We start from the raw sequence: 62,766 nt of genomic DNA, 5'->3' as shown, positions 1-62,766 counted from the left end.
TCTCTCTCTCTCTCTCTGAAATTAATAAAGGTATAATTTGAAAAAAATTAATAAAAAGATAAGTGGTTAATTTTATGTTATGCAAATTTTGCTTCAATTAAAAAAACTCGCCAGAGGAAATTATTAACAACTGCCAAAAACAGTGAATGAAAGTTTGATGGGCACCAGGATATTCATACAGTCTCAAAGTATCTCCCCATCCGATATTGACATTTATTTATTATGGGGGAGGGGGATAGGAAGAAAATGGTACTTTTACAATAAGGAAAATTGCCAGCTTCACTCAAGTGGTCAAAGTTTAACACCAGCACTGCCGGGAACTCGCGTCAGGTGCCTCCTGAGACGATGCACCGATGCACTGGGAGGACCAGCCATGCTGCCAGACACACAACCTGACCCTGGTCCAGGGGAACCAGAAGGCCTAGCGAATCTGTGAAACAACTGACCTTGACTCTCCAGAAATGTCAGCGTTGTGAAAGACACCGAAAGGCTGAGGAACCAATTCAGATGAAAGGACAACAAGAAACAACCCGGCTAGTGTGGCTCTTGTTGAGTGTTGACCTATGAACCAGGAGGTCACTGTTGGATTCCCGGTCAGGGCATATGCTTGGGTTGCGGGCTAGATCCCCAGTAGGAGGCATGCAGGGGGCAGCCGATCAGCGATTCTCTCTCATCATTGATGTTTCTCTCTCCCTTCCTCTCCCTTCCTCTCTAAAATCAGTAAAAAGGAAAAAAAGAAAAGAAACATAACAATTGAATGCAACACATCATCAGAGATTAGATCCTGGACCAGCAAAGACACATGCTACAGAGACATTGTTGGGGCAACAGAAAACTTTGGACATGGGCTGAGGGGGAAACTGTGCTGTGTTTAGATAAGAGAGTGCCCTTGCTCTTAGGGAGTATATATGTAATTATAAGGCAAATGTGGCAAAGTGTGGGTAAATATGGACCAAGGGCATATGGACATTGTATTATGGTGCATTTAAAAATATTGTAAAAGAAAAAGTTTTAGCCCTAACCGGTTTGGCTCAGTGGATAGAGTGTCGGCCTGTGGACTCAAAGGTCCCAGGTTCGATTCCGGTCAAGGGCATGTACCTTGGTTGTGGGCACATCCCCAGTGGGGAGTGTGCAGGAGGCAGCTGATTGTTGTTTCTCTCTCATCGATGTTTCTAACTCTCTATCCCTCTCCCTTCCTCTCTGTAAAAAATCAATAAAATATATTAAAAAAAAAAAAAGCTTTAGGCCTGGCTCAATTGCTTGAATATGGTCCCACGCACCAAGTGGTCACCGGTTTGATTCTGGACACATGCCCAGGTTGTGGGCTTGATCCCCAGTAGGGGATGTGCAGGAGGTGGCTCGTGAATGTTTCTCTCTCATCCATGTCTCTCTCTCTCTCTCTCCTTCTCCCTTCCTTTCTTTCTCTCTCAAATTAATTTTTTAAAAAAGAAAAGAAAAAGTCTTAAAATTGCCCACAGATCTCAGGGGTGCCCATGTCAGGACTCCTGTATGCTCAGCCCTGACGTTCAGCTGCCTTTTGTGTGGTCCTCAAGCTCCTCAGATTGACACCTCACCCTGAATCCATTTCTCCTCCCTGCAGCCTCATCACCAAGCCAGATAGCAGGGGGCCAGCCTGACCTCTGTCTCCTCCTCATGGCCAGCCCCACCCGGGGCCTGCCCATTCTCCTTCAGGACTCTGCCCCCTTCTTCGGATGTAGGACTGTCCCTCGGCTGAGATGTCATTCCTTCAGTTCATGCAGGCTGAGCCCCACCGGACCCTTCTCTGGGAAGTCCTCACTGGAGGTAAAAGGTGCACCCGGCCTCCGGAACACAGCCAGACAGAGAGCTGGAGCTTTAGACCTACCTGCTGAATTAAGGAATGAACCCTCCCCAGCCCTTCTTTGAGGCCTCCCCGGACCCTGCCCCTTCCTCTGTCCCAGCCCGGAGCCCACAGTGCTGGGTGCATCTGTGTCTGGCTCTTTCTTCCGCAGAAGGACAGCTCCTCCAGGGCTGGGCGGGTGGCCTTTCAGGGGTCCCCGTTCTCACCATGGAGACATTTTGGAAAAGTCAGTTGATCGAATTGAGTGGCAGAGCTGTGTGGGGTACGGGGTGGGACGGGAGTCACCGCTGGGGCTCACACGGCCTGTGAAGCGGAAGGCTGTTAGGAGTGTGTATGTGCATCTTTGCCGTTATTCATGAGACTCCTCTTAGCTTGTGTCTCAGGTCTGAGGCTGCCAAGGGCCCCAGGCTCAAGGCTTGGCTGGGCCTGAGTTTCAGGTTTTCCAGTGTTGGAGGTTTAAAGTCCCCGTGAGGTTCGGTGCATGTGTCTGCATTTGTGCCTGGTGGCGGTGTGCTCCTGAGTCTCTCGGACCCGCCCGGTCTCAGTGTCGGGGTGTCTGGGGGGTCTGTGCCCTGCGTGTCTCTGGCTCTGGGTGTGTGGGGAGCGGAGATATCACCAGGCTGGGTGTCTGCCCCTGCGGGTGGGTTGGTCCCGCATCTCCCCGCGTGGCCGGCCTGAGCTTCTGAGGGTCCGCGGGTCCCACGCTGTGTGATGGGTGGAGGGTGGGCAGGGACCCTGGGAGGACGGGCGAGGGGCGGGGAGCGCGGGGCTGGCCCGGGGCGGGGCGAACCGCCGGGGCTGGGGGCGGGGCGGACCGACAGCCTCACTTTGGCGAAGTTGGCGGCGCTGAGGCTGGCCCGGGACGCGCCCGGAGCCGAGGGAAGGAGGGCGGAGGGAGGAGGGAGGGTCGCGGCGGGCCGCCATGGGGCCGGGGACCCGGGTCCGCCGCCGCGGCCTGATGCCGCCGCCGTCCGTGCGGGCGCCGCTCCTATTGCTGCTGCTAGCGGGACCCGGGGCTGCAGGTGAGGGGCCGGGACCCGAGGGTGGAACGAATGGGGGGAGGAAGGGAGGAGAGCGGAGTGCAAGGACCCCCAAGTCTGGTGCTGGCGGGGGTCCCTGGAAGCCCAGGACCAGAGCAGGGGCAGGCGCAGGGGCGCTGGAGCCCGGACTGCGTGCCAGCCCCGGGGGACAGGGACTCAGAATTGGGGGGCGGGGAACCTCAGAGGCCCAAGGCACAGGGGCTCCGGAGCGATCAGGGCTTGGGATATAGAGACCCAGAAGTCCGGGGCTGGGAGCTCGAGGTGCGGGGACCAGGGACTCAAAATTGGGGGGGGACCCAGAATCTGGGGCTCCCTCTCCACCCACGCTCATCCGGAGTCCTGGGAAGGTCACGACTGGAGCTCAAGTGCCCCCAGGGCGGGGACCCCTCGTACAAAAGTCCCACCCCACCCCCACCCCCAACTCTCAGCCCCGCGGGGCGGGGGTCGGAGGGCGGGGAGGGGGCGCGAAGTTCTCGCAGCTCCGAACTCGGAGGAAACTTCCCAGGCCGGAGCGCGGCAAAACCCGGAGCCGGAGCAGCCGCGGGAGCCGGAGTCGCTGCGGCACCCGCGCCCCTTCCCCGGCCCCGGCCCCGGCCCGGGCCCCGCTCCCTCCCCCAGCCGTCCGGATCCGGCGGCCCGGACCCGGTCCCCGCCCTGGGAAGGGAGGGCGGGAGGCGGGGGGGCGAGCCCACGTGCTCCTCTTCGACTTCAGCGCCCGGACCTTGCAGCCCGAGCCCCTCCCCAGCCGGCCGGGGCCCCCCGCCCCTCCCCCTCCACATTTTCCCCTCCCTCGCTTGGGACAATGGCCGCGGCGTCTAGACACCCCCTCCCCCCGGCCGGCCTCGCGCTTTATTTGCCAGACAAAGCGGGATGGGCGGCGGGGCCGAGCGGGGGCTGTGGGGGCGCATCTCCCCCCCCCCCCCCCCCCCCCCCCCCGGGAGGCCGGGCGGGCGGAGGAGGGACGCGGGCCCAGCAGCCCTGGCTGAGGGTCCGGGGGCCGCCTCTGTGGGGCTGGGTTCTGGGAGGGGTGGAAGCGCACGAGGGCCTCCCAAGCCCATACACCACCCCCACCTCCCATCCTGCCCCCACCCGCACCGGGCAGGACCGGGCAAGAGCTGCCGCCCCCGCCAGGCCAGCGGGCACCCACATGGTCTGTCTGTCACACACTCGCAGGCACACACACAGCCCTGGGTCACACATATCGAGATGTAGATGTGCACACACAGAGTACACCCCCAGACACCCCCATCCCCCCAGCTCACACAAGACATAGCCAGGCACACACAGCTCACACACTGATGCGCACATATAATCACACGTGTTCACACGAAGTGTGCACACCGGCCCAAGGCCTTGCACATGCTGTCTTCACACACCCAGACACATACCGACACAGATCCAAGGGCATGCCCAGCTCACACGTGCAGATGGGCACATCCAACCTATGCACAGCCACACGTACACACACAGACACCCAAATACACAACAGACCCAGCCTGCACACATATGGCACACACGTCTGTACACCCACGCACATCACGTACACATGTGTGGCTCACAGATCCCACAGCTGAGAGAGGCCCTCAGGCTGGGTCTCATGGCCCCCAGTGTGAGTTTGCAAACACGCATCGGCCCCTATGGGGTGATAGTGTCCTGTCCCTGCTTGTCCCCTTCCTCAGGAGCCATGTGCCGTATTGGCCCATGCTCATGTCCCGCTTAACTCCTGTCTCTACGGTGTCTCCTTTTCTATCTCTCTGTCTCTCTACTTCTCTGTCTCCTCTCTCTGTGCTGCCTGCTTCTCCTTTCCTTTTTTTCTATCTGCCTCTGTTTTTCTCTATCTCCCTCCATCTTTCTATCTCTCGGTGACACACACGTGAACACAGTGGCTCCACAGCTGCCAGCACACACAATTCTCCACTAGCTCACACCCAGCCATGCCCCAGACCCGTCTGGCAGGACAGTTAGACTGTGCCACACCCCAGAGGGACACAGCCCTAAGGGTTGGGGACGCTGGACAGGGCAGTACATGTCTGGGGCCAGCTGCCCCTCCCTTCAACACACACCCTGCAACACCCAATGCTGGCGACGCCTGGGGTACATGCCCTGGCCTCTCTCCCCAGAGCCGCTGCACAGGGCTGCACAGCTGGAGAAGATGCCTAACATCACTGGAAGAGAGGGAGCCATGGCCCGGGACTCCCTGCCGCTGCCCCCTCCATTACCCCAGGATCTGGGTACACAGCCTCAGACCTCCCTTTAATGCTCAGCACCCTCACTTCCTGCCTCTGCACCCCCCATTTTGGCCACTTCCTGAGCCCCCACATCTGGCACAAGTCAGCACCTCCTCTTGTCCGCCCCTGCCTTGTGGTTCCCAGAGCTCAAGCTGGCAGGGACAGCTGCGGCCCCAACAGCTGGGGCCAGGGTGGGGAGCCGTGGGAACCTTAGATGGAGGGGCTCCCTGCACCCTCAGAGACACCCCCCAGCTCCGTGCAGCTGTTGCCTGGAAGAGGGAAGGAGGGGGTCTGTCACTCTGAGCTGGGTTTCCTGGGCACCTGGCTGACCTGCCCACCTCTGTTCGCCCCCACACAGCTCCCCCTTGCCTGGACGGAAGCCCGTGTTCAAATGGAGGTCGCTGCACCCAGCTGTCCTCCCGGGAGGCTGCCTGCCTGTGAGTGCCTGGCTCAGAGCCATTCGTGGGCCCTGTGTGGGGAGGCAGTCTGTCTTGCCCCCCTACTTCTGTGTCCACCATGAATGCCTCTACTACTTCCTACATGTGTGACTTGGGCAACTTCTCGATTCTCCTGGAATCAGCAGGGTTAAAAGCAGGAGCTCTGACGTCTGCCTGCCCTGGCTTCAAATCCCACATCATGTTTCAGACTGGCTGGGACTTCAACACTCTCTCTCTCTCTTTAAATATGTTTATTGATTTTAGAGAGAAAGGGAGAGGGAGAGAGAGAGAGAGAGAGGAAAACATTGAAGTGAGACAGAAACATGGACTGGTTGCCTCCCACATGCACCTGGACTGGGAATCAAACCTGCAACCTGGGCATGTGCCCTGACCAGGAATTGTACTGGCGACCTTACACCTTTGAGTGCACAGGATGGTACTCAACCAACTGAGCCACACCGGCCAGGGCGGGGACTTAACTCTAAATCTCAGTGTCCTATTCTGGAAAATGAGCCCAGTAATCCCAACCTCACAGAATTCTCAGCTGCCTGCGGTCCTATGTAAAACCCCTCATGGAGGTAGTTATAATTTTTTTTCAATATATTTTATTGATTTTTTACAGAGAGGAAGGGAGGGGGATAGAGAGTAAGAAACATTGATGAAAGAGAAACATGGATCAGCTGCCTCCAGCACACCCCCCATTGGGGACGCACCCACAACCAAGGTACATACCCCTGACCGGAATCGAACCCGGAACCCTTCAGTCCGCAGGCCGATGCTCTATTTACTGAGCCAAACCGGTCAGGGTGGTAGTTATAATTTAATCAACAAATCTTCAAGGACCAATAGCAGTGGCTTGGGAGGGTACACCATCTGCACCCTCCCCTAGCTCAAGATTTCAAGGTGGGGGCACTGGAGGCCTGTAATACAGCCCAGCTCTGCCACTTCATTGCTGTGTGACCTTGGATTAGTCATTTCCTCTCCCTGAATCTCACTGCATCTGTGAAATAGGGGCTTGTCACCAGGAAGGAGCCCAAGAGTTTGGGAAAGGCAGAGGGCTGGGGGGAGTAGGGAAGAGGCTGGGAGAGAACTGAGCAGAGGTAAATAGCTCAGTTTAAATTCTGGGTTCTGGGTTACCTTGTGCAAGAGCTTTGAGCTCCGGGAGCCTCAGTTGTTGCATCTGCAAATTGGGGCAATAACAGTTCCTTATTTATGAGTTGATTGTACAGATTTAAATAAATCCTTCATACAATGAACTCAGCATACTGCTTGGCATACAGCAAGTGCTCAATACATAGGGCTTATTTTTATTGTTTAAGAGCTTTATTGACAGGTGCTTGCAGTTTGTTGACTTTTTAAAAAAAGTTGTAAACTTTTATTTACAAACTAAAAATGAGGATCTTAAAAATCACAACTTGAACAGATATGAAACAATTTAAAAACGTTTATAGGTGAATTGAGAAAAACTAGGCTTAAAAAAAACAACCCCACCTAAAAAAAAACCACACACCCATGTTTGTCATTACCAAAAAGAGACATCTTTAGGTAAAAAAAATGCATATCTGGTCATTGGGCAAAAAGCCAGCACTGAAGGTCTTCAGCTCCCATCGTATGTTCATTTCTTAATGCTGGAATTTCATATTCATTTCTTCTTGCTGGATGACTAAGTCAGATGTCACACTTTGGGTAGAGATGGTATTTACTCAGCCCGGCCTGTTCAGCCTCTGGAGCAAGGAATTCTCAGCCTCTCAGCCAGTAGATCTGCTGCTTTTGTCTCTGCCATCTTGTGGCTTAGGGTTTTCTGGGCATCTGCATCGGTAATGGAAGTTCCAGGGGTACCGGGACCATCCTTGCTGTGGCTGCTGACCTCGGGTCTCATCTCCTTGATTTCCTTGTCTTCTTCATTGCTGTCCTCTCTGGGCTGTCTTTAGTGAGGAGGGCCAATAGGGGTTATTATCCTATGTAATAAAGCGCTAATGTGCTAATTAGACCAAACAGCAGAATGACCTTCCCCCTGATGACCTTCTGGATGAAGCCAGGGCTTCAAGGGCCAAGCCCCTTGCACCAATTTCGAGCACTGGGCCTCTAGTTATAAATAACAGCAGAGACACAGGAAGCAGGTGCCATAAGGGGGAACCTCTCAAGATTATGGGGAAATGCTTGGTTCCTTTTGTAATATTGTCCTTAGTAAGAGCAGTTCATCCCGTAGCCATTAATTAATTGGTTTACTCATTTATTCAACAACATGTGACTTTAGACCCAGGAGAGCCGCTTTGAAGGCATGCACCCACTTTGAATGGAGGCCACTTGAGCCATCTGGGTGGGGAGGCTTAAGCCTGGCTGAGCGGGCTTTTCGGGTTGGGAGCCTGCAAAGGTGAAAATAGGGAAAAGTGGGAGCCGACCTGAAGCCACTCACCTGGAGGTGGAGCCGCGGGCGGGCGCCTGCGCAGTAGAGCTCCGCGCCTGGAATCCTGCCGACAGGTGAATGCGCCCGCGGCTGCCCCGCCCCTCGACAGGTGAATCACCGGCGCGCGTGGCCGCCCGGAGCCCGGATTCCCCGGAGTGGAGCGGACTCAGTCCCCAGAGCTGGGCTGTGGGATCCACTCCCCACGCACCCCCAGTCTCCTTACACGTCCCAAATACTCGTGTGCTTTCAGGGACGCCCCCCCACGGACTCTCAATTCTTGCCCCCAAAGTAGCCTTCTAAGCCCTTGTCTCTGTCTCCCAGTCCTCGCCTCCCCTGCCCCCCCAAGTCAGCTCTCCCCTCCGTCTCCCCCGAAACCCAGGCCGTGGGGCGGGGCACGGGCGGAGGCTGGAACCGGCCCGACCGGTCGGCAGGGGCGCGGGGCACAGATCGTGGGAACCCGCTGGGGGCGCGGGGAGAGGGCCGCGGGGCCGCGCCCTGCCTGGCGGTGGGACCCGCAGTCCCGGGCGCCCCCCGTGCAGCGCGCCCCCTCCTGGCGCGCAGTGGTGGTGGCTGTCCTGGCCCTGCGGGCCTTTGAGGAGGGGGCTGGGAGCTGGCTTCTCCCCTCAGGACACCACCTGCGCCCCTGTCCGGCCATGTCCCGACCTGTTTCGCTGGGGGCCGGGGTGGGGGGGATCTTGTGGGTGACGCTGAGGACTGAGTCAGCTGCTTGAGTTTAGCCCTAAGCGCCTGGAACAAGCCAGAGGGAGGGGCCAGCGGGAGGGTGGGCAGCGTCGGGGGTGGGGTCTGGGTCCTCGAGCCTCTCCAGGCCCCTCCCTCTGACCACGCAGGAGATTTCCAGTCCTAAGAACCCCCCCTTTTCCAGGTCTCACCTTTCCCTCACACTCCCGTCCAGCTGGCTTTGGGGAGGGGACTGCGGGCTAAAGGACCCCCCCCCCCTCAGCCCCCCACCCCCCCTTCGCTAAAAAGGGCATCATTATTAGTGTCTACCTCTCCCACCAGTGGAAAGAAGGCATGTATGTGTTCCCAGAAAAGGAGTAGATGTTTCGTGGGGCGCTTCTGTCTATCCATGTGAACGTTGCCCCTCTCTGTGGCCGGGCCTGTGGGCTGGTGTCTGAGCATTTGCCAGGCAATATGTGGATTCGGTATGTTTGTGTATGTTCCCGGGTCTGTCTGTGTGTGCTGGGTGCTTGTCGTCTGGAGTCTGAGACTAGTTCTCTCTGCCTGGAGCCCTCTTCCCCGCACAGCCCATGGCCTCCTCCCTCCCGCCCCCATTCCTCTGTGCCCCTTATTTTGTGTCTTAGTTTCCGTTTCCTGTAGTTGCTGTGACAAATTACCCAAAACGGAGTGGTTTGAAACAACAGAAATGTGCTCTCACAGTTCTGGAGGCCAGAAGTCTGAAACCACGCTGTTGGTGTTGGCAGCCACCCAGCCACCCGTTCTCCAGTGGCCTTAGGGGCGAGTCCTTCCCTCCTCTGCCGCCTTCTAGTAGCTCCGGGCTCTCCTTGGCTTGTGGGTGCAACACGCCACTCCAGTCTCTGGCTCTGCAGGGCCTTCTCTTCTTTCTCCCAAAGCGCCCTCTGCCGTTCTCTTAAAAGAACATTATCATTGGATTTAGGGCCCACCTGGAAAATCCAGGATGATCTCATCTCTTTTCAAAAAAACTATTAAAAATATATATTTTTTATTTCAGAGAGGAAAGGAGAGGGAGAGATAGAAACATCAACGAGGAGAGAAAATCATCGATCAGTTGCCTCCTGCATGCTCCCCATTGGGAACTGAGCCCTCAACCCGGGCATGTGCCCTGACCTGGAATTGAACCGTGACCTCCTGGTTCACAGGTCGAAGCTCAGTCACTGAGCCACACCAGCCGGGCGAATGATCTCATCTTGATGTGTCACTTAGTTACATCTGCAAAGACTCTTTTTCCAAGTAATGTCAGCCACAGGTTCTGGGACATGGACATTTCTTCCCTAGGGCCATCACTCTATACTATACCATGCCCTTCATGGCCATCATGCCTCCACCACCCCCTGCCAGCATGCTGTATACTGACGTGTGATTTGTATATCTTCTCTTCCCCCAAGCTAGCTGTGAGCATAAAGAGGGTGGGACCACTTTTATTGTGTTTGCTGCTGTATTCCCATTGCTAAGAACATAGTAGGTACTTAGTGACTGTTGTGTGAGTGAGTGAGTGTGTGTATTTATTATTGGTTTGCCCATGTGTTTCTTGCCTGTCTGGTGTGTATGTCTGTGTATCTCCTGCCCCCACTGAGCTGTCTCTGCCTACAGGTGCCCGCCAGGATGGGTGGGTGAGCGGTGCCAGCTGGAAGACCCCTGCCATTCGGGTCCCTGTGCTGGTCGTGGTGTCTGCCAGAGCTCGGTGGTAGCAGGCACTGCCCGGTTCTCCTGCCGCTGTCCCCGTGGATTCAGAGGTAAGGGATGATCTGGAAGGGACCCCGAGGTAGTAAGGATGTGTTCCACCTAACTCACCCTCTTTTGGTCTCTCCAGGTCCTGACTGCTCCCTGCCAGACCCCTGCCTCAGCAGCCCCTGTGCCCATGGGGCCCGCTGCTCAGTGGGGCCTGATGGCCGCTACATCTGCTCCTGCCCACCTGGCTACCAGGGCCGCAGCTGTCGAAGTGACGTGGACGAGTGCCGGGGGGGAGGTCCCTGCCACCACGGTGGCACGTGCCTCAACACACCTGGCTCTTTCCGCTGCCAGTGCCCCGCTGGCTACATGGGGCCACTGTGTGAGACCCCTGCAGTGCCCTGTGCTCCTTCACCGTGCCGTAACGGAGGCACCTGTAGACAGAATGGCGATCTCACCTATGATTGTGCCTGCCTTCCTGGTGAGGAAGCTGCTCTCGGGGGAGGCAGCAGGGGTGGGAAAACAGCAGGCCAGCCTACAGTGTCAATACTCGCCTCCTCCTCCCATGCTAGGGTTCGAGGGCCAGAACTGTGAGGTGAATGTGGATGACTGTCCAGGGAACCGGTGCCTAAATGGGGGGACATGTGTAGATGGCGTCAACACCTACAATTGCCAGTGCCCTCCGGAGTGGACAGGTGGGCACTGGGGCTGAAGGGAGCTGGGTGGCAGACCTTGGGGGCGGGGGATGCACAGCCCAGGTGACTGGACTGGTGCATCTGTGTGCCACAGGCCAGTTCTGCACGGAGGACGTGGATGAGTGTCAGCTGCAGCCCAATGCTTGCCACAACGGGGGCACCTGCTTTAACACCCTGGGTGGCCACAGCTGTGTGTGCGTCAATGGCTGGACTGGTGAGAGCTGCAGTCAGAACATTGATGACTGTGCCACGGCCGTGTGCTTCCACGGGGCCACCTGCCATGACCGCGTGGCCTCCTTCTACTGTGCCTGCCCCATGGGCAAGACTGGTGAGTGGCTGTTTCCCGTGGAGGTGGCAAGGGAGCCATTGATGGCTCTTGAATGGGGGCAAGGATGGCATTGGACTTGAGTGTTAGAATGGTTATGCTGGCGGCCAGATTTGGGGAGAAGGTAAGCCTGGGAGAGGCCTGGAGGAGGGGCTGTGTGTGGTACAGGACAGATGCCACGGAAATAGAGAGATATACTGTGAGCAAGAAAGAGAGGAGACCCTTGCAAGTGGCAGAGGTCAGAGAAGGTGTTTGGAAGGGGGATTTGAAAATGGAGGGAAGGGCATGTCGGGCAGAGGGTGCTACAGAAGCAAAGGCTTGAGATAGGACCTTTGCATGTTTCCAACTCATTTTCAAATGATTCAGAAAAAGGATAGATCAGCCTTACAATAGCTGAATCTAGGTGGCGGGTGTATAAATCAACTTCTCTGTATGTTTAAAATTTTTCATAATAAACAATTAGGAAAAAGTAGCTACTAGATATGCTACAGGTTAGTAAAAACAAAACGTAAAGCACTGTGCGGGTCTGTGGGACCTTCGGACAGCGCCGGAGGGTCTGCCCTTGACCTCTGCCTGTCCCTTTCCAGGGCTTCTGTGCCATCTGGACGATGCCTGTGTCAGCAATCCCTGCCATGAGGATGCTATCTGCGACACAAACCCGGTGAATGGCCGCGCCATCTGCACTTGCCCACCGGGCTTCACCGGTGGCGCATGTGACCAGGATGTGGACGAGTGCTCCATTGGTGAGGGGGTCACTGAGTTAGAAGGAGGGGACAGCTCGTTCCTCAGCGGGCCATACCTACCCTGGCTGTGCCTATTTCTGCAGGCGCCAACCCATGTGAGCACCTGGGCAAGTGTGTGAACACACAGGGCTCGTTCCTGTGCCAGTGTGGCCGAGGCTACACGGGCCCGCGCTGTGAGTCTGACGTCAATGAGTGCTTATCCGGGCCCTGCCGCAACCAGGCCACATGCCTCGACCGCATAGGCCAGTTCACCTGCATCTGCATGGCAGGTGCGTGGTGGATGGGGTAGAGGCTAGGCCTAAGGCTGGGTGCCTGCAGGAAGGGACGGGGTGGAACTGGGTTCCCAATGGGACCCTGAGAAAGTGAAGCCTGGGATGGGGTGGAGGTGGGGCCAGAGTAGAACCTTGTGAGAAGCTGGGGGCGTGGTCAAATGGAACCAATAGAATCTCCTGCTGAGAGTGGAGTCTGGACCTAAGGGCCGGCTGTGGGGCATGAACGATAGCGGGGCAGGGGCTGGAGTGAGTTTAGGTGGAGCCTGCAGACTTGCTGGGGTGTGCACAAGGCAATGAGGGGCCCGGGCCTGGGAGCTGGGGACAGGGCGTGTTTGTGGACTGGAGAGGGAAGAGGGTGGTCTAAAGGCAAGGTCCGGACGGAGTCTCAGAAGCTGTGGACTAGTTGGGACCACAGCTTGGTGAGGGTCTGGCCTGAGGATAAAAATTGAATGTAGGGTTGCCCTGGGGGGAACTGATTGGGAAGGGGAGTACCTACCCCGTTGCCCTCTCCTCAGGCCAGAGGGAAACCCCACGACCCTAATATCCCTCTTTCCCCCCCTCCCCCCAGGCTTCACAGGCACCTTCTGCGAGGTGGATATGGACGAGTGTCAGAGCAGCCCGTGTGTCAACGGCGGGGTCTGCAAGGACAGGGTCAATGGCTTCAGCTGCACCTGTCCCTCTGGTGAGGACCTTGGGGCCAGGGAGCCTGATACAGGGGGTCCCTGCAGGGGCACAAGCTCTGGGATGGGAGCCTGTGAGGCCATGTTGGCGGAAAACGATTGCAATAGAAACCGCGTCATGAGAAAATTTGAAATGGATTTAAAACTAAGTAAATGGGCTTCCCACCCAGACAAGGCAGAGCTGGCGAGGGTGACTGCTCTGACCCTGTCTGGGCCTCGGCTCACCCGACTCCCTCCCCACTCAGGCTTCAGCGGGGCGCTGTGCCAGCTGGACGTGGATGAGTGCGCGAGCACGCCCTGCAGGAATGGAGCCAAGTGCGTGGACCAGCCTGACGGCTACGAGTGCCGCTGCGCAGAGGGTGAGGGCTGGCCAATTACAGGCCGGCAGGGGTTTGGAGGCGGGGCTAGTGGGGGGGGCGGGTGAGGGCCAAGAACAGCCTTGGAAAGGGCTTCGGGGCAGGACTACATCAAGTCAGGGCCAATGACAGCCAGGGGGCGGAGCCAATTAACTTTAAAGCAGGGGTAGGGACCAAAGCTTCCGGTGGGAAACTGGGCACAGGTAAGTGTGCGAGGCTTGATCAACGCTATCCCAAGGCACCTCCATGTGTCCCCATTGGCAGTTGAGGGAGAGGCAGAACTGGGCTGAGAGTGTAGGAATTGGAAACGGGGTCACAACTGGGGGTGGGATTTAACCGTGGAAGGGTCTTTTTAAAAAGATATATATTTTTTTATTGATTTCAGAGAAGAAGGGAGAAGGAGAGAGAGAGATAGAAACATCAATGATGAGAATCATTGATTGGCTGCCTCCTGCACGCCCCCCACTGGGGATCAAGCCCGCAACCCAGGCCTGTGCCCTTGGCCGGAATCGAACCTGGGACCCTTCAATCTGCAGGCCGACGCTCTATCCACTGAGCCAAGCCGGCCAGGGCTCGTGGGAGGGTCTGGGTCCGGGGCGAATTGTGTAGCTTGTAGCTGGACGCAGCGGAGGCCACTAGGGACAGGGCCAGAACTGCCCCCGCTTTCTGCTGCCTCGATGGGCCTGAGGCAGAGCTGAGCCAGGATTGATTGGGGGCGTGGCTGCGAGCCGGACCTGGGCAGGTGGGCGGAGCCTGACCCTCTGGCCCTGCAGGCTTTGAGGGCGCGCTGTGCGAACTCAACGTGGATGACTGCTCTCCCGACCCGTGCCACCACGGGCGCTGCGTGGACGGCATCGCCAGCTTCTCCTGTGCCTGCGCCCCGGGCTACACTGGCACGCGCTGCGAGAGCCAGGTGAACGAGTGCCGCAGCCAGCCCTGCCGCCACGGGGGCAAATGCCTCGATCTGGTGGACAAATACCTCTGCCGCTGCCCTCCTGGCACCACAGGTGGGACCGGGGGCTGGGCTGGGGCAGCAACAGTACATCCGGAGGGTTTCGGGAGTTCGGGAATGGTGTTCGTGTCTTGTTCTCCTTCTGCAGGTGTGAACTGTGAGGTGAACATCGACGATTGTGCCAGCAACCCCTGCACCTTCGGAATTTGCCGAGACGGTATCAATCGCTATGACTGTGTCTGCCAGCCTGGCTTCACAGGTGGGCAAGCGGCTGCCGTGGGAAGGGGGCCTGAGAGGGTGAGGGGGACACCTCCCATCCTTCTTGGCCGGGTTTTGCCCCTCTCTTTGCACTGGCTTGGCCAATGAGATTGCCCACACCTTATGGTCTCTCTGCTTGTCACAAAGTTGTCCCCATATTGGCTCAAGTTTATCCTGGAACGTAGATAAGGCTGTTCTGATGGGGCGGGGGTGTTTTGAGTGGGGCCAACGTGATCTTCGGTGAAAATGAAAATGACTTCATGTAAGTTTGGGGATGGAGATGACCCGGGTTGAGAAGTGGCTGTTCTGGTTTGCAGAAGAGCTGATGTGTTATGAGAGGGAGAATGTCCTTGCTCCAGGGCGTCCCTCTCTGTCGGCTGGGTTGTCCTTGCCTTTGGGTGAGGTTGCCTGTGTGCTCCCCAGGGCCTCTCTGCAACATGGAGATCAACGAGTGTGCGTCCGGCCCCTGCGGGGAGGGCGGCTCCTGTGTTGATGGGGAAGACGGCTTCCACTGCCTCTGCCCGCCTGGCTTCCTGCCTCCACTGTGCCTGCCCCCAAGCCATCCCTGTGCCCAAGAGCCCTGCAATCACGGTGTCTGCCATGACGCGCCAGGAGGGTGAGGCCTTTTCCCATCTCATGACCCGACCCCCCTTGTCTCTCCGCCCACTTGCTGGCCCTGACTGCCGCCCCCTTCAGGTTCCGCTGTGTATGTGATCCTGGCTGGAGCGGCCCCCAGTGCAGCCAGAGTCTCACGCGAGATGCCTGTGAGTCTCAACCCTGTGGGGCTGGTGGCACCTGCACCAGCAACGGCATGGACTTCCACTGCACCTGTCCCCCCAGCATGCAGGGTATGTGCCCCCACTGTCCTGCCCAGGCTCTCCTGTCTCCCTCTTCCTTCTTCCTCCCTCTGCTCCACGCTCTTCCTCCTGTGTGTTTGCCTTTCTTTCTTTCCCCCCCTTGCAGCTTGGGAGGTGGGTATCAAGGTGGGGACGCTAGGGGGAGATGGGAACAAGGAATCTCTTAAGACTATTTCACTCTGCCCGCCCACCACAGGCCATCAGTGTGAGCTGCTGTCCCCCTGTGCCCCGAACCCTTGTGAGCACGGGGGCCACTGCGAGCCTGGTCCTGGCCACCTGGCTGTCTGCTCCTGCCCCCCTGGCTGGCAAGGTACATGAGCTTCCTCCTCCTCCTCCTCCTCCTCCTCCTCCTCCTCCTCCACCTCCTCCTCCCCTTCCCTGGGGACCCAGTGGGGGACTCACCCTTGACCCTGTCTCTCCGGGAAGCTTCCTTTTGGAAAGGGACAGAGCTGGACACAGACACTGGCAGCCCCTGTGGTCATTGCTAGAGAAGAAGAAGGGAGAGGTGGCTGGGGAAGCTCGGTTTCAGGCTGGGATCTGGGGACAGCTTCCTGGAGGAGTAAAACTCAGAGCATCCAGCCAGCACCCGCTGCAGCAAGAAGGCAGCCCTAGGACAGTGTGTGCAAAATGCCCAGAGGCCAGGGAGTGCAGAGCTCCTTCTTGCCCTCACCTCTCAGCCTTTAGGTTCTTCATGTGTGACAGGCACCCGCAGACCCTACCCTGTACCTCTAACCCCAGATGTCACCTTATTTCCTACCCCAGGCCCTCGATGTCAGCAGGATGTAGACGAGTGTGCTGGCCCCTCGCCCTGCGGCCCCCACGGGACCTGCACCAACCTGGCGGGGAGTTTTAGTTGCACCTGCCACGGGGGGTACAGCGGCTCTTCCTGTGACCAGGACATCGATGACTGTGACCCCAGTGAGTTCAGGGGAGCCTGCGGGGGGCGCTGCCCTAGGAAACATGTCCATTAAGCCTATACTGTGTGTGGGGTATTGTGCTTTAATTTCATCTCCGTAGTTCTCTTATTTTTTCCATTTTACCCCTGGAACTGAGACCTAAAGAGGTTACGTGACTTGCCTAAGGTCACGGAGCAGGTAAGGGATAAGTTGGGATCGGAGCACAGGTCTGCCTGACGCTCAGTCTCTGGGAGCAAGCGAGCGGGATTGTGTGTAAAGTGTGAGATCAGAGGCCCCTAGTGAGTTCTCCAGGAGCGCTGTCCAACAGACAACACAAGCCGCATGAGCAATTACAATTTTTTGAGTACTCACATTGAAAAAGTTAAAAAAACAAGAAAGGTGATATCATATTTAATAATATATATCATTTAACCTAATATATAAAATTATTTCAACATATCAATAGAAAATTATTGAGATATTTTACATTCTTCTTATTTTTAAATTCTCACTCGAGGATATTTTTTTCCATTGAGGGGAGGGAGGAGAAGGGAAGGAAGGGCGAGAGAGAGAGAGAGAGAGAGAGAGAGAGAGAGACATCAGTTGGTTGCCTCCCACACTTGCCCTGGTCTGGGGCCAGGGATCAAACCTGTGATCCATTGGTCCATTGGTCCAAGGGCCGAATCTCTAACCACTGAGCAACTGAGCCAGGGCTACATTCTTCTTCTTTTTTAAAAAAATATATATTAAGTCTTCAGAATCCGAAATCTGGTGTATATTTTACACTTACAACACATCTCAATCTGGGCCAGCTACAGGTCAAGGTCATAATAGCCACATGTGGCCAGTGACCACTATACTGGCCAGTACAGGTCTGGAGGAAGCCCCCTGTGCTGAGTCAAGGGATTAAGCGGACACACCTGACAGTATGTGCTTAACAGCTCCAAAGGCCCTCTAGGTCCTGCCAACCTCGTCCTCTTCCACCAAAGTGAGGTTTCCAGATACGGGAGGGGCTGCGGCAACAGAGGGGACGATTTGATCGCTCTGACCAAATAAGCCTGGCTTACTTCCAAGTTCCCGCTATGCCAGGCCTGGCCCGGTCAGTAAAGGCTGATGGGTGAGTGACCAGACCTCGTTCCCTTCTGCCCACAGACCCCTGCCTGAATGGTGGCTCCTGTCAGGACCGCGTGGGCTCCTTTTCCTGCTCCTGCCTCCCAGGCTTTGCTGGCCCCCGCTGTGCCCGCGACGTGGACGAGTGTCTGAGCAGCCCCTGTGGCCCGGGCACCTGCACCGACCACGTGGCCTCCTTCACCTGCACCTGCCCCCCGGGCTATGGAGGCTTCCGCTGTGAGCAGAACCTACCCGACTGCAGCCCCAGGTGGATGGACCCTCTACTGGGAGCTCAGGGACCCTGGCATGGGGGAGGGGGGGTATGGGACTTGAGCAGGAGTGGGGCTAAGAAGGGCGGGTCCTCAGGTTGGCACCCAACTCAGGACTCTGGTGCCTGATGGGGCGGTGTGGGAAGGGGCAGGGTCATCTTAGGGATGCTGGTCCCTAAGGGGGTGAGACCAGACCAGAGTGGGGCCTCCACGTGGTTTCCCACCTTAGTGCTGAAGTACCTGGTAAATTGGGGCTAAGGGACAGGACAGGGCTGCAGTCTCTCCTGGTGGGAGGTAGCGGGTAGGGGTCCAAGTAGAGGCACTCAAGGCTAGGCAGGGCCCAGGGTGGAGGGCGGGGCCTCCAAGGGGGCGGGGCCTGACCCACCCTCGCTTTCCCTCCAGCTCCTGCTTCAACGGTGGGACCTGCTTGGACGGAGTGAACTCGTTCAGCTGTCTATGCCGCCCTGGCTACACCGGCGCGCACTGCCAGCAGGAGGCCAACCCCTGCCTCTCCCGGCCCTGTCTGCACGGGGGTGTCTGCACGGCCACCTACCCTGGCTTCATCTGCGCCTGTCCAGAGGGCTTCACTGGCGCTCAGTGTCAGGTGGGGTGGGGTCACTGGGAGGTGGGTTTTGGGGGGAGGTGTCTGGAGGGGTGTCCTGGGGGAGGGGCCTGTATGGGATCCTGGGCAGGGGGCCTGGCAGGGACCCTGGGGGAGAATCTGGGGAGTGATTTCTGGGGGTCCCTGCGTGCTGATACTGTGGGCTTTCCCTGCAGACACTGGTAGACTGGTGCAGCCTTGAGCCTTGTCAGAACGGGGGTCGCTGTGCCCAGACGGGAGCCTCTTTCTACTGCCTCTGTCCTCCGGGGTGGAGCGGCAGCCTCTGTGACATCCAAAGCCTGCCCTGCAGACAGGCGGCGGCCCAGATGGGTGAGCGGGAGCGTGTGGCTGGGGTGTGCAGCCGGGGAGGGCGTGTGTGCATGTACTTCCTGCCAGTGTGAGCCCAATGGGGCTGTGACAGCACACATGGGCGGGGCGGGGGGTGCGCCTGAGTGTGACTGTGTGACGTGACTAGAGGGTGTGTGTGTCTGTCCCCATAAGACCACTGGGATGACGTCTGCAGCGTCCGGCTGAGCTGGTGTGGGCAGCAAACGCGTGTGCCAGTGATGAGAACTGTGCAGTGTAGAGGGATGTGTGACAACCTGATGGAGGTGGTGGGACCCTGGTGACTGGTGGCAGCGGGGGCGTTAGGTGGTGCTGTGTGTGTTGCGGGCGGGGGGGGGGGGGGGGGGGAGTGTGTGCCTGACACCCCTCTCTGTGCAGGGGTGCGGCTGGAGCAGCTGTGTCAGGCTGGTGGGCAGTGTGTGGACAAGGAGAGCTCCCACTACTGCGTGTGCCCAGAGGGCCGCACAGGCAGCCACTGTGAGCAAGAGGTGGACCCCTGCTTGGCCCAGCCCTGCCAGCACGGGGGCACTTGCCAAGGCTACATGGGGGGTTATGTGTGCGAGGTAAGGGGCACCCAGGGGAGGGGAGAGGGGAACTAGTCACGTGTAGGTGTGTCTGGGCACACGTTTCTGTGTGTCTGTAGCCTGGTGTGGGTGTGTCTCTCTAGGAGAGCCTGGTTTTCTGTTTGTTTGTTTTGTTTTTTGTTAGCTCTCACCCAAGGATATTTTTCCCATTGAATTTTAAAGAAAGTGGAATGGAGGGAAGGAGGGAGGGAGGGGGGAGAGAAGGAGAGAGAGGGAAAAAGAGAGATAAACATCAATGTGCAAGAGACACATCGATTGGTTGCCTCCCGCATGCACCCCCACCTGGGCCGGGGACTGAACCTGCAACCCAAGTACGAGCCCTTGACTAGAATTGAACCCGAGACCCTTTGGTGCATGGGCCAGTCCTCTAACCACAGGGCAACACCAGCCAGGGCGTCATGTCTGGGCTTTTACTTTTGTGACTGAGTATGTCTTTGTGGGTGTCACCCTGGGTAGCTCTGGGGGTGTTTCTGTCTGTCTGGGTGTGTGTCTATCTTTGGTTGGTTCCTGGACGTACCTGTGTGTCTGTGCATGGAGTCTCTCTGGGCATGAAGGCACATGCAGGTGCCTGAGTGTGCGTTCCTGGTTGTGTGTCTTGGGTAGATCTGGGTATCTGGGTGTTTTGCTGTGTGTCTGTAGGAGTGTGTCCATCTGCACTGGGAATGTCTGGGTCCTCTGTGCCTGGGTGTGTGTTTTCTGCACCCTGGGCATGTCTCTGTGTTTGGGGCGACTGTGTGTGTCTTTTTGTGCTGGGATTTTCTGTCTCCACCGGGAGTGTCTGTGTCCCTCGGGGCTGAGTGGGTCCCTGTCTCGCCCTCACCACAGTGTCCAGCCGGCTACGCTGGTGACAACTGTGAGGATGACGTGGATGAGTGTGCCTCGGAGCCCTGCCAGCATGGGGGCTTCTGCATTGACCTTGTGGCCCGATACCTCTGCTCCTGTCCTCCTGGGACGCTGGGTATGCCAGGGCCAGGGTTGGGGGCAGGCTGGGAGGCGGGGTCTCTGTCCGCCCCTGACTCCTCCCCTGATCTTCCTTCCCCCAGGGGTTCTCTGTGAGATTAATGAGGACGACTGTGGCCCAGGCCCGCCCCAGGACCCAGGTCCGAGGTGCTTGCACAATGGTACCTGTGTGGACCTGGTGGGCGGCTTCCGCTGTACCTGCCCCCCAGGATACACGGGCCTGCGCTGTGAGGCCGATATCAACGAGTGTCGCCCGGGCGCCTGCCACGCAGCACACACCCGGGACTGCCTGCAGGACCCCGGTGGGGGCTTCCTCTGCCTTTGCCGACCCGGCTTCGCAGGTAAGGGTGGGCCAGGGGGCTGACCTAGGCTCCGGCCTGTGTTCCCCCATCGTGGCTGATCCAGGGCTCCTGCTTGCCCAGGTCCCCGCTGTCAGACTGTCCTGTCTCCCTGCGAGTCCCAGCCCTGCCAGCATGGAGGCCAGTGCCGTCCTGGCCCAGGCTCTGGGGGTGCACTGACCTTCACCTGCCATTGTGTCTCGGTAAGCGGGGGTGGCTGGTCACATCAGGGTTTCTGGGAGGGAGTGGGACTGTGGCCTGGTGGGAGGGCGTGCCTTTAGGGGAGAAGAGGCGCAAGGGAAACGGGTCTGGGAAATGCTGATATTACCTGGAAGTCGCGGGAAGGGGTGAGGCTGGGGCTTGGAGGCGTGGCTTCTTGGGGAAGGCAAAGCGTAGGTGCACAGTGGGGCATCCAGTGGAAGGGGGAGAAGTTTGGTACGACCTGGGGAGACTGGAGGCTCAAGCCTTCCCAAGTCCTGACCCCCATCCTCCCCCCTCTCTCCCTTCCTCCAACCCCTGCCCCGGGCTTTCTTTTTTCTCTCCCCCACCCCTAGCCGTTCTGGGGCCCGCGGTGTGAGCGGGTGGCGCGATCGTGCCGGGAGCTGCAGTGCCCCGCGGGCATCCCGTGTCAGCAGACGGTCCGTGGGCCGCGCTGCGCCTGCCCGCTGGGGCTGGCAGGGTCCGCCTGCCGCGGCGTCCCGGAGCTGCCGCCGGGGGCCACCAACGCCAGCTGCGTGGTCTCCCCGTGCCTGCACGCGAGCTCTTGCATCCCGGAACCTTCCGCGCCCTTCTTCCGCTGCGCGTGCGCTCCCGGCTGGGCCGGGCCCCGCTGCGAGGTGCCGGCGGCAGCGCCCGAGCCCCCCGAGGAGCCGCTGTGCCCGAGCGCCGCCTGCGAGGCCAAGAGCGGGGACCAGCGCTGCGACCGGGAATGCAACAGCCCGGGCTGCGGCTGGGACGGCGGCGACTGCTCGCTGAGCGTGGGCGACCCCTGGCGGCAGTGCGCGGCGCTGCAGTGCTGGCGCCTCTTCAACAACAGCCGCTGCGACCCCGCCTGCAGCTCCCCCGCCTGCCTCTATGACAACTTTGACTGCCGGGCTGGAGGCCGCGAGCGCACCTGCAAGTGAGCCCCTCCCTCTGTCTGTCTGTTCATGGGCCCCGCCTCTGTCCATCCATCCATCCATCCATCTATCCACCCCAGTCTGTGTCTTGTCTGTCCACGTGCCACATCTCACCGTCCACAGGTCCTGCCTCCCTATCTGTCCATTCATTTGCCTTGGTCTGTCTGTCTTTGAGTCTATCCTTAGACTGCTGGGCCACCCATTCATTTGCCCAGTCTGCTTCTTAGTGTACCTGTCCTGCCCAGCTGAGTGCCACTTCTGTCTGTTGGCCCATCCTTGTCCATGTGCCCTCTCTGTCCATCCTTGTGCCCTGCCTGTCCCAATGTTCCCATCTGTCTGTCCATCCATGTACCCGCCTCTCTCTTTTTCTGTCTACTTCTGCACTCCATCTTTCCCTCCCTGTGCCCTGTTTGTCCATCTTGCTGTCCATTCAGGAATTCCTTTCGCCCCTCTGTGCGCCAAGCTGTATGTTGTCCATCTCATCTGTGCATCTATCTGTTCGTATGCCCGTCTGTCTGTCCATGTGCCTCATATATCGGTCCATCTGACCATCTTTGTGTCCCACCTGTTCATCTATGTCTCCTTGTCTGTCCTTCTGTCCTTCCACACACCCCTTTTGTCCCTCTATATGCCCACACAGCTGTCCTTGCCCTTGCCTGTCTGTCCTGCCCCTCTCTGCGTCTATCCATGCCCCCATCTGTCTGTCCCATGCATTCCATCTGTCCATCCTGTGCTCTGTCCCTCCTGTCCCACTGCTGTATTTTCCTCCTTAGCATGTAATCCTACATAGCATTCTCTCTGTGTGTTTACATTTAGCTTTTACTGCCGTGTAAAGGAAATGCTGTTATATCCTCTCCTTTACCATCTGTCCCCAACCCTCGGCATGCCAGCTCCACGTGTTCACGGGTATGCCTGGGCCTAACCTGGGTGCCCGCAGCAGGCTCAGCACCTACCAGGTGTTATCCACAGTGATTTATTCATAGTTACTGAGCGAGTGGCTGGTTTTCCAGAAAGCCTGACGTATTCGGACACATTCCAGCCCTCTGTGCTTGCTGTCTGACCCCCTTCTGTCTCCGGAGCTGGGGTGCGCTGTGTGCAGGGGGCTGGAGGCCCCCTGACGGTGCCCCCTTCCTGCCCCCAGTCCGGTCTATGAGAAGTACTGCGCGGACCACTTTGCAGACGGCCGCTGCGACCAGGGCTGCAACACGGAGGAGTGCGGCTGGGACGGGCTGGACTGCGCGGGCGAGGTGCCGGCGCTGCTGGCCCGGGGCATGCTGGTGCTCACCGTGCTGCTGCCGCCCACGGAGGTGCTGCACTCGGGCACCGACTTCCTGCAGCGGCTCAGTGCCATCCTGCGCACTTCCCTGCGCTTCCGCCTGGACGAGCGCGGCCAGGCCATGGTCTTCCCTTACCACCGGCAGGACCCCGGCTCGGAAGCCCCGCACTTGCGTGAGCTGGCCCCCGAGGTGATTGGGTGAGTGGCTCTACCCTGAGGGCTGTGGGGGCCGCGCAGGTACCGCGTGGGGGACCGGAGGGGGGCAGCATGGGCGAGGTCTGGTGTGTTTCACTTCCCTTAACATCTTGGGGAGCCTTCTTGTTAACAAGTCCAGCACGTCTCCACCTTGACGGCATGAACGTCTGGGGCAGGATCATTCTTTGCTGCGGGGTGTCCTGTGCATGTGGAATGTTGAGCAGCGTCCCTGGCTTCCACCCACTTAGATACAAGCAGCAGCCCACCCCCAAGATATGGGCCAGGGTCACTTGGGGAGCAGAATTGCCCCTGGACATAGACCTACCTCCTTCGGGAGAGGCAGGGGTATAGCAGAGTAGTTCAGAACGTGTGTAGTTTTTTCTTAGAAATGGAAAACATAGAACTCTCCTGTTGGTGGCCTGGTCTACCAGGCCGGACAGTGCCAGAGAGCGGTGTGGTCTCTGAGCAGGGTGGGCCCTGACACAGAGGAAGGATGAGTTTTAGAGATGGGGGCATGGGCTCTGATGGGATACAGCTGGGCTGGGGGGTGGGGGGTGCGGGTGGCTTATGCGCCAGACCCTGGCTGGGGTGAGCAAGTGGCTGGAGGGCGTCTCATCAAATTGAGGACACAGTGTGAAAATTAGGGTTGCTTTGGGGCTTGTAGAATCTGAGGAGTCTGGAGTTGCCCGGAAGGCAACCAGGGGCTGAAGATAGAGACAAGAAAGACAGAAGGATGTTGCAGCCATTGAAGTCATGAGAGGGATTCAAAGCAATGGGGAGAGAGGTGGGGATAGAAGGCTGATCTGGGGCCCGGCCGTGTGGCTCAGTGGTTGAGCATCGACTTCTGACCCGGAGGTCATGGTTTGATTCCCGGTCATAGCACATGCATGAGATGTGGGCTCCATTCCCAGGGTGGGGCATGCAGGCGGCAGCCGATCAACGATTCTCTCTCATCATTGATGTTTCCATCTCTCTCTCTCTCTCTCTGTGTCCCTCTCTGAAATCAATCAATCAATTATCTATCTATCTATCTATCTATCTATCTCTCTATCTATCTATTTTAAAGAATGCTCTGGGAACACTGAGACCTAAGGATTGGTTGAGGGAAATTAGCTCAGAAAAGAGAGGCACCGAGCAAGAGCTCGCTGCCTGAGGTGCATGGGAGCCAATACTACGGCACTGGCAAGGCTCAAATCTGTTTCCCTGATGCAGGGTTTGGAGCAAGCTTTAAGGGGTTTCAGTGTCAGATCTTTGGACCCTTCACCTCTCAAAAGGTTCCAGCATTCAGGTTCTGGTCATGTCTGGTTCTCTGGTTCTGTGCGGAGAGCAGTTGAGGGTTCATGAGTTACTCGTGAGGGTGTATCCAAGGTGTTTTGTTGTTGTTAATCCTTACCCGAGGGTATTTTTTTCCATTGACTTTTAGAGAGTGGAAGGGAGGGAAAAAGGAGGGGAGAGAGAGAGAGAGAGAGAGAGAGAGAGAGAGAGAAACATTGATGTGAGAGACACCTTGATTGGCTGCCTTGTGCGTGTGCTCTGGCTGGGGCTGGGGTTGGAACCTGGAATCGAACTGGTGACCCTCGGGCTGATGCTCTAACCACTTAGCAACACCAGCTAGGGCTACCCAAGGTTTAAACTTTAGTCCTGGGGTCTTGTTAGGAATAGGATAGGACCAGTTCTATGGTTATAAGAGGAAAAGGGGCAGCTGGAGAAATAGGAAGAGATGGGTTATGGGGTTCTTGGGATCCTGAGGAAAAAGGGATTTGGAAGGTTGGATTCCTGGAAGCAGAGCCTGAGATGGGCACTCAGATATATGTGCCCTATGGAGGGTGCTCTCAGGAGAGAGGGATGAAGGGAGCAGGATGGGTAGGGGAGAAACTGAGGCAGGAGGGAGCCCCAGCCACTGCCTGGCTTCAGCCTGATTCCTCGGAGTGCTCGCTCCCGAGCACGAATAGCACCTTAATGCCAGTCCCACCTTGAGACAGGAGGGTCAGCTTTTGTATATCTCACATCAGCCAGTCACTGGCTGATGCTCCCCTAAGAGGTGTCGCTTCCCACGGGAGAGGGTTCCCACCTTGCCGAGTGAGGCCAGTTCCCCCGAGAAGTGGGGGGCTCCCGCTGTTAGAAGCCAGAGCTCATAGCAGTCGGGAGGCGGATGCAGCAACCTGATAAGGGAGATCTGGGCCTGTGCTGACAGCAGCCATGAGAGATGTTGCCATGAAAACATGCCCGTGCGAGCCATGGTCTGGGGGACTCTGGTGGCCTCAGCAAAACTGGCCTGGGGAGTGTGGTGGGGTTGGATGCCAGATGGGGGCAGGTGGGCCATGGTGACATGGTGAGTGGACACAGCTCTTCGGAGCCTGGCACTGGGGTGGGAGATGGGCTTGGTGCTAGCCTGGCAGTAGGTGCCCCACTAAGCCAGCCGATCCCTCCTCTGTGTCCCCACAGCTCAGTGGTGATGCTGGAGATTGACAACCGACTGTGCCTGCAGTTGCCCGAGAATGACCACTGCTTCCCTGACGCCCAGAGCGCGGCCGACTACCTGGGAGCGCTGTCCGCGGTGGAGCGCCTGGACTTCCCATACCCACTGTGGGCTGCTCGGGGTGAGCCGGCTGGTGGGCGAGCAGGGTGGAGCTGGGGCTCCCAGGGGGGGGGTCCAGGCCGTGGTTGAAGTCCTTCCTTTCCTGCCTGCAGGAGAGCCGCTGGAGTCGCTGGAGCCTAGTGTGCCGCTGTTGCCGCTGCTGGCTGCCGGTGCGGTCTTTCTGCTGGTCATCCTGGTCCTGGTGGTCATGGTGGCCCGGCGCAAGCGTGAGCACAGCACCCTCTGGTTCCCCGAGGGCTTTGCGCTGCACAAGGACGTGGCCGCTGGCCACAAGGGCCGGAGGGAGCCTGTGGGCCAAGATGCGCTGGGCATGAAGTGAGGACCCTGCTCTTTCCCTGTCCCTGACTTTAGGGGCCTTGTGAGCCCTTGAGTCCACCTTGACCTGATTCTGACCCCAACTGGACCCTAACTTCAGACTTCAGCCTAGACCCCAGTATCTATCCCCTCGACCACTGACTCTATGATCCCTTGGGGATCACCCCTGATTCATGACCCCTGATTCCATTTCCTGTGTCCCAGTTCCTTTAACTCAAATTCTATCCTGACCCCACCTGGACTCGACCCCAGCCCTCACCTCTCAGATTTCATGCTTAATACTCAGCATTCATTCCTACATGACTGCTGGCTCCATGAGCCCTGTCGGGTACCCCAACCCCTGAGCCTTTCCTCTGTGACCCCCAATATCACCTCTGGCTCTAACCCACTCTGACCTTTGACTTCCTCTCTGATCCCCTTTCCATCCCAACTCAATGTCCATTCCCCACCACCCTCAATCCTGGCCTTGATCCTAGGCTCCACCTCCAACTCCCTGATCTGTCCCTCAAGATCCAAACCCCACCCTGGCCTAACCCCCGAATTTACCCCTCCCCTGTGACCTCCTGACCCCCTGACCCCTCTCCACAACCTCCTTATCTTGGCTATGTCTCTTACCTGTTACAAAGTTAACTCTATTCTGTTACGACATCCTCCTCTCTAACCCCAGATGTATGGCCATGACCCTCACCTATCCCACAGCTCACTACTCTGACCCCTGACCCCACTCCTATCTCACCACAGTTCCACCTTTAAACCCTGGCTGTCACTCATCATAACTTCTGACTGCACTCCCTGTGACCTTGACTCCATTCTGCACTCCCTCATTGGACCCTGTATCTCGACCCTGCTCCCTGTGCCTACTGACCTGTGCCAACTCCAGACCCTGACCTCGCCTCTGGGACCTCTGCTGTGACCCCACCCCAAATCTTCCAGGTCACATGTCTCAGTTGTCCCCTCTACCCTCCCCCCTACCCATTGTTTCCACAGGAATATGGCCAAGGGGGAGAGTCTGATGGGGGAGGTGGCAACAGACTGGATGGACACAGAGTGCCCAGAGGCCAAGCGACTGAAGGTTGTTACCCCCTCTTCTGAACCCTGTTTTCAGGGTCTTGGGTGGGGCCCCGAAGGTCAATGGAAGAACTCAGAGGACGTCACCTGGATCCTTAAGCTCAGGTCTAGCTTGATCAGGCTCTGTGTTTGGTGCCCAAAGGCTCTTACGTGAGCTGGCAGACTGGTTGAGAATATTCTGTCCTGTTTCCATAACATCACTCATGCCTTTTGGACCGTGGGTCTGAAATTTATCAAGCTCCTGCGAGGGGCCCAGTTGCTTTGCTCATGAAGGTGCATCGATACATTCGTGAGTGACTATTTGGTCCCTGTACCTCATGATCATATTCACGTTCCCAGATGAATCCTAATCCTTGAAGGATTCCCTTGCCCCACATTTCTTTTCCAATGATTTTTAGTTTCCAGAATACAAGTTTTGCATTTTTTTCCTGGGAAATATAATTCAAAATATTTTATTCTTCTGGATGCTGTTGTCAGTAGAATTGTCAACTTAATCTTGTTTTTGGTGTGTTTGTGTCTAGTGCGGTGGTTCTCAACCTTCCTAATGCCGCGACCCTTTAATACAGTTCCTCATGTTGTGGTGACCCCCAATTTCATTGTTACAAATTGAACATAATGAAAGCATAGTGATTAGTCACAAAACAATATGTAATTATATATGTGTTTTCCGATGGTCTTAGGCGACCCCTGTGAAAGGGTCGTTCGACCCCCAAAGGGGTCGCAACCCACAGGTTGAGAACCGCTAGTCTAGTGTATAGACAGGTGTGTGCTGACAGTACGATGCTGTGTCTCTTCCTTGAGCACCCACCTTGGGTTCCAAGCCCTTCTCCCTTTCCAATTTGGATTAAAATTCCAGTTTTTCTTCTAACGAATTTTCTGACCTCCTATATGTCAATTTCCTGTTTCCTTATCTAGAAAACACTCGGGGTTTTGGGGGGGCTGTGTGTGCCTCTCCATGAGAGAAACCCCGACTGTCCCTCTGTCTCCCCCAACTCCTTGTGAGAACCTGGATCCTTGTGCCTCCAGGTAGAGGAGCCTGGCGTGGGGGCTGAGGACGCTGTGGATTGCCGCCAGTGGACTCAACACCACCTGGTGGCTGCTGACATCCGCGTGGCACCAGCCATGGCCTTGACGCCGCCGCAGGGGGAGGCGGATGCTGATGGCATGGATGTCAACGTGCGCGGCCCAGGTCAGTGACGGCACCTCCCGCTCCCCGCTCCTACTTGTGAGAGTTTGAGTCTGCGTCTGTGTTCTGGGGAGAGCGAGGTATGTCTGGGTGTTTGACTATGGGGCTGGTTGTTAATCGGGACTCTTGGTTGTAAGTGATAATAGCCCAGTTCATACAAGTTTAAGTAAAACAGGGGATTTACTGGCTCTTGTAACTGAAGCATCAGGTGCATTTGGATCCAGGACTCACCACCCCTTGGCTCTGGCCCAGGCAGGCTTTTTCCTGGGGAAGCTATGACCACAGGCAGGACCAGCCTTATAAAACCTTTTTCCCATCTACACCAGAAAAAGTCCCAGAATGAGTTCTGATTGGACGGACCTGGGTCACATGCCCATTCCTGAACTAATCAGTGTGATCTGGGGCCTGGAATATGCAGACTGACCAAGCCTGGGCCCTATGCCTGTCCCTGGGGGAGGGGGTTTGGCTCTAACCCGAGCTTGAGGATGGAGAATGGGGTGCAAGTGTCTCCCTAAGGAAACCAGGCCAAATGCTCACGGAGTGCTGCTGACCATATTATCTGGATCCTGCTGGATTCATCTTTGCCATGTTTCAGGGTATTCTCCCCCTAGCTCTGTTTTGCTCCAAAAGGCCTGCATCTTTTGAAGTCCCTAAGGGATTTCATGTCCCTGGGGGTGCTCATAGCTGGTGGGTGTGGGCATTTGAAAGGCACAGCTCCTTTGCCTCGAGCTGGAGTATAACTGCAGGTATAACTCAGCCTCTAGCCTTCCCTTTGGGATCACGATGAAATAGCCCACTGGGAATTTTTCTGAGGGTCATGTGTTTGTCTTCCTCCCTCCCTTGTCCTTTGTCCTTTTCTGCCCCGGAGCCCTTCTGGGGCAAATCACATGCCAATGAATCTGCATCCTGGGTTGCCTTCTGGGGCCCCTGACACAGATGTGTGTGTGTGTGTGTGTGTGTGTGTGTGCATGCAGGTGTACCTCCGTTTGTCACACTTCCTCCTAATGCAGTGCCCTCAGCAGGATTCCCTGGAAAGGTCCCTGTATCCACCTTCCCCTGATATGTTCCTGTTCCCTGCAGACGGCTTCACCCCGCTAATGCTGGCCTCCTTCTGTGGGGGGGCCTTGGAGCCCATGCCAGCTGAGGAGGACGAGGCAGAAGACACGTCAGCCAACATCATCTCAGACCTGATTTGCCAGGGGGCCCAGCTTGGGGCGCGGACTGACCGCACGGGTGAGACGGCCTTGCACCTGGCCGCCCGTTATGCCCGGGCTGATGCCGCCAAGCGGCTGCTGGATGCTGGAGCAGATACCAATGCCCAAGACCACTCGGGGCGCACCCCCCTGCACACGGCTGTCACTGCCGATGCCCAGGGCGTCTTCCAGGTGAGATGGGCCTGCCTCTTTGGACATCAGAGCTGGGACAGGCATCGAACTGATCTGGGTTGGAGCCCCAGTTCTGCCTTTCAGAGCTTTTTTTTTTTGTAAAATGGGGATATATAGGCGTACAGTTTCTCCCTGAATCTCATTGACTCCAGGAGATGTGGGGATTGGGTCGTCAGAGGGCTTAGAGGTGCTCCTGGTCCCCCTGTGTCTGCCATGACTCCCCCTGCCGCACCTCCCTCCCCTAGATTCTCATCCGGAACCGCTCCACAGACCTGGATGCCCGCATGGCAGATGGGTCGACCGCACTGATCCTGGCGGCCCGCCTGGCGGTGGAGGGCATGGTGGAAGAGCTCATCGCCAGCCACGCTGATGTCAATGCTGTGGACGAACTTGGTAGGCTGGTGGGCGGTGGGGCTGAGAGGGTGTCACATGGACCCTGACTGTCTTGTTTGCGTGAACCCTCACCCACTGTGAACACTGCGACCCAATCCCTGAAGTCCCTGTGCGCATAACAGGGCTGCAACATGGACTTACACTCTTGTGCATTTTTTTTTAAAAACATGGTTTTGCAGAGGTGTATTAAGTGCGTCATTCTCTTTTTAAAACTTAGAGTACCTGCTTTCTTTTTTAAAAATATTTTTTATTGATTTTTTACAGAGAGGAAGGGTGAGGGAGAGTTAGAAACATCGATCAGCTGCCTCCTGCACACCCCCCACTGGGGATGTGCCTGCAACCAAGGTACATGCCCCTGACCGGAATCGAACCCGGGACCCTTCAGTCCCCAGGCCGACGCTCTATCCGCTGAGTCAAACCGGTTAAGGGCTCTTGTGCATTTTGTTATGGCATCAACTAGCTCATCTACACATGAGTGACTCAGAAAAAGGTGCCCTTCCCCAAGACACTTCATTTCCACCTACTTGGTTAGAGGTAATCACTGCTGCCATCTGCCAGGCAGCTGTTACAATACATTTGCTAACTGACCCATTCATATGAGGTGGCCTCTCCTTCCCCGGTGGCTAGCAGAGTCCCTGGAGGTGGCTTCTTGCACAGAGTTGTGGAGATTCACAATTGCCCTTATGTCCAGAGGACCTCACACAGACATAGACACACTCAGATGCTCACAAACATTCTTTGGAGTAGGTGTTCTCAACTTTTGGAGCAGGTGTTCTTTTTAAATATATATATTTTATTGATTTTTTACAGAGAGGAAGGGACAGGGATAGAGAGTTAGAAACATCGATGAGAGAGAAGCAGCGATCAGCTGCCTCCTGCACACCTCCTACTGGGGATGTGCCCGCAACCAAGGTACATGCCCTTGACCGGAATCAAACCTGGGACCTTTCAGTCCACAGGCCGACGCTCCATCCACTGAGCCAAACCGGTTAGGGCTGGAGCAGGTGTTCTTAACCTACCAATGACATTTGGGATTGGAGCATCTTTGGTGGTCGGGGCCATCCTTGCATTGCAGGGTGTTAAGCAGCATCCCTGGCCTTGAACTATTAGATGCTAGTAACCCACCTCCCAGTTGTGGCAACCAAAAATATCTCCCACCATTGCCAAATGCCACTGGGGGGAAAATCACCCCTGGTTGAGAAATATGGCTTTAGAGGAGCATTATCCAATAGAACTTTCTGTGATGACGGAGTGTTTTCCACAGTGGCTGCCCCTTTTTTCACTCCCACCAACAGTGTATGAAGGTTCCAATATCTCCACATCCTTGCCAACACTTTTTATTATCTGTTTTTTTGTTTATAGTGGGTGTGAATTGGTATCTCATTGTGGTTTATGATTTTCATTTTCTGGATGGCTAATGATTTTGAGCATCTTTTTATATGCTTATTGGCCATTTGTATGTGTCTTCTTTTGCAACATGTCCATTCAGATGTTTTGCCTATTTTTAATTGGGTTATTTGTCTTTCTGTATTTTTAAAATCTATTTTTATTGATTTCAGAGAGGAGGGGAGAGGGAGAAAGAGATACAAACATCAATGATAAGAGCGAATCATTGATAGATTGCCTCCTGCACACCCCACATGGGGATTGCCCTGTCTGGGAATGGAACCGTGACCTCTTGGTTCATAGGTCAATGCTCAACTGCTGAGCCAAGCCTGCCAGGCTGTCTTTCTATTATTGAGTTACAAAGGTTATGTATAAATATTTCTTTCAATTTGTAGGGGGAGAGAGAGAGAGAGAGAGAGAGAGAGAGAAACATTGATTTGTTGTTTCACTTACTTATGCATTCATTGGTTGATTCTTGTATGTATCCTGACTGGGAATAGAACCTGCAACCTTGGCATATCAGGATGGCGCTCTAAACAACTGAGTGAGGGCTTCACTTTCTTTATGTTGTCCTTCAAAGCACAAACATTTTAATTTTGATAATGTCTAGTTTATGTATTTTTGTTGTATTACTGCTTCTGTTTTTGGTGTCATATCTAAGAATCTTTGTCTAATTCAAGACCATAAGGATTTACTCCTATGTTTTCTTCTAAATATTTTATAGTTTCAGCTTTTACATTTAGGTCTTGGAGTGATTTTTTTTAATATGGTGTGAGGTAGGGGGTCCACCTTAATTTTTTTGCATGTGGAGATCTAGTTGTACCAGCACCATTTGTTGAGAAAGCTATTCTTTCCCCATTGAATGGTTTTGACACCTATTTTAGTTAATTTAAATCTAAAGAGGCACATGGGACTGGTGGCAACTGCATCAGATAGCACATCTCTAGGAATAACCAAGTGAGGGCTGCATAGTTCCCTCTGTAAATGGAAATTCACTTGTACAGGAGCCCCAGGCCATGGAAGACACCTGTACAGTGTCTCCCTTGGACAGAGAGTCATTCTACGGATCTACACACATACACAGACCCAAACACAGGTGCTCAGATCCTCATGGCAGGTCCGCTCCTTCTCACCAGGCCATATTCTGGTCATTTTCTGCTTCTCTGTCTTGGAGGGTCAGGACATGAGCCTGATTCTGACCTTGACCTCTCTGCACTCCCCACCAGGGAAATCAGCCTTACACTGGGCTGCAGCTGTCAACAACGTGGAGGCCACCTTGGCCCTGCTCAAAAATGGAGCCAACAAGGACATGCAAGATAGCAAGGTGAGCCCCAGCCCTTGGCTCACCAGGGAGTCATCCCTAGCGTAGACCTCCCCCTACCAGGTAGCAGAGAGTGGGGTGGAGTAGGCAAGTGGGAGCATTCGCCCAGCCTGCAGCCAGCTTTCAGGGGTGGGAATTGGGCTCAAGAGACTCCAACAGTAGATCAGAAGAGGAAGTGTGTGGCAGTTACTATGTGACCTTCGGAAAGTTGCTTAACTCCTCTGGACCTCAGTGTTCTCATCTGTGAAATGGAGAAGCAACAGTACCTATCTCATTGCCTCTTCCAAGGATTCAGTGAGGTAATGTGTTACCTCAATAGAAGGTAACTTTTTGATCATTGTTTAAAAAGCCTTGGAAGCTGGTGTTACTCTACTCAGATAAGCAGAGTGAGGCTCAGAGGGGTGCAGGATGGATTCTGTCATTTAAAATTTCCATATTTTTTAATGGAATTTTTGGCATTAATTTAAATTAATTTTTTAAAAAAATTGCATTAAAATATTAATTTTTATGATTGAGAGTTTTGCTGCCCCTTTGAAATTTGTGTCTAAGGTGAGTGCCTTACTCTTCTCACCCTGTTCCTGGCACTGGGGTCTGGCACTTAGGAGGTGCACCATGACTGTCGTTTAAATAAAAGAACTTGCCTCGGCTTCCCCATCAGAGCGAGGAGTCGAACCCAGGTCGGTCAGGCTGGAACCTTAGCTCTCAGGTTCCATCAGAGGACGGAGGCCCTGGTGTTGCTGGCCCTTGTGACCCTGACACCTGGCTGGTTCTTGGCTCCCCCCAGGAGGAGACACCACTGTTCCTGGCTGCCCGGGAGGGCAGCTATGAGGCTGCCAAGCTCCTGCTGGATCACTTTGCCAACCGGGAGATCACTGACCATCTGGACAGGCTGCCCCGGGATGTGGCCCAGGAGAGGCTGCACCAGGACATCGTGCGCTTGCTAGACCAGCCCAGTGGGCCGCGCAGTCCCCCGGGCTCCCATGGCCTGGGGCCCCTGCTCTGCCCGCCCGGGGCCTTCCTCCCTGGCCTCAAGGCGGCACAGTCAGGGGGCAAGAAGAGCCGAAGGCCACCCGGGAAAGCAGGGCTGGGACCACAGGGCACCCGGGGCCGGGGCAAGAAGCTGACGCTGGCCTGCCCGGGTCCTCTGGCTGAGAGCTCAGTCACACTGTCGCCTGTAGACTCTCTGGACTCCCCACGGCCCTTTGGTGGGCCCCCTGCATCCCCTGGAGGTTTCCCCCTTGAGGGGCCCTACATGAGTGCCACCACCACGGCTGTGTCCCTGGCACAACTTGGTGGTGTGGGCAGGGCAGGTCTAGGGCGCCAGCCCCCCGGGGGCTGTGTACTCAGCCTGGGCTTGCTGAAACCTGTGGCCGTTCCCCTCGACTGGGCCCGGCTGCCCCCACCTGCCCCACCAGGTCCCTCGTTCCTGCTGCCACTGGCACCGGGACCCCAGCTGCTGAACCCTGGGACCCCCATGTCTCCTCAGGAGCGGCCCCCACCATATCTGGCTGTTCCGGGACATGGTGAGGAGTATCCGGTACCTGGGGCCCATGGCAGCCCCCCCAAGGCTCGCTTCCTCCGGGTCCCGAGTGAGCATCCCTACCTGACCCCATCCCCTGAGTCCCCTGAGCACTGGGCCAGCCCCTCGCCTCCCTCACTGTCAGACTGGTCCGATTCCACACCCAGCCCAGCCACTGCCAGTAGGGCCACAGCCACAGCAGCGGGGACACTTCCTGCCCAGCCACTCTCCCTGTCTGTCCCTGGCCCCCTAGTTCAGGCTCAGACCCAGCTGGGACCCCAGCCTGAAGTCACTCCCAAGAGGCAGGTGTTGGCTTGAGATGCTCCTCAGTTCTTGGGGTTTGGGCAACTGAAGAGACACCCTATCCTGATTCTGTTCTCCCCCATTTTCCTTTAATCCTTTCCATTCTCTTTTCTCTTTTCCAATCCCCCTGCACCCTCTACCCCTTCAGTGTGACTGACATAGTTTACCAGCCTACGGCTTCAGTCTTCCCTTATTTGTAAGGGGTTCAGGCTGACCCCCACCCATGGGTCTTGTGATGAGTCTGGGACCTTCTCCTGTCCTCCCCTCCCCCTGCTCTCCAACTCACCCTTCCTTCCTTTCTTGCCTCCTCTGGCCTCTTTCACTCCTCACACTCTGACATGAGTGGATTATTATTTTTTTTTACATTTTGTATAGAAACAAAATTCATTTAAACAAACTTATTATTATTATTATTATTTTTTACAAAATATATATATGGAGATGCTCCCTGCCCCCCTGCAAACCCCCCAGTGCCCCCATGGGGCTGAGTCTGTGGGCCCATTTGGCCAAGCTGGATTCTGTGTACCGAGTACACAGGCATGACTGGGATCCTGTGTACCGAGTACATGACCCTGGTGTGTACCAAGTAGTCACCTTGGGCGCACCCTCTGGGGCCAGGGGTTGGCAAGATGTGGGAGCTTCCTCCCCACCCCACGTCCCTCACTTCACTGCATTCCAGATGGAACTTGTTCTATAGCTTTGCTGGGGAAAGGGCCCTTCTGTCTCAGAGAGCCCACCCCCAGATTGTCTCCCCACCCTTGAGCCTGGGCCACCTTCCTTTGGGAACTTGGGGGTGGGTGGTGGGAACATGAGGATTAGGGGAGATATGTGCATTTCACTTTGTGTCCCTGTACATATGGGACTGCATGATGGGAAGGAGCTGCCTGAGTGGCACCTCTCCTGGTACTCCCCTGGTCCAGTGCCATGGCAGAATATAAGTATTTTTAGGCAATTTTTGTAATATGGCTTCTGATCACAATTTCTGTTTAGCTAAGTTCCCAGGCCTTTCATTGTACAGCCCCCACTCTCCTCACCACCTAATAAAGGAATAGTTAACACTCAGTGTCACTGATCTGTGTCTAGATAAGGTGGGGGAGTGATAGTGGTGGATCTTCTGTCTCTCCAAGGCTAAGGAGCTCCCATCTTAGGTTAAACCCATTTAGCTTGGCTACTCACTTGTGTTTCTTCTTTTTTTGATTCAATCAGATTTGCTTGGAAACATTGTTTAATGGAAATGCTAAGAAAGCTGTCAGTTGGTGGAGCTTTTAAGGTCACCAGCAGATTAAGAACTATGGGTGGCCAGGTTGGAGTGGTAGGTACATCTGCAAACTGCAGAAGAATGGAACTGGTATGCAGGGAGAATCAGAGAAAAGTGCTCCAATGGTTCTAGAGTTGGAAGGCGTGAGTATCTTAGTTTCCGAAGTATCAATTTCAGTTAATTGAGTATTCAGTCCATTGACACCACAGTTATTTTTTCATTGCCTTCTAAGTGCCTGATGCTAGTTTTGCATGAAAGTCACCTCTACTTCATGTTTCCTTGGTGTATGGAGACAATGTTGCAGCTCTGTAATAAATACTCCTTTACATATACCAGCTTGGGTGGGTTTCTATATCTTGCAACCAATTGTACTTCAAGACAAGGTTGTGTTCACATAGGGGCATCCTCCAGGAAAAGAGGATGGATTAATGTTCATTGATTCCCCTGTCACTTGGAATGCTTGTGGTTGCATGTGACACAAAAATTAACCCAGCTGGTTTAAACAAACAAACACAATTATTAGCTCATGTAACTAATAAGGACCATCTTCAGGGAGATTTGATGCAGTGACAGAAAAGAAGGCTGAATTTCTCTTCATCTCTACAAATTGTTCTCTGGGCATCAGTGTCATCCTCAGGCTCCACATGGCACCCAATCCAATTTCTCTTCCCACCGTCACAGCTATAGTGCTCCTTCTGTGTTAGCAAAATAAGTACAAAGATCATTAACCATATGGCACTTTCCAGGGACCCGAGAAGCTTCTAGACTTGGAGTTGATTTGTGTGGATTCCAATTGGGTCATGTGCCGGTCCTCTTACTGATGGTTTCTCAATGTTGGCATTATTGACATCTGTGGCCAGCTCATTCTTTACCAAAGGGGGTCTCCTGTGCATTGCTGGATATTTAATGGCATCCCTGGCCCCGACCCACTAGATGCCCCTTTTCCATTGTGACAACCAAAAAAGTCTCCAGGCTTTGCCAGTTGTCCCCTGGTGATGGTGGTTGTGGGGATTGCTTTTCAGCACTGCTGCTCTATCCAGATATTATGGTGATGGGATAGGGGATGTGCTGATTTTTTAAAGCAATCAGCCTGTGCTCTTGAACTGGGGATGGGGTAAATATAGGGGCAATCAAGTTTAGAGAAGCAGAAATTTTGTGGAAGCAACTAATAAATACTCCATGCTGTTTCCCAGAGGTTTGCAGAGTGAATGCATCCCAGCTGCCACAGGGGAAAGTTGCCTGCTAGCATATGCCCTATCAGCTTCTTTTCCTGTCTTTTCTCATTACTCCACTTCCTTGCTCATATTTTCTAGGGTCACCTCCAAAGTAAACTTACTTCTACTCAAATCTTTGTCTGAGGGTCATTTCTGGGAGGACCCCAAATATGACAGGGGTTATTGGTATAGGGCAGGAGTTTGCTAAATTATGACACTCGGGAGAACCAAGATGGCGGCGTAAGGTACAGACCTGTGCGTGCTGCCTCCCACAACAACATCGAGACTACCAACTATAAAACAAACAGTTGTCATTCAGAACCATGGGAAAGCTGGCCCAGTGGAAGCTCTACAACTGGAAGGAAAGAAAGAAGAGCATTGAGACTGAGTAGGTTGTGCAGAGGCTCCAAGAACGGAGGTACGGAGTCGTCCGCCAGGCTGGCTGCAACTGGATGCGTGGTTTTTTTCAATCAGAAGGGGATGCAGACTCTCAAATCCACTGAGCGTGTTTGGGGCTGGATCCTGAGGTCCCAGACCCCTACAGGGAGAGGCGGAATGGCCTTGCAAGGGGCCGGAGAGCGAGAGTGGCTGTCTCGCAGAGCTGCTCGCCGGCACTCGGGGACGCGAGTCGCTGAGTCACAGAGAGGCAAGGAGACGTGGAGATGCCATTGCCCTTGGCCCTGCCCTGGTGATTTGCCAAGAACAGAGGGGCAGAGTCGTGCGCCAGGCTGGCTGCAACTGGATGCGCGGTTTTTTTCAATCAGAAGGGGATGCAGACTCCCAAACCCACTGAGCGTGTTTGCAGTGGGATCCTGAAGTCCCAGACCCCTACAGGGAGAGGCGGAATGGCCTTGCAACGGGCAGAAGAGCGAGAGTGGCTGTCTGGCGGAACTGCTCGCCGGCACTCGGGGACTTGAAAAGTGGAGTCGCAGAGAGGCAAGGAGTCATGGAGATGCCATTGCTCCTTGCTCCAACCTGGTGATTCCCGGGGACCCTGCCCCACTCAATTTACATCCCCACCCAAGCTGTGCTAGTGGCACAAAGAGAACCACCGTCACTTTTGCAGCCCAGCCCAGCAGAATGCAGATTTCAACTCCTTGCATACATAAGGAACACACTCAAGAAGCAGAATCAGGTTCGGGGGAAGCTGGAGCCGGACACGGCTGGGCCAGCGACATGGAACCGCTGTACCAGAAAACGCACAGGCAGGTCCACCAGATCCAGTCTCACATGGGACCCTGGGAGACGGCAGACAGGCAGTCTGTGCACTTGGTAGAAAACGAAATCCAAGCAAACATACCAGATATTCAGCCACCAGGAACTCCTGGAGATTTTGTCCAGCAAGGAGCCACCCAACAAAGGACAGAATGCCAAACTTTGTGTTGCTGAGATGGCCCCCGTGAGGCCAAGGCAGCCCCCGTAGGGCCGAGGCAGCCCCCGTGGGGCTAGGACAGCCTCCGAGAGGCTGGGACGGCCCCGGTGGGGTTGAGATGGCCCCAGTGAGGTTGAGACGGCCTCGGTGAGGTTGAAAGAGCCCCTGTGAGGTCAAGATGGCCCCTGTGAGGTTGAGATGGTCCCTGTGAGGTTGAAACGGCCCCGGTGAGGTTGAATCGGCCCCAGTGAAGTCAAGACGGCACCGGTGAGGTCTAGACAGTCCCGGTGAGGTCAAAATGGCCCCAGTGAGGTTGAAACGGCCCTGGTGAGGCTGAAACGGCCCTGGTGAGATTGAAACAGCCCCGGTGAGGTTGAAATGGCTCATGTGAGGTCGAGACGGCCCATGTGAGGTCAAGACAGCCCATGTGAGGCTGAGACCGCCCCGGTGAGGCTGGGACGGCCCCGGTGAGGTTGAGACGACCCTGGTGAAGTTGAATCGGCCCCGGTGAGGTTGAGACAGCCTCGGTGGGGTTGCAACGGTCCCGGTGAGGTTGAAACGGCCCCAGTGAGGTTGAAACAGCGCCTGTGAAGTTGAGACGGCCCCTGTGAGGCTGAGACGGCCCCGGTGAGGCTGAGATGGCCCCGGTGAGGTTGAATCAACCCCGGTGAGGTCGAGACGGCCATGGTGAGGTTGAATCGGACCCAGTGAGGCTGAAACGGCCCCGGTGAGGCTGAAACGGCCTCTGTGAGGTTGAGGCGGCCCCTGTGAGGCTGAGATGGCCCCTGGGAAGCTGAGAAAAATACCACATGAACTCACTCATTTATGGATAATAAGGACCATTATAGACTGATGAACAAAAACGGATACAGAGGCAGAGCAGCATTGAGCAGAATGTCAAACTACAGTGGGAACCCTGGGGAGGATTGGGGGGCGGGGTAGGAGATCAACCGAAGGACTTACATGCATGCATATGAGAATAACTAATGGACACAAGACACTGGGGGTGGGGGAAGCTGGGGGAATGTCAACGGGGGGAGGGGGAGAAGGAGACATGTGTAATACTCTTTGTAATACTTTAAGAAATAAAAAAAATGAAATTCAATTATAAATGTTAAACCGAAAAAAAATAAATTATGACACTCATGTTCAGTCATGAAATTTAATTCATGAAGTGAAATTTCTCAGCCAGAACTCCTGTGCTCATTGCAGCACTATTCACATGAGTCAAAATATGGAAAGGACCTAATGCCAGTCAATGGATGAATGGATAAAGATGTATGTGTACCTTCTTTATGCTAGAGATGTGTCTTTCAGCAGGGCTAGGAGTGTGCCAGGAGGCTAAGAGGAGGGGAGAAGAAGTAGCACAGGGAGGGGCACAGTGGTGTGCTATAGCATGGACGTCTCAGAGGAAGGGGCAGCAGTTTAGAATGGCTGGGTCTATGCCTCACTTTCTTGTTGTTAATTTACTAAACGGACGTGTGACAGTTTGCATGGAGCAATGGATGGATTTGGAACTGGAGAAGGTACCAGGGGCAGATCACAAGGGTCTTAAATGAGAAGATGGGGAATTTTACACTTCACTCTGAGGGCAATGGGGAGCATTGGAAGGTCCCTGAGTAGAGAGGGAACACAGCCAGGACTCCTGTTCTGGTGGCCGGTGCGTAAGACAGACTCGAGGAAGGTGATGCTGCAAACTTTTACAACGGGTGGGAATGTCGTAGCCTGAGTTCAGGTGGGGCTGAGGGGATGGGAACCTGGGGAGGAAGAGTAGAGAAGATTTGGCGACTAATTCTGAAGAGAACAGGGAGAGGGATCGAGGGGCCCTGGTCACTCTAAGAAGTTGAGCCTGGGGATCATTTGTATAACAACATCAAGGGATCCACTTCTTCCTTCCCTCCTTTAGGGCAGGGTTCAAGGTGCATTTTCCTTGGGTAGCAGCTTTGCCCTGCAGGGTGGGCACGGACAGGCCCTGGGGAGCACTAATGGGGTGGAGAGAGCCTTCGTGACAGCCATCCACAACAGGAAATCATCATTAGTCCTTTCCCACTTTTTGCCTCGAGAGCCTGGGGGCCCGAGAAGTGGACCCTGGGGTCTCCAGTTTCCAGGAGGGAAAGAAACCCATAGGGTCTCTCCAGCCTGAGCCCTGGGGGGCTTGTTAGTGGCTGGGGGCTCCTGGGACAGCAGCTCTAGAGATCCGTGTATAACAGGGCCCAGGTCCTCAGCCCTCCCCTCTTAGGCGGCAAGCAGTGAGCGATGCAGGCAGGAAGCTCTGTTGGCCATGGTGAGTATGAATTCGGGGCCTTTGCCGGGCTGGAGAAGCCACCCTAGCCCACCCCCAGCTCCTGTGTGGTCTGAGCACCTGGGGCACCAAATGCACACACGCATGCCCTGCAAGCAGCAGGCATACACATGCAGGCATATATGCTGGAGATTCCTAGGCGTGAACGCACACATGCTCATTGAGTTACTCAGGAGCGAGGGCTTAAAGGTGGTGGGGCAGGGGCTCCTGCTTCCGGGAGAGCTTCCTGATGAAAAGAAAGAGGGAGAGGAAAAGGAAAGCTCCAGACCCTGTGCGTTTCTGCCATGGGCCTGCCCCTGAGCTCAGTACCCGCTGCCTCCTGCTATCTCTCCCACCAAGCCAGCAGCTGGCCCGGGGATCTCACCATAGGTGCGATTTTCATAGGTTCCAGGTATGCAAATAAGAACTTCCTAGTCCTGTAACCTGACTTCCTTTTGGCCAGACACTCACCTGTCACAATTTGGACACTTTGAGGCAAACTCAAAGTCACAGCTTCTCAGGTGTTGCAGGGATCAATTTCAGCCCCATTCAGGAAGTCCCCTTCCTCCCTCTCTCTGAGGTGTGTGCAGGGGGCTGGCACACACGCCACCTCTGTGGCGAGGGTGGCCCGGGGCCTGGCTGTCCGTATGTGTCCACCATGTTAGGTGTGTGTCTGCCTCTGGCATTCCCAGAGCTGAACAGAGTCTCCTCTGACCTCTGGCTGGATGGGCCCCACCCCACCCTCCTGTTGCAGCTCTGCCAGCTCCCACCCACTGCTTTCTCACACCCACATCTTGTCAGAAAATCCAGTGGGCTCCACCTGCACACTCTGTCCATAAATGGCCATCTCTCACCACCTCCCTGGTCCAGCCCTCATCCTTCCCACTCATGTTCCCCAAACTCTGGTCTCCCACAGAGGCCCGAGGGCAGCCGGGAACACCCGAGTTAGGTCAGGTCCCTCCTCTGCTCAGAGTCCTCCGTGGCTCCACATCACTCGGTGTAGAAGCTGAAGTCCTCACTGTGACCCACGAGACCCTATGCAACATGCTCTCATCACCTCCCACCCCACCCCTCCCTCTCACTTCCTCCTTCTGCCCCTCTCCCTCCTGCTGCTCCTGTTCCAGGCACAGTCCAGCTCAGGGTCCTTGCATTGGCTGCGGCCTCTACCTAGGACACTCTCTTCCCCTAGTATTCTCTTGACTCATTTGCTCATTTCATTTGTTTTTCTTTTAATCTTTATTGTTGAAAGTATTACATAGGTCCTACTTTCCCTTCATTAACCTCTTCCAGCCTGCTCCCATATTTCCTCCCCCCGTCCCCCCAGGCCCTCACCACACCAGTGTCTGTCCAAGGGTCACGCACCTATGCATACAAGTTCATTGGTTGGTGTCTTTCCCTTTTCTTTCAAGTGTGAATTCGGGGCATCTGCTTGGCTGGAGAAGCCACCTTGGCCCCTCCCCAGCCCTACCTGTGAGATCTGAAAACGAGGGACAGGAAACAAGGAATTCTGAGTGACTGAACACTAAACCTCAACAAGCCCTTTCCTGACCATCTTCTGTAAAATTGCCACCCTCCTCAGACCCTCCATGACCCTTTAAATACACTGCTTCTCTTTCTCGGCCGCACTTATGGCCCAATATGGCCTCTCACTTATTTATTATCACATCCCTTGCTTATTGCCTGGTTCACGTCTCTAGAACTTTCTGCTCCTCCAAAGCTGGGATCTCTGCCTGTTTATTTCCCCGCTGTGTCCTCAGTGCCCAGAGCAGCACCCAGCACAGAGCAGGTGCTCAATGAATAAGTGTAGGATGAAAAGGAAGCCTGCAGACTCGCAGCCCTTTAAACCACACCCTCCAGCGACACAGTCCTGGCTTTGACTCCCGGCACCACAATGGTGAGATGAGAGATTATCCCATATATGCTCCTCTTCCTCAGCAGTGCAAAGCCGAGAACGACAATCCCGCCTCTCCTTGCAAGGAGTCTGAGACCACAGGGTTTGTAGCATTGTTCAGGGCATCTTAGGAACTATTATCTGAGAGCTCACGGATCAGTCTCCACTTTCATAGATGGGGCTCGCAGGGCCCAAACCAGCTGCCTACGGTCACACTGCCCTCGTAGGTGCAGGCACCAACATTCAAACGTAGGCCTGTCTGATTCTAGAGCTCAGTGTGGTTGTCCCTGCAGGTACCAGAGGGGCTGCTTGGAGCACAGAATTTCTGCTCCACGTCATGGGATTCTGTGAAGGAGTGACTTTCTTGTCCTTGGAGGCCTGTGAGTAGAGGGTGGAAGAGATGCCTACACTGAGTGCATCTTTAAGATGCCTGAGAAGGTCTGACCTATTCCCTCTGGTCAGTTACAGGTCATTATGAAGGGATGTTTCTCAATGTGAGGAGTTGGAACATTCTTCACTTAATTGATTTTTGCAGAATTAAACTTGAGGCAAACTTCCAAGACATTTAGATGGCCACTGTCAATTTCTCTGGCCCCATTGCTGTGGGTGAGTATTTTCAGGGGCACAGCCATTCATTTTTTTCTCTTCTTATGAGGATCACTGGTTTGCAGATCACGCCAAGTGCCACTAGATGGCGGATAAATCAGGACTCTGCTCTCTGCAGACCCACCTTCTTGTCTCTGAGTTGGTGTTTGAGGCTCTCCAGGCTGAACTATGTTTATCTCTCAACCAATTAACTCTCAACAAGCAGGGAAAGAGTGCATTGGGACCATTTCCCTTAAAGCAGATTCCCATGTTGCAACTGAGTGAAAAATACCCCGGAAATACTCAAATATTGATACTGTATCTTTTATTTTCTGAGGTAGAGTGTATTCTAGGAACAATTCAGTATTTCTACTGAAGTCTCATAATTGCAATTAAAATGGACAATTATTTCAGAATTATGTTCCATTTAATGAATACAGATGTGTCCATGGGGCACAATGCCTGGGGCCCAGCATACTATTAAGGGGGCCCATGATGTTGTTTAAATTTCTTTTAAGATCAGAAGAAATAAATGCAGTTTTAGGATTGAAGCGTGCTTTCATGTTTACACCAATGCAGCTCTAAAGCATAAACATTTAAAAAGTAAAAAAAAAAAAAAAGTAGATAATGGCAATGTTACAAGCTTTGCCTTTCTCGGGTCTTTGAACTGTAGCAGACACAGTAGTAAATACTTGGCCCTCACCCCCTTGGCTTTTATTATGTCCTTGAATTCTCTGCACATGGTGGCAGATTGGAAGTGCTGGGAGATTACTGTCTCCTGGTAGAAACTCTCAAGCAATGGCAAACAGGAGTGGGTGGGTAAACACCCCAGTTTCCTCACTGTCCCTTAGGGTTCCTCAGGTGGGGTTAAAGTCTAGTCGCCAGTGGTAATTTCCTTACCAATGTGCCTTTGTTATGTCTCTCCCTCCTCCAGTCTCCAGCCTATGTTTTGCAGGATGATGGTCCAGATAAACTATTTGCTCTTGAATCCTTGCTTCAGGATCTGTTTCTAGGGGACTCAGATTAAGGCCCTGGTGTTCTTACCACCTCTCCCTAACCCCAATATAAGTATCTATTCCTTACAGATTTTTGTGATTTTCTTTCTTTTTAAAAAATGGAAATGTATTTGCCCTGTGGGCTTGGCTCAGTGGTTGAGCTTCGACCTATGAACCAGGAGGTCACGGTTTAATTACTGATCCGAGCATAAGCCCGGGGTTGCAGGCTGGATCTGATCAATGATTCTCTTTCATCACTGATGTTTCTATCTCTCTCTTTCTCTCTGACATAAATAAAAATATATTTTAAAATATTGAAATGTATTAGACATGTACCATTGTGTAAGTTTAAGGTGTATAACATGCTAATGTAATACATTCATATGTTGTCATATAATTGCCATTGTAGCCATAATTAGCACCTCTATCATGTCAGAAAATTACCATTTCTTTTGTGTGGTGGGAATAGTTAAGATCTGGTCTCTTAGAAAGTTTGATAATTATAATATAACCAGTAGCCTGGTACAAAAATTCATGCACATTGAAAGGGAATTAATTAGAGCAGCGATTCTCAACCTGTGGGTCGCGAACAATGAAAATACATCCTGTATATCAGATATTTACGTTACGATTCATAACAGTAACAAAATTACCGTTATGAAGTAGCAACAAAAATAATTTTATGGTTGGGGGTCACCACAACATGAGGAACTGTATTTAAGGGTTGCGGCATTAGGAAGGTTGGGAACCACTGAATTAGAGGAATGTAATTGGGAATCACTATCTAATATCAATAATATGTGAGCATGAGGCAGTCCACTTTTTTGAAATTCAATGACATGAATTTTAGCTATTACTTTCCCAAATAAATAGAATTTACGGATATCATTTAAAAGATCATTCAACTTAATATTAAAAACTCTGGCTACCAAGTCAGGTCTGTTTTCAACTTTTTGCCAGTGTTGTAAATTGTTTGCAATATCTGCCCATTTGGGGTTGCATGTCATGGTTATGAATAAATCGGGCTTGCCATACTTCATTATAATTGCCATAGCATCCTGATATCGCTGCTGCATATTTCTGGAACTACTCTCAGAAGATGATGGAAGTATTATCCTTTTACCAATCGGCACATTGTCTTTTTCAGATCTAGATTTGAGATAATCCATCAAACCACTATATTTTTCAACTTTCAATTTAGATTGGTTTGCTTTGATGAAATTTATTCGATTGGCCTTCATTTTTAAATATGAATCCATGGTAAACTGTTGAGTTAATTTTCCTGCATTTAAAATAGGATTGAATGTGTCCCGCACAGAGAGATGAAATCTATAATATCGCATTTGTGTGACTCGTGTCCTTACATTTTGTCTAGAATTATTGTCAATGACACTGTTGTCTCTGAGTCTTTTTAAAAAAATAAATCTTTATTGTTCAGATTATTACAATTGTTCCTCTCCCCCGCCTCCCCCCCCCATAGCTCCCCTCCACCTGGTTCCCCCCGCCCTCTGTCTTTACCTCTCCTCCCCGCCCGCTGTCCTCATCCATAGGTGTATGATTTTTGTCCAGTCTTTTCCCACACCCCCCACACCCCTTTCCCCCCAAGAATTGTCAGTTCACTCCCTTTCTATGCCCCTGATTCTATTATATTCACCAGTTTACTCTGTTCATCAGATTTTTTATTCCCTTTATTTTTAGATTCACATTTTGATAGATATGTATTTGTTGTTCATAATTTGTATCTTTACCTTTTTCTTCTTCTTCCTCTTCTTAAAGAATACCTTTCAGCATTTCATATAATACTGGTTTGGTGGTGATGAATCCCTTTAGCTTTTTCTTATCTGTGAAGCTCTTTATCTGACCTTCACTTCTGAATGATAGCTTTGCTGGATAAAGTAGTCTTGGTTGTAGGTTCTTGGTATTCATCACTTTGAATATTTCTTGCCACTCCCTTCTGGCCTGCAAAGTTTCTGTTGAGAAATCAGCTGACAGTCGTATGGGTACTCCCTTGTAGGTAACTGACTGTCTTTCTCTTGCTGCTTTTAGGATACTCTCTTTGTCTTTTGCTCTTGGCATTTTAATGATGATGTGTCTTGGTGTGGTCCTCTTTGGATTCCTTTTGTTTGGGGTTCTCTGCGCTTCCTGGACTTGTAAGTCTATTTCTTTCACCAGGTAGGAAAAGTTTTCTGTCATTATTTCTTCAAATAGGTTTTCAATATCTTGCTCTCTCTCTTCTTCTGGCACCCCTATAATTCGGATGTTGGTACGTCTGAAACTGTCCCAGAGGCTAGTTACACTATCTTCGTATTTTCGGATTCTTTTTTCATTTTGCTTTTCCGGTTGAGTGTTTTTTGCTTCTTCGTATTTCAAATCTTTGACTTGATTCTTTTGATCCTCTGGTCTGCTGTTGGGAGTCTGTATAACATTCTTTATTTCAGTCAGTGTATGCTTAATTTCTAGTTGGTTCTTTATCACAACATCAAGGGTCTCATTAGATTTCTTGTAGATCTCATTAAGTTTATCAGCAGTTTCTAGAAAATTATTGAAAAACCTTAAAAGTGTGGTTTTGAACTCTATATCCAGTAGTTTGCTTTCCTCCATTTCTGTCATTTGTGTCCTGTTTCTTTGTCTCCGCATTTTTTTATGCTTCCCTGTGTTGATAAAGTGGTTTTCTGTGCTGAGTGTCCTCTAGGGCCCAGTGGTTCAGCCTCCCCAATTACCTGAGGAGGACACTCTTGGTGCACCCCCTTGTGGGCTTTGTGCACAGTCTTGTTGTAGTTAAGCCTTGATTGTTGTAGTTATCACTGGGAGGAATTGACCTCCAGGCCAATTGGCTGTGAGAATCAGCTGTGTCTGCAGTGGGAGAACTTCTGTGCTGGAGACACCCCTCTGGGGCTAGACTTGCTTCGATGGGGCTTTGGTGCTCACTGAGTCTGCCCCCTGAGTGTGTCCTTTATGTTTCCACGGAGCTGCAAACTGGATGGTCCCACTCTGACCTCTGGGTTTCCTGGCTCCTGGATCTCGAGGGATGTGCTAATCTAGCCTTTGCCTGAGTCTATCCAGCAAAAGCCTCCCTGCAGGGCTTGGGCGGGGTGGGTCCCACGGGATCAACAGGGAGGGGCTAGCAGTTATGGCTGCTCTCAGTCTTGCCCTCAGAGTCTCTGCTTCTCAATGTCCCGGTAATCGCTGCAAGCCCCTCGGAGAGAAAGCTGCCCTTGGGTCCAACCGATGCCAGACAGTCCCGCTTCTCCCGTATGAGTATGGGTCCCTAGAGACTCGCCCGGAACTGGAGCTCAGAGCCTGAGACTCCCTCCTGATTAAAAACGACAACCACGCCCTCAGCCTCCAACCCGCTCCGCACGCACCTCTGCACCTTAGTATTTCACCTCCGCACTGCGCCTCCTCTGAGTCTCGTTATACTTTTCTCTTTCCTTCTAGTTGTAGAATTTCCACTCAGCCAGCCTTCCTGTGGTTCTGGGTGATGTCCATTCCGTCTTTTAGTTGTATTTTTGAAGTGGTTGTTCGAGGCAGCAAACTCCGGTGTTTACCTATGCCGCCATCTTGGTTCCTCTCCAAAAGAACTATTTATGGAATGAATATTTTCCATGAAGTTTTTACTGTCAGAATCTTCACTTGTCATTAATCTTTTTAACATATGCCAGGTAATCTGGAAAATGTATATCATTTGGACAGACTTTCTCTTTGCTACAACGTTGAGTAAATTTCCCATCAAATGGTTTTTTCATCAGAGAAATTTAGTGATAGGCAAAATTCACATCAAACAGTCATTCCACCACAACTATGTTTGAGAATTGCATTCTCATGTACTCCATTTTTTCTGAGAAGGCAGTTCCTACCGGTATTGGTAGTACTTGTTGATGACTGTTCTCTAGACATATTCTGTCATCGCCACTGCCTTTTTTCAACTTCAAAGGCACGTTGATCTTTAGACATTTTCTGTCGATGACGCCTGTGTTTTTTGGCATCAGAGCGATGTTTTTCCAGTAACTGAGGGTCAGATACATCCTGTATGTATCAGATCATCAATAACGGATGATCCTAAGATCAGATGCATGCTGCTCTGCAGGCATCTTTCAGCTGCAGAGCTACATTGTATCAACAGTTGTTCTTTAAACATAGTCCCATCTCTCTACTGTCATGGTCTAAGATGCAGGCGAATGAGAATCCTGGCTATCAGGCTGCTGAGAGCTGTCTGACCAAAGGCTGATTCTGGTTGATTCTGTGGGGGTGAGACTGCCTCCTCCTTGCTGTGAGTTTCCACAGCTGTGATGAGGAAGCTGGGGTGACAGAGGGAGCCGTGCCCTCCAAGCTGCCCTCTCTCTCTTGCCCTGCTCTACGTCCAGCGGTTTCCAGCTCTGCCAAGTCCTCCAAACCTCCCGCTCTCTGCCAGCAAGGCCCTAGGAGCCTGTGGGCATGGCTAGGAGTGGGCGGCCTTGCCTCCCAGTGCCGGGAAGGTCGTGGAAGGCCATGGTCCAGCCACCATCGCCTCCTGGAGTGCCTGACACCTGCATATGCAAATTAACTGCCATCTGTGTCGGGTCAATTTGCATAGTCACTCAGATTGGCTTGAGTGTAGCGGAGAGATGACTAATTTGCATGATTCTCTTTTATTATATAGGATATTGCTGTCTATATTCACTTTTCTGTTTCTTAGACCTCTGGGCTTTATTTATCTATTAGTTGAAAGTTTATATCCTTAAACATTATTTCTCCTCTTCCTCCACCCTCCAGCCCCTGGCAACCACCATTTTATTTTGTTTTTATGAAAGTTTAACTCTTTCAGATTCCACATATGAGTGAGATCAAATGGTATTTGTCTTTTTCTGTCTGAATTATTGCCCTTAGAGCAGTGGTTCTCAACCTTCTGGCCCTTTAAATACAGTTCCTCATGTTGTGACCAAACCCTAAAATTATTTTCCTTGCTACTTCATAACTGTAATGTTGCTACTGTTATGAATAGTAATGTAAATATCGGATATGCAGGATAGTCTTAGGTGACCCCTGGAAAAGGGTCATTCGACCGCAAAAGGGGTCACGACCCACAGGTTGAGAACCACTGCCTTAGAATAATGCCTTTAAGGTCCACCCATATTGTTGCAAATGGCAGGATTTCAGTCTTTTTTTTTTTTTTTTTTTTTTTTTTTTTAAATTAAATCTTTATTGTTCAGATTATTACATTTGTTCCTCTTTTTTCCCCCCATAACTCCCCTCCTTCCAGCTCCCACCCCACCCTCCACCCTCACTCCCCACCCACTGTGTTCATCCATAGGTGCATGATTTTTGTCCAGTCACTTCCCGCATCTCCCACACCCCTTTTTCCCCCAAGAATAGTCAGTCTATTCCCTTTCTATGTCCCTGATTCTATTATAATCACCAGTTCATTCTGTACATCAGGTTATTTATTCACTTGATTCTTAGATTCATTTGTTGATAGATGCATGTTTGTTGTTCATAATTTGTATCTTTACCTTTTTCTTCTTCTTCCTCTTCTTAAAGGATACCTTTCAGCATTTCATATAATACTGGTTTGGCGGTGATGAACTCCTTTAGCTTTTCCTTATCTGTGAAGCTCTTTATCTGACCTTCAATTCTGAATGATAGCTTTGCTGGATAAAGTAATCTTGGTTGTAGGTTCTTGGTATTCAGCACTTTGAATATTTCTTGCCATTCCCTTCTGGCCTGCAAAGTTTCTGTTGAGAAATCAGCTGACAGTCGTATGGGTATTCCCTTGTAGGTAATTGAGCCTCTTTCTCTTGCTGCTTTTAAGATTTTCTCTTTGTCTTTTGCTCTTGGCATTTTAATGATGATGTGTCTTGGTGTGGTCCTCTTTGGATTCCTTTTGTTTGGGGTTCTCTGCGCTTCTTGGACCTGTAAGTCCATTTCTTTCACCAGGTGGGGGAAGTTTTCTGCCATTATTTCTTGAAATAGGTTTTCAATATCTTGCTGTCTCTCATCTTCTGGCACTCCAATGACTCTGATATTAGACCGCTTAAAGCTGTCCCAGAGGCTCCTTACACTATCTTCACACTTTCGGATTCTTTTTTCATTTTGCTTTTCCAATTGGGTGTTTTTTGTCGAATCTTTGGTTTGATTATTGTACTCCTCTGGTCTGCTATTGGGTATAATATTCTTTATTTCAGTCCGTGTATGCTTACTTTCTAATTTCTTTATCGTAGCATCGAGGGTCTCATTAGTTTTCGTGAGGCTCTGCACAAATTTATGGCAAGCCCTCAAAATTGCGATTCTTAGCTCCATATCCTCCATTTCTGTCATGTTTTTTTGTCTCCGCATCTTTTATGCTTTCTTGGTGCACCCCCTTGTGGTCTCTGTACGCAGTCTTGTTCTAGCCAAGCCTTAATTGTTGTAGTTAACACTAGAGGGGTTTGACCACCAGGCCGGCTGGCTGTGGAAATCAGCTGTGTGGAAAACGTCTGCCTTCTGGGGAGGTGCTAATCCAGCCTTTGCCTGAGGCGATCGGCAAATGGCTGTGCGCAGGCTTTGGGCGGGGCGGGATCAACAGGGCGGGCGGAGGGAGCAGTTATGGCCACGCTCAGTCCTGTTCCCAGAGGCTCTGCTTCTCAGAACCCCGGCAGCCGCTGCAAACCTCGGAGAGAAAGCTGCCCTCAGGTCCCAACTGATGCCGGATAATCCCGCTTCTCCCGTTTGAGTCTGGGTCCCTAGAGACTCGCCCGGATCTGGAGCCCAGAGTCTGAGACTCACTCCCGACCGAAAACGACAACCGCGCCCTCAGCCACCAGCCCGCTTTGCGCGCGCACCTCGGTACCTTTGTATTTTCCACACTGCGCCGCCTCTGAGCCTCGATTTGCTGTTCTCTTTCCTTCTAGTTGTAGAGTCTCTCTTCAGCCAGCCTTCCTGTGGTTCTGGGTGATGTCCGTTCCGTCTTTTAGTTGTATTTTTGAAATGGTTGTTTGCGGCAGCGGTCTCCGGTGTTTACCTACGCCGCCATCTTGGTCTCTCCAGGATTTCAGTCTTCCTCATGCCTGAATAATATTCCACTGCATATATCAGCATATCTCCATTATCCACTTATCTGTTGGCAAGCACTTAGGCTGTTCCCACATCTATGATTTTCTTGTTAGTAAAGAGACACTTGCTAGCTGGGTGATATTAGGAAAACAAGTGACATCATTTCTTTTTTTCCCATCACCATTGGTCCCCCCTTCACCCTTTTCCACCTCCACTACGCCCCACCTCCCCAATCACCACCCTGTTGTCTGTGTGACACCATTTCCGAGCCTCTCTTTTCCTTTTTGTAAAACAGGGATGTGTAACTGACCCTCAGTAACTTGGTCTATTGCATTTTCTCCGCCCTCTCTCCTCAGACTCCTAAAAAGCCGTGGGAAAATGCCACCTGGCTGGTGACAGAGTTTGTGCTGGTGGGTTTCTCCAACCTCCCACACCTGAGGACCACCCTCTTCACGCTGTTCTTCCTCATGTACCTGGTCACCCTCAGTGGCAATGTCACCATCATCACCATTATCCATGTGGATCGGACCCTTCACACCCCCATGTACCGCTTCCTGGCGGTGCTGTCCCTCTCGGAGACCTGCTACACGCTGGTCACCATCCCGAATATGCTGGCTCATCTGCTCATGGAGAGCCAGGCCATCTCCATTGCTGGCTGTCGGGCTCAGATGTTCTTCTTCCTGGGTCTGGGTTGCAGCAACTGCTTCTTCCTGACCCTGATGGGTTATGACCGCTACGTAGCCATCTGCCTCCCGCTGCGGTACTCGGTGATCATGAGACCCACAGTCTGCCTCTGCCTGGGAGCCCTGGTTTTCTGTTTGGGGTTCTCAGTGCCCCTGATCGAGACCAGCATCATCTTCTCCACGCCCTTCTGCAGCAGCGACCGAGTGGAGCACTTTTTCTGCGACGTCCCGCCCGTCTTGAAGCTCAGCTGTGCCCAGAGCGCAAGCTTAGCGCTGGGCATCTTCTTCATCAGCGTCCTGGTGGTGCTGGTCTCCTTCCTCCTCATCCTCCTCTCCTACGCCTTCATCGTGGCTGCCATCGTGAGGATCCGCTCAGCTGCTGGCCGGCGCAAGGCCTTCTCCACCTGCGGGGCCCACCTCACCGTGGTCATCGTGCATTTTGGCTGCGCCTGCATCGTCTACCTGCGCCCCGCGTCAGTCGGAAACCCTGCCCAGGACCGCCTGGTGGCCATCTTCTACACGGTGGTGACGCCGCTGCTGAACCCGGTGGTGTACACTCTGCGCAACAAGGAGGTCCGGGTGGCTCTGAGGAGGACCCTGGCACACAGCTGCGGGGTTTGCAAATGACCACTCGCTCTGCATTGCGGCGCTAGCTTTTTCTTGGGCGCGTGCCCTGCCTGACGTTCAATTTCTCCTCCTGGAAAACGGGGGCTGCTCCCAGAACCTTAAATGACATAGTCTGCTCTAGCCGGTTTGGCTCAGTGGATAGAGCTTTGGCCTGAGGACTGAAGGTCCCAGGTTCAATTCTGGCCAAGGCCACAAGCTCGGGCTGCAGGCTGCATACCCAGTAGGGGACTTCCAGGAGGTAGCCAATCAGTGGTTCTCTCTCATCTTTGATTCTTCTATCTCTCTCTTTTTCGCCATTCTCTCTGTAATCAATAAAAATATTTTTTTAAAAAGCACATATGTACAAAGGTCAACATGCTGGAAGTTTTTTTTTTTTTAAATAAATAAACTGGATGCCCAGTGCACGAAAGTAGTGCACACATGGCGGTGGGGGAGTCCACTCAGCCCAGCAAGCACCATCTCCAATCCGGGACCCCTTAAGCGATGTCTAACTACATCTTTAGGCCCGATCCCTGAGACTGAGCTTAAACCAGAAGTGGCACATCCCTCTCACAATCCTGGGCCTCTGGCTTCTAATCGCTCACCTGCCTGCCTGCTTGGTAGCACCTAACTGCCACCCCGCCCCCTACTGCTGCTCAGATTGCACCTCACTGCTTCTGTATGCTGGCCTGTTCACCCCTAACTGCCCTCCCCTGCTAGTCTGATCGCCCTGAACTGTCCCCCTTGCTGTCCTGTGACCCTCAACTGCCCCCCACCCCCAGCCTGGTATCTCCTCATGGCCCTCCCACTGGCCTGGTCACCCCACGCAGCCTGCTTCTTCAGTCTTTTGGTCATTCCTCACTAACCCTTCCTGGCCTGGTCATCCCTTCCTGCCCCCCGGCCAGCCTAGTCTCCCCCAACTGTCCCCCTCTGCCAGCCTGGTTGCCCTACGCCATGTGCTTGTTCAGTCGTCTGGTTGTCTCTCACTAACCTCCCTGTCGCCTGGTTGTTGGCAGACATCTTGTGAGGGTATGAGGGTTTATTTGCATATCACCTCTTTATTATATAGGATGGGAGGTGGTGACATAACCACAAAACAATGTACGTCCAGTCTGATGTAATCCGAGGACTGCCTGTATTTCTTTGGTGCATGATGAGAGAAAAAGAAAGAAGGGGTATTTAAAAATTTTTATTGCTGTAAAATATATAGAACATAAAATTTGTTGTATTAAACTTTTTCATGTACCATTCAGTGGCATTAATTATATTCACAATTTTGTGATCCATCACCATGGTCTACTACTCAAACTTTTTTCATCTTAAACTGAAATTCTCTACCCATTAAGCAATGACTCCCCATTTCCCCTTCTCCCAGTCCCTGGTCACCTCTAATCTACTCTCTGTTACTATAAAGGTACCATGCTAGGTATTTCCCATAGATGGCATCATTTAATAGATGTCCTTTTGTGTCTGGCTTATTTCACTTACCATGTTTTGAAGGTTCATTCATGTTGTAACATGTAGCAGAACCTCCTTCTTTTTATGGCTGAATAATATTCCATTGAATGGATTTTCTTTTTGTTTATTCATTCATCTGTTAATGGGAACTTGGGTTGTTTCCATCTGTTGGCTACTGTGAATAGTGCTGCTATGAACCTTCATGTGTATTTGTTTGAGTCCCTGTTTTCAGTTCCTTTGGGCGGGTACCTAGGAGTGGAATTGTTGAATAATAAGGTAATTATTCGTTTAACTTTTTGAGGAATCACCACGCTGTTTCCGTAGTGGTATATGTGTCCACCAGCAGTGTAGGAGGGTTGCAATTTTTTCACATTGTTGCCAACATTTATTATATTCCATTTTTTAAAATTATAGCTGTCCTACTAGTTGTGAAATGGTATCTCATCATGATTTAATAGTTCACTTTTGTTTAATTAAACCCTAGTGATGGATTGAAATAATCAAAATATCTTCTCTGACCCCAGTGAAATGACATGAGAAATCAGTAACAGGAGGAAGATGGGACATTTCACAAATATGTGGCAATTAAACAACACATTCTTAACCAACCCTATCTAATAAAGAGGAAATATGCTAATTGACCTTCACGCTGTTGCAAAAGATGGCGGTGCTCACAGCCAATAAGGATGGAATATGCGAATTGACTGGCCCGATGTCAAAGTAGGCAGCGCCCACAGCCAATAAGGAGGGAATATGCTAATTGACTGCCCCACCCTCAAAGATAGTGGCGCCCACAGCCACAGGATGGTGGCGCCCAGTACCCTCAAAACTGGTGGAACACCTGCCTCCAGAGTCCCCCATTCCCCTCAGCCTTCAAGCCACCCAGGGTTGGCCTGAGTTGCAGGCAAGCCTCAGATATTGGCTGCCCAGCCTCCCAGGGCCACCTGAGGCTCAGGTAACCAGGGCTGATTGAGGCTAGCGCTGCCGGCAGTGGCAGCAGCAGAGGTGTGATGGGGGCATTGCTTTCCCCTGTTCCTGCCAGTGGGGCCTGGCACTTAGTAAGTGCACCATGACTGTGGTTTAAATAAAAGAACTTGCCTCGGCTTCCCCATCAGAGTGAGGAGTTGAACCAGGTCGGTCAGGCTGGAACCTTAGCTCTCAGGTTCCATCAGAGGACGGAACCCTGGTGTTGCTGGCCCTTGTGACCCTGACACCTGGCTGGTTCTCGGCTCCCCCAGGAGGAGACACCACTGTTCATGGCTGCTGGGAGGGCAGCTATGAGGCTGCCAAGCTGCTGCTGGATCACTTTGCCAACCGGGAGATCACTGACCATCTGGACAGGCTGCCCCGGGATGTGGCCCAGGAGAGGCTGCACCAGGACATCGTGCGCTTGCTAGACCAGCCCAGTGGGCCGTGCAGTCCCCCGGGCTCCCATGGCCTGGGGCCCCTGCTCTGCCCGCCCGGGGCCTTCCTCCCTGGCCTCAAGGCGGCACAGTCAGGGGGCAAGAAGAGCCGAAGGCCACCTGGGAAAGCAGGGCTGGGACCACAGGGCACCCGGGGCAGGGGCAAGAAGCTGACGCTGGCCTGCCCGGGTCCTCTGGCTGAGAGCTCAGTCACACTGTCGCCTGTAGACTCTCTGGACTCCCCACGGCCCTTTGGTGGGCCCGCTGCATCCCCTGGAGGTTTCCCCCTCGAGGGGCCCTACATGAGTGCCACCACCACGGCTGTGTCCCTGGCACAACTTGGTGGTGTGGGCAGGGCAGGTCTAGGGCGCCAGCCCCCCCTGGGGCTCTGTACTCAGCCTGGGTTTGCTGAAACCTGTGGCCATCTTGCTACCAATTGTACTCCAAGACAAGGTTGTGTTCACATAGGGGCATCCTCCAGGAAAAGAAGAGGGGTTAATGCTCATTGATTCCCCTGTCACTTGGAGTGCTCGTGGTTGCATGTGACACAAAAATTAACCCAGCTGGTTTAAACAAACAAACACAATGATTAGCTCATGTAACTGATAAGGACCAGCTTCAGGAGGGATTTGATGCAGTGACAGAAAGGAGGGCTGAATTTCTCTTCATCTCTGCAGATTGTTCTCTGGGCTTCAGTGTCATCCTCAGGCTCCACATGGCACCCAATCCAATGTCTCTTCCCACCCTCACAGCTATAGTGCTCCTCTGTGTTAGCAAAATAAGTGCAAAGATCATTAACCATATGACACTTTCCAGGGACCCGAGAAGCTTCTAGACTTGGAGTTGATTTGTATTGACTCCAATTGGGTCATGTGCCGGTCCTCTTGCTGATGGTTTCTCAATGTTGGCATTATTGACATCTGCGGCCAGGTCCTTCTTTACCAAAGGGGGTGCCCTGTGCATTGTGGGATATTTAATGGCATCCCTGGCCCCGACCCACTAGATGCCCCCTTTCCATTGTGACAACCAAAAAAGACTCCAGGCATTGCCTGGTGATGGTGGCTGGGGGCATTGCTCAGCAGCACGGCTGCTCTACCCAGACATTATGGTGATGGGATAGGGCAGCCGTGGGCAAACTACGGCCCGCGGGCTGGATCCGGCCCGTTTGAAATGAATAAAACTTAAAAAAAATAAAAAGACCGTACCCTTTTATGTAATGATGTTTACTGTGAATTTATATTAGTTCACACAAACACTCCATCCATGCTTTTGTTCCGGCCCTCCGGTCCAGTTTAAGAACCCATTGTGGCCCTCGAGTCAAAAAGTTTGCCCACCCCTGGGATAGGGGATGTGCTGATTTTTCAAAGCAATCAGCCTGTGCTCAGGAATTGGGGATGGGGTAAATTGAGGGGCAATGGGGTTTGCAAAAGCAGGAATTTTGTGGACGTAACCAATAAATAATACATGCTGTTCCCCAGGGAGAATAAATTCCAGCTGCCACAGGGGTAAGTTGCCTAATAGCATATGCTCTATTCGCTTCTTTTCCTGTCTTTGCTCATTACTCCACTTCCTTGCTTGTATTTTCTAGGGTCACCTCCAAAGTAATCTTACTTCTACTCAAATCCTTGTCTCAGGGTCACTTCTGGGAGGACCCCAAATATGACAGCAGTTGTTGGCATAGGGCAGGAGTTTGCCAAATTATGAGACTCATGTACAGTCATGAAATTTAATTCCTGAAGCGAAATTTCTCAGCCAGAACTCCTGTGCTCATTGCAGCACTATTCACATGAGCCAAAATATGGAACAACCTAATGTCAGCCAATGGATGAATGGATAAAGATGTATGTGTATCTTCTTTCTGGTTGAGATGTGTCTTTCAGCAGGGCTAGGAGTGTGCCAGGAGGCTAAGAGGAGGGGAGAAGAAGTAGCACAGGGAGGGGCACAGTGGTGTGATACAGCATGGACGTCTCAGAGGAAGGGGCAGCAGTTTAGAATGGCTGGGTCTATGCCTCACTTTCTTGTTGTTAATTTACTAAACGGACGTGTGACAGTTTGCATGGAGCAATGGATGGATTTGGAACTGGAGAAGGTACCAGGGGCCAGATCACAAGGGTCTTAAATGTGAAGATGGGGAATTTTACACTTCACTCTGAGGGCAATGGGGAGCATTGGAAGGTCCCTGAGTAGAGAGGGAACACAGCCAGGACTCCTGTTCTGGTGGCCGGTGCAGAGGACAGACTCGAGGAAGATGATGCTGCAAACTTTTTATTTTTTTCCTAAGCATATTTTTTTAAAAAAATTAAATCTTTATTGTTCAAATTATTACATTTGTTCCTCTTTTCCCCCCGCCCATAACTCCCCTCCTCCAAGTTCCTGCTCCACTCTCCGCCCTCACTCCCCACCCACTGTCCTCATCCATAGGTGCACGATTTTTGTCCAGTCTCTTCCCGCATCTCCCACTCCCCTTTCCCCCCCCAAGAATAGTCAGTCCATTCCCTTTCTATGTCCCTGATTCTATTATAATCACCAGTTCATTCTGTACATCAGATTATTTATTCACTTGATTCTTAGATTCACTTGTTGATAGATGCATGTTTGTTGTTCATAATTTGTATCTTTACCTTTTTCTTCTTCTTCCTCTTCTTAAAGGATACCTTTCAGCATTTCGTATAATACTGGTTTAGTGGTGATGAACTCCTTTAGCTTTTCCTTATCTGTGAAGCTCTTTATCTGACCTTCAATTCTGAATGAAAGCTTTGCTGGATAAAGTAGTCTTGGTTGTAGGTTCTTGGTATTCAGCACTTTGAATATTTCTTGCCATTCCCTTCTGGCCGGCAATGTTTCTGTTGAGAAATCAGCTGACAGTCGTATGGGTATTCCCTTGTAGGTAATTGAGTCTCTTTCTCTTGCTGCTTTTAAGATTCTCTCTTTGTCCTTTGCTCTTGGCATTTTAATGATGATGTGTCTTGGTGTGGTCCTCTTTGGATTCCTTTTGTTTGGGGTTCTCTGCGCTTCTTGGACCTGTAAGTCCATTTCTTTCACCAGGTGGGGGAAGTTTTCTGTCCTTATTTCTTCAAATAGGTTTTCAATATCTTGCTGTCTCTCATCTTCTGGTACCCCTATAATTCTGATGTTGGTACGTTTGAAACTGTCCCAGAGGCTCCTTACACTATCTTCGTATTTTTGGATTCTTTTTTCATTTTGCTTTTCCGGTTGGGTGTTTTTTGCTTCTTCGCATTTCAAATCTTTGACTTGATTCTTGCGCTCCTCTGGTCTGCTGTTGAGTGTCTGTGTAATATTCTTTATTTCAGTCAGTGTATTCTTAATTTCTAGTTGGTTCTTTATCACAACATCGAGGTTCTCATTAGATTTCTCAAGGATCTTATCAAGTTTATAGGCAGTTTCTAGTAAATTATTGAAAGACCTTAAAAGTGCGTTTTTTTAGCTCTATATCCTCCATTTCTGTCATGTTTCTTTGTCTGCGCATTTTTTATGCTTTCTTGGTGCACCCCTTTGTGGTCTTTGTGCGCAGTCTTGTTGTAGTTAAGCCTTGATTGTTGTCAGCAATACTGGGGGTGAATTGACCTCCAGGCTAACTGGCTATGAGAGTCAGCTGTGTCTGCAGTGCGAGAGCTTCTGTGCTGGATCTCTAGGGCGGTGCTAGTCTAGTGTTTGCCTAAGGCTATCCGGCAAATGCCTCTGTGCAGGGCTTGGGTGGGGGAGGTCCCTGGGGATCCACAGGGTGGGCGGAGCGAGCAGTTTTGGCTGCTTTCAGATCCATCCCCTGGGGCTGTGCCTCTCAGAGTCCCGGGAGAGAAAACTGCATTCGAATTCGGACCAAAGCCAGACAGTCCCGCTTCTCACATTTGAATCTGGGTCCCTAGAGACTCACTCGGATCTGGAGCTCAGAGTCTGAAACTCCCTCGCGATTGAAAACAACAACCGAGCCCTCCGACGCCGGCCCACTCCACATGCACTCCGCACCTTAGAATTTCACTTCCGTACTGCGCCTCCTCTGAGTCCCAGTATGGATTTCTCTTTCCTTCTAGTTGTAGAATCTCTCCTCAGCCAGCCTTCCTGTGGTTCTGGGTGATGTCCGTTCCGTCTTTTAGTTGTATTTTTGAAGTGGTTGTTCGAGGCAGCAAACTCTGGCATTAACCTATGCCGCCGTCTTCTCATGCTGCAAACTTTGACAAGAGGCAGGAATGTTGTAGCCTGAGTTCGGGTGGGGCTGATGGGATGGGAACTTGGGGAGGAAGAGTAGAGAAGATTTGGCGACTAATTCTGAAGAGAACAGGGAGAGGGATCGAGGGGCCCTGGTCACTCTAAGAAGTTGAGCCTGGGGATCATTTGTATAACAACATCAAGGGATCCACTTCTTCCTTCCCTCCTTTAGGGCAGGGTTCAAGGTGCATTTTCCTTGGGTAGCAGCTTTGCCCTGCAGGGTGGGCACGGACAGGCCCTGGGGAGCACTAATGGGGTGGAGAGAGCCTTCGTGACAGCCATCCACAACAGGAAATCATCATTAGTCCTTTCCCACTTTTTGCCTCGAGAGCCTGGGGGCCCGAGAAGTGGACCCTGGGGTCTCCAGTTTCCAGGAGGGAAAGAAACCCATAGGGTCTCTCCAGCCTGAGCCCTGGGGGGCTTGTTAGTGGCTGGGGGCTCCTGGGACAGCAGCTCTAGAGATCCGTGTATAACAGGGCCCAGGTCCTCAGCCCTCCCCTCTTAGGCGGCAAGCAGTGAGCGATGCAGGCAGGAAGCTCTGTTGGCCATGGTGAGTATGAATTCGGGGCCTTTGCCGGGCTGGAGAAGCCACCCAAGCCCACCCCCAGCTCATGTGTGGTCTGAGCACCTGGGGCACCAAATGCACACACGCATGCCCTGCAAGCAGCAGGCATACACATGCAGGCATATATGCTGGAGATTCCTAGGCGTGAACGCACACATGCTCATTGAGCCGCACAGCAGCGAGGGCTTAAAGGTGGTGGGGCCGGGGCTCCTTTTTCCGGGAGAGCTTCCTGATGAGAAGAAAGAGGGAGAGGAAAAGGAAAGCTCCAGACCCTGTGCGTTTCTGCCATGGGCCTGCCCCTGAGCTCAGTACCCGCTGCCTCCTGCTATCTCTCCCACCAAGCCAGCAGCTGGCCCGGGGATCTCGCCATAGGTGCGATTTTCATAGGTTCCAGGTATGCAAATAAGAACTTCCTAGTCCTGTAACCTGACTTCCTTTTGGCCAGACACTCACCTGTCACAATTTGGACACTTTGAGGCAAACTCAAAGTCACAGCTTCTCAGGTGTTGCAGGGATCAATTTCAGCCCCATTCAGGAAGTCCCCTTCCTCCCTCTCTCTGAGGTGTGTGCAGGGGGCTGGCACACACGCCACCTCTGTGGCGAGGGTGGCCCGGGGCCTGGCTGTCTGTTTGTGTCCACCATGTTAGGTGTGTGTCTGCCTCTGGCATTCCCAGGGCTGAACAGAGTCTCCTCTGACCTCTGGCTGGATGGGCCCCACCCCACCCTCCTGTTGCAGCTCTGCCAGCTCCCACCCACTGCTTTCTCACACCCACATCTTGTCAGAAAATCCAGTGGGCTCCACCTGCACACTCTGTCCATAAATGGCCATCTCTCACCACCTCCCTGGTCCAGCCCTCATCCTTCCCACTCATGTTCCCCAAACTCTGGTCTCCCACAGTGGCCCGAGGGCAGCCGGGAACACCCGAGTTAGGTCAGGTCCCTCCTCTGCTCAGAGTCCTCCGTGGCTCCCACATCACTTGGTGTAGAACCTGAAGTCCTCACTGTGACCCACGAGACCCTATGCAACATGCTCTCATCACCTCCCACCCCACCCCTCCCTCTCACTTCCTCCTTCTGCCCCTCTCCCTCCTGCTGCTCCTGTTCCAGGCACAGTCCAGCTCAGGGACTTTGCACTGGCTGCGGCCTCTACCTAGGACACTCTCTTCCCTTAGTATTCTCTTGACTCATTTGCTCATTTATTTTTTTTCTTTTAATCTTTATTGTTGAAAGTATTACATAGGTCCTACTTTCCCTTCATTAACCTCTTCCAGCCTGTTCCCATCCGCCCTCCTCCCCCTCCCCCCAGACCCTCAACCGCCTCCATTGTCTGTCCAAGGGTCATGCACGTATGCATACAAGTTCATTGGTTGGTGTCTTTCCCGTTTCTTTCAAGTGTGAATTCGGGGCCTCTGCTTGGCTGGAGAAGCCACCTTGGCCCCTCCCCAGCCCTACCTGTGAGATCTGAAAACGAGGGAGGGGAAACAAGGAATTCTGAGTGACTGAACACTAAACCTCAACAAGCCCTTTCCTGACCATCTTCTGTAAAATTGCCACCCTCCTCAGACCCTCCATGACCCTTTGAATACACTGCTTCTCTTTCTCGGCCGCACTTATGGCCCAATATGGCCTCTCACTTATTATCACATCCCTTGTTTATTGCCTGGTTCATGTTTCTAGAACTTTCTGCTCCTCCAAAGCTGGGATCTCTGCCTGTTTATTTCCCTGCTGTGTCCTCAGTGCCCAGAGCAGCACCCAGCACAGAGCAGGTGCTCAATGAATAAGTATAGGATGAAAAGGGAGCCTGCAGACTCGCAGCCCTTTAAACCACACCCTCCAGTGACACAGTCCTGGCTTTGACTCCCGGCACCACAATGGTGAGATGAGAGATTATCCCATATATGCTCCGCTTCCTCAGCAGTGCAAATCCGAGAACGACAATCCCGTCTCTCCTTGCAAGGACTCTGAGACCACAGGGTTTGTAGCATTGTTCAGGGCATCTTAGGAACTATTATCTGAGAGCTCACGGATCAGTCTCCACTTTCATAGATGGGGCTCGCAGTGCCCAAACCAGCTGCCCACGGTCACACTGCCCTCGTAGGTGCAGGCACCAACATTCAAACGTAGGCCTGTCTGATTCTAGAGCTCAGTGTGGTTGTCCCTGCAGGTACCATACGGGCTGCTTGGAGCACAGAATTTCTGCTCCACGTCATGGGATTCTGTGAGGGAGTGTCTCTCTTGTCCTTGGAGGCCTGTGAGTAGAGGGTGGAAGAGACGCCTACACTGAGTGCATCTTTAAGATGCCTGAGAAGGTCTGACCTATTCCGTCGGCCACTTACAGGTCATTATGAAGGGATGTTTCTCAATGTGAGGAGTTGGAACATTCTTCACTTAATTGATTTTTGCAGAATTAAACTTGGGGCAAACTTCCAAGACATTTAGATGGCCACTGTCAATTTCTCTGGCCCCATTGCTGTGGGTGAGTATTTTCAGGGGCACAGCCATTCATTTTTTTCTCTTCTTGTAAGGATCACTGGTTTGCAGATCACGCCAAGTGCCATTAGATGGCGGATAAATCAGG

At 53.0% G+C, this 62,766-nt stretch overlaps 2 protein-coding genes across 3 annotated transcripts; both read left to right on the top strand.

The window, feature by feature from the left end:
• Nucleotides 1-2,692: 2,692 nt before the first annotated feature.
• Nucleotides 2,693-35,707, top strand: NOTCH3 (notch receptor 3). 2 transcript variants are annotated; one of them, XM_070416264.1, is made up of 34 exons: nt 2,693-2,862; nt 5,001-5,111; nt 5,467-5,545; nt 10,263-10,405; nt 10,483-10,821; nt 10,913-11,035; nt 11,130-11,363; nt 11,948-12,103; nt 12,187-12,372; nt 12,944-13,057; nt 13,301-13,414; nt 14,185-14,418; nt 14,512-14,622; nt 15,045-15,237; nt 15,318-15,469; nt 15,675-15,788; nt 16,241-16,396; nt 17,527-17,752; nt 18,156-18,357; nt 18,531-18,684; nt 19,078-19,262; nt 20,109-20,241; nt 20,327-20,584; nt 20,666-20,784; nt 21,136-21,701; nt 22,841-23,173; nt 25,616-25,770; nt 25,862-26,084; nt 27,072-27,156; nt 28,179-28,341; nt 29,419-29,723; nt 29,969-30,116; nt 32,729-32,826; nt 33,608-35,707. In XM_070416264.1, exons 1-34 carry the CDS (start codon nt 2,763-2,765, stop codon nt 34,658-34,660), a joined length of 7,065 nt encoding a protein of 2,354 aa, XP_070272365.1. In that variant the 5' UTR covers nt 2,693-2,762; the 3' UTR covers nt 34,661-35,707. The 2 variants fall into 2 exon arrangements, with proteins under 2 accessions (XP_070272365.1, XP_070272366.1); XM_070416265.1 differs by lacking the exon at nt 5,001-5,111.
• A 16,009-nt stretch (nt 35,708-51,716) lies between these two features.
• On the top strand, nt 51,717-52,559 carry LOC139011500 (olfactory receptor 10Z1-like). Its single transcript, XM_070417020.1, has one exon. It carries the CDS (start codon nt 51,717-51,719, stop codon nt 52,557-52,559), a length of 843 nt encoding a protein of 280 aa, XP_070273121.1.
• Nucleotides 52,560-62,766: the final 10,207 nt, after the last annotated feature.

Source organism: Myotis yumanensis, unplaced genomic scaffold (genome assembly GCF_028538775.1).
Source record: "Myotis yumanensis isolate MYYU_CA2020_CCGP unplaced genomic scaffold, mMyoYum1.0.hap1 SCAF_5, whole genome shotgun sequence".
Lineage (NCBI taxonomy): Eukaryota > Metazoa > Chordata > Mammalia > Chiroptera > Vespertilionidae > Myotis > Myotis yumanensis.
Note: the sequence above shows the minus strand (reverse complement) of the source record. Positions and strands in the feature narration are given on the sequence as shown.

Bases quoted from the DNA above. Each gene is read 5' to 3' on its own strand.
- NOTCH3 (XM_070416264.1), top strand. From the start codon at position 2,763: ATGGGGCCGGGGACCCGGGTCCGCCGCCGCGGCCTGATGCCGCCGCCG. The intron at 13,058-13,300 runs GTGAGGACCTTG...CTCCCCACTCAG, and splicing joins CAGCTGCACCTGTCCCTCTG to GCTTCAGCGGGGCGCTGTGC. The intron at 25,771-25,861 runs GTGAGCCGGCTG...TCCTGCCTGCAG, and splicing joins CCCACTGTGGGCTGCTCGGG to GAGAGCCGCTGGAGTCGCTG.
- LOC139011500 (XM_070417020.1), top strand. From the start codon at position 51,717: ATGTACCTGGTCACCCTCAGTGGCAATGTCACCATCATCACCATTATC.